We start from the raw sequence: 70,781 nt of genomic DNA, 5'->3' as shown, positions 1-70,781 counted from the left end.
TTGAATCAACACGTGTGTGTGTGTGTGTGTGTGTGTGTAGTCTGTATGTGGTGACCAGGGAGAGGACCAAGCCAAATCTGTCTGCTGATGAGAAGGTGAAACGTGCCTTTTACCTCGCCCAACACTACGCCGAGCAGGTAAATGAACATAAACACATTGAATCAGAGTAAGTGCATTTCATCTAAAGTTAAAAGTCTCTGTCCTTGTGTCTCTGTCAGGACTTCCTCTCTACGGTGTTGGACGTCTTGACTCCAGAGGACGTCCGCGTGCTGGCAGAGAGCGAAGACGAGCTGACTCGTCTCGGACAGTTTGAGCGTATTTTCCCATCGCCGGCGTCGTCCCGCTACCTCCGCTTCTTCGAGTGTCCGAGATACTTCAACGTCCTGCTGGACCAGTGGGAGCAGAAGTACTGGAGCAACAGGACCAAAGGTGCGTGTGTTCCTTAAAGGATCTGCATCTTAACTATAACGATATGACGTTGATTTATTAAGGATTTGCTTCTTTTTTTTAGACCCTAGTGATTGTTTGTATTTACTTTAGGGCTGCACATAAGGAAGCACAACTAACATTGTTGGTGTGGGTTAATTATTAATATGTAATGTAAATATTTAGAGTTTTAGACCCTTTTAAAACTTGCCGCTGCACTCAAAATGGTTCGGGTCTCGCTGCTCCCCGTCCGAGCAGAGATTTAGGTTTGATCTCCGTCCTAGCTGAAGGAGACAGAGGAGCTCCTCATCTCAGAGTATGGACACGTGAAGGAAGTAAACACAAAGAGGTGCAGAGAAGTCACTGAAACAGCTGGCAGAGTTAATCCAGATGTTGTGGATTCTGTGTCTCCGTGCAGGTATCAGTCTGCTGACGTCTCTCTGTGAGAAAGGAGTCCATCTGGGCACCAGTGACCCTCTTCACACGGTGAGGAACTGTGTTCATTGATTTTTTTTTTGTCTGAATAAATAATGAATGTGAATCATATTTATTTTCTGTCTCTGTGTTTTGTGTCCCCCTAGTGGTCCAAGTGTAGCTACATCTCAAGTTTTGAGCCCCATAAACAAAACCTCATTGGCCCCTCCAGATCAAGGTACACACACACACACACACACACACAACCACATCACAAATATAAAAGTCAGGTGTCCAGATATCACCGATACTGCTTTCTTATCTCTAACAGATGCAGAGAACAAAATATTGAACATAAGGCTTTTAAAAGATTACGTTCAACTGTCTTTTCCAGTTTCGGGTTAAATGTTAAAACGGCTTTAAACACGATGTCGGCGTAATTAACACTCCACAGTTTATGAAGCAGATTACCTCTCTTGCTCCTCAGGGTGGTGGTCACCCATCAGCACCGCTCCCACCACGATGACTACGACGACGGCTCAGACACGGAGGCGGCTTCCGTCTCCAGCCCGACTGCTTCTCCGAGTCCTGGATCCAGCGTCACCAGCAGTGCCTGTGCGAGCCCTCAGCCCGGCCTCACCCAGAGCCTGCCGCCCCATCAGTTCGCTTCCCTCTGAGACTCTGGTTTGCCAACACAATGTTCAGTTCCCCAGAACCGACACAAAGCTCAGGGTCTAGGACTGTATGGAGACCTTTCATCTCTAGTCGCTCCCAAAGTCTGGATGAGAGATGTACTCAGACCTGTAAGCTTCAAGCTCAGTCTGAACAAACACTGTAGAAAGGAGTGGATTTTGGTCTTGGAAGGAAGCACCAACACTAACTACTAAAGGCTCTTTTGTGCAGAAAATGGACCTGTTTGCTCTTTTTAGTGCTAAAATCAAAACGTCAGTTCATGGCGGTTTACCCTTCCTGGTCTGGAGGTAAACCTCTATTACTGCAATGCAAGGCACTTAAAGAGAACATACCAGTGTTCATTTTCATCCTATTTACTACAAATCTATAATATGCCAATTTAAGTTCAAATGTATTGTGAGCAGCCAGACGTTCATTCATTGGTTTCTGTGCGGTATTAAAATAAATCGTCCTGCAGTAACTTGAAACATGCTGGAGATCCACAATCCATCACAGCCAGCTTCTGCTTCATTTCTCAAATTTAGATTTATGACGTGGTCTTAACCAGGCAGTGATCATGCAGCTCATACAACAGCAGGAGCGGACACGACAGGTGTCTGAGTATTACCTTTTATCTCATTAACAGTCTTAGCATGTGAACACGCTCGTTAAGGCAACGCGTCGGCCAATCAAGTACGAGACAGAATGAAATGACTTTGTGTCAAAGGATTATAATCCACTGAGCCGTGTTTGGCTTCAGATAGGTATGGATGCCACTTTGTCTCTTCACCGGCTCCTTTACTACTCACCGGTATCGGTGAAACCCTCGGATCCCATCAGCCCTCGCTGGTCCTCGGTACCGAACTTAAACTGTGAATGAGACACACTGGGCTTCCTCACACTCTCCATTACAGAGCAACGTTGGCTCAGGCCGTCGGTTTGTATGTTTCCTGCTCTGCCTTTAGAAAGAATCCAACACTACCGTACAGAGTAACTAATGACACTATACGACTGTGATTTCTCACAGTGTCTTAAATCTAACACTGTTGTTGGTTCGGTCTGAAGAAGACTGTTGAGCAACAATCCCATTCCTCAAACCTGTGTTTGTGTGGAAGTAGAGAGATACTTACAGACTGACCTCAGATCACTCGGTCTGACATGCACGTCATTAGACAAAACAGGTTACATTTGTAATTGTAACTTGGAGCAGTTTAACCCACTGAAGTAATCTCATTACAACGTATTTAACTTTTAAAAAGGGCTTTTGTTTTCTGTGTGACTATAGTGATTTTACACACATTATAGAATGATAAGAATACTTCTTGTCAGCTGCCAAATCAAGTGTATCGAGTGTACGTTCACTAACACAAACTTACCGTGTTTCTACAACGTGTGGGATGAGGGTTCTGCGTTTGCTGTGTGAGGAGAACCCTGATATGATTTCTTATTGTGTCCTCAGGACAAAAGTATCTCCTGTGAGGCGGCTTTTAGAAAAAGAAAACTACTTGAAGTTGCAAATGTTGTTGTAATAACCTGACAGGCAGAAGTGGTTGTAGATGAGAAAGGTGAAGCTGTCACATGGAAACATCTACTTCCTCCTCCTCCAAACAAAGTCGTACCGACGCCATGTTTTATATTTGAGAAGTTCTTCCTGCTGTCAGAAGTTACAGAAAAGTGTGGAAGCTAACTTGTTTACAGAAGAGTTTTATAATTTGCCAGACATTTATATCTTAATGCAAATTTTGACATATTTAATTGCGTTTTAAAGAGAAAAGGGATGTGAGGTGGAAGCACAAAGCGGCGTGTGATCAGAGTCACAGATGCTCTTCATGGAGCTCCTGAACTCTATCGGGGTGAATCATTCGTACTGGAGTCCTACTGAAGCCTTCATCAGGTCCCACTGGACTCTACAGCCACACCTGTTATAATAAGACTAATGTTACTAAGTTCAATAATAACACTGGGTTTGAAGTTGTTTTTTAACATAAAGGAAATGTTAAAAGTAAGATGCTCATATTTTTTACTAACGTGGCAGTTGTAAACATGTAGGATGACTATTTCAAAATAAAAGTAATTTGTGGTACAATCTCATGATCGGGTCTTTCTTTGGCCGATATAAAACGTTTATATATTTGAATTATTCTAAACACGGGTGTTGCTTTTTTTTACAGATACATAAAATAACAACTAGTTTGTCAGAGTTTATTTTATTTGTAGTAGCTATGATCACATTTCCCTCTTTTCCTTCCAGAGCGTGTTCAGCCTCTGACACCACGCTCTTACATTCACATTTAACAAGATGCCACGCCCTCAATATTACAAGACTAATAGTATTTTATTACTACTTGAATTAGTTGATTTGTAATATTGTTTAAATCAAAGCAAATGTACGTGATACCTTACAGTGACCTGCAGATAAAACAGTTTATTCAACTGTTCTACCAGTTAAAATGCCTGATCTTTCATGAAGCAGCTGGCCAACGATGACCCTGTTTACAGAGAACTAGTGAAGACAGGAACCAGGCTCAATGTCGGGACTATTCAAACAGTAAACTATTAATATAAAGGTATTATTTTTACTTCAATGCAGAATGAATGCGGTTTATTGGCTGAGTTTAACCAGTTTCACCTCCAAGTACAAGTGAAATGCAAACATTTTGCTGTGCTCAGCATGAGATTCTTATGTCCGTACAACGTATTTTCTTGTCTTGTTTAGTGATTATAAGGCTGCATATAAACACATCACAACTGTGTGACAGTCTAGTAGGCTGCTCAGTGCGTCTATAAATAGTGTGACGTGTAACGGCCCAGTGAAACTTGAACATCTCCCACACGAAGCCTTAAAGCTGCACTGCTCTAGTTGTTTTGTCTTCTTTTTGTTAAAAGAAAATTAAATAACTGAAATGTGAAAGTTGTCCCTTGTTTTGTACGAACCCACAGCTCGGCTCTACGGAGCATTCTAGTTCTCCAGCCTGTAACTTTCATGTGTACTTGACCTGCTCAACACCAAACGACAGACAAAGTCAGCAGCAGCAGTGAACACAACGGCACATTTAGCAACATACAAAAGGGTTTTTTGCATGTTTTAGCACATAAACTGCTGCATAAATAGCATGATCACAGCTTGCACATACTTTGCCATCTGACCATTTATCAAAGCAAATCATCAGTTTAGATTTCAATGATTCGACTTTATTGGAGATCCGGCTCTTCTTATACAACTGAAGTGACAGCGATGACGTTTCTGGCCTTTGTTTCCCCTGCGTCTGGTTTTCATGCTGCCACCTGAAGTTCTCACCAATGGATGATAAAGAAGAGCTTGATAATGTCTGTCACCATACTAGGGTATGTGTCTGTCTTTAGCTGCCTCAACTCTCCCTCCACACGATTCCCCTCCCTCTTCCTCTCTCTCGCTCTCTCCCTCTCTCTCTTTGTGAATGCCACAGGCCTCTCACCCCTCAGTCCGGATTTAGACCTCAGTCTTTCCCAGACATTCACACCCTGCTGGCTGAAGCTGGCCGGTGCTTCACAGATTCTGTTTTCGTCCAATACCTCCTCCTTTCCTTCCTTCCTCCCGACCCGTCTCAGCCCTTCTTCACTATGCCGGGACTTCTTTATCGGACATGGTAGGAGTGCCTGACAGATGTCCCAGTGGGACAGCGGGTCGGGCGCTGTAGTCCAGGGTTTCGCCAGTCGGTCTGATTCCAGAGAGGCTGCCTTTCTGCTCCTCTTCCCCAAACCATGGAGCCTCTTGCAGAGGTAAGACACTCTGCTTACTCACCCCCGCCCCCTGGTTGCTGTGTGTTTGGACAGGGCTTTGTAACTGAGAAGCTGCAAAGAAAAAACACTTCAGCGCTTCTTTTACATTGCATGTTTACTTTTTATACTTGTCTTAATTTACCATCTAAAAGTAAATCATAGTCACAATATTGTCTGTTGGCCTAAACACAGTGTCCGTGTGCATACGCTGGTTCTATTTCTAGCTGATCAGCTGTGAGATGTCAACAGAGTACCTGAAACCTTGATTTGTATTTCATTACTCTTTCAATCATTCTGTTGAATCCAGTTTTAGTGTCTTTATTCTCTCATTTTGTTCACATTTTCTGTGTTTTTTTCATGTATAATGTTAATTTTGTCAATGTTTGTTTACTGCCAAACACCACATTTAATAAGACCTAATATAAGGCTGGACCGTGTCTGGTCAATATGCTAAATTGTGGCCAAATTGTTACCGGGTTAGTAAACAGTAGTGTGTATTATGTGACTTCTGGATTTTAAATGTTCACGTGTTATCTTCTGTAGAGGTCCAAGTCATATTTGTTCTGAAGTCCACTGAAGTCTTATGACAGGGTTACGCTGTGTTTCAGGCAAATAATTGAGGACTGCTTTAATTTAATACAATTTGTTCTGGATTAGTCATCCAAAGTGTTACTGTGTAGTTCAAATGACTTTGTAAAACAGACCCAGGTGAGCTCCAACATGCCTACAGCCTCAAGGAGCTGGAGGAGCTGCAGTGTATATTTATGTTCAAAGTGAAACCAACACTGACTTTACATTTATTACCACTTGACAGCTTTACTGCTCCTCTGTCCAGATCTCCACCAGCTGTCTGCTCTGGACACATCCACCTCTCTCTCTCTCTCTCTCTCTCACTCACTCACTCACTCTCATGAAGGCAGCCTGTCTTCATTAAAAGACTGTGGAGTCAGTTGTGGCAACTACAACCTCAACGCTGACGTCCGCCAGCAGATTCTTGGTCTCCTGCCATGACATGCACCAGCCAACCTATAGAAACTCCTCACAGCTGCTTCTATAACAACCATGTGTGTACTAACTACTTCTAACTACTTGTCTCTCATGGACGTGTCAGAGGGTGACTTGGCGACATGAGTTCCAAACAAGCCCTCGGGGAACATCACGCCGATGCCTGTCCTGGATGAGGGTCATTGCAGAGCTGTGTGTTGAGTTGATTCGGTGTTCAAAGTGTTAACTGTTGATCTACTTCCTTTCCCAGGTCCCGTTATTTGAGATGGACCAGGATGAGGAAGAGGAACAGCATGCTCTGTCAACGAAGAGCAGAGGTAAAGAAGAGAACGTTTTGTAACCTTTTAACTTCTATTCCTGAGCTTATTAAACTACCTCTACAGCCTACTGTCATCACAACTGTCACAGCTCACTGTGTTTCCTGGCAGCAGTGACGATGTGCAAACAAACTTCAACCAGGCTGACTTGATTACGAAAAACCACATGCTGATGCCCAGATCAAATACACGGTGACGTCACTTATTGGTTTGTGGACTGACGTTTTGAAGCTTTGAGTTCAGCTTTTTGGCCGTCGCCATCTTGGCTTTTTGCAACCAGAAGTGACACGAGAGGGAGGAGCTAAGTCAAACTGAACGCTGAATAAGACATTTTTTAGGCAACCAAAATGTGACAATTCACTTTCATGAACTGAAAACTCACTGTGAAAGGGTTAAAGTTATAAGACAAAAACACGGACAACTCCCAGATCGGACAATGCCGTGGTAGAGACCTGTCAATCACAGTAGCCCCGCCCCTAAAGCATACCCTGCTTTATGGTCTGTTTGACTCTAAATGGACCATCATTTACTGAATGAACATCATGCTGTATTGAAGAAGACTTGAAACTAGAGATTGAGACCATAAACTCATGTTTACAATGTTTACTGAGGTAATAAATCAAGAGAGAAGTAGAGTCATTTTCTCATAGACTTCTATACAACCAGAGGAGTCGCCCCCTGGTGGTCACTAGAGAGAATGCAAGTTTTATGATCTTCCACATTCGCTTCACTTTTCAGACCCGGAGGGTTTCCGCCTGTTAATCCTATGTTTTCAGTTGTTTAGTTGTAGCTGGCTGTTCGTATGCAACACATGCTCTTGCGCCCTCTGCAGGCACAGACTCTGACACGTTCATATACATGAACTTCATGAAGAGTCACTGCTGCTACGATGCCATGCCTACCAGCTCCAAACTGGTCATTTTTGACACAACACTGCAGGTATGGAATACTTTTTATTTTATTTATTTTTTAACAGCAAAAGACCCACAACTGCATGAGTGTTCTGGGTTGTAATCATTGAAAAACGCTGTGTGTGTTCATGTCAGGTGAAGAAGGCTTTCTTTGCTCTGGTGGCTAACGGGGTGAGGGCCGCTCCACTGTGGGACAGCAAGCTGAAGTGTTTTGTGGGTGAGCCCGAATACGTCTCTGTCTATCCTGCATACACATACACTCTAATACAGAGGTGTACAGTACACACATGATCTAAGTTTACCAAATCATCAGTGTCCCCGCCCATAATTAGGCTCCCCTTAAAGAGGCATAAAAATGCTTATACATTGTATAATAATGTTCAAAACTTACTGAGAAAACAGGGAAAGCCACATTATAATCATGACCTGTTAAAACATTTTCCACATCTTGAGCAACCTGGGTTTTATTTTCAATATTTTGCGTCCAATCTAACCCACCGATCTAAACCTTTTGGAAATTATAATATAATAATGACACCTAGTTTTATTCTTTCATGCCTTGCAGAGCTACCTCCTGTTTCAACTCCACGATTATAGAAGAGGGATGCGTCTGTGTTATCATGCACGTGTTTAAAAAAATATATATAAATCTTGAAAATTACGAAAAATGCTTTTATAAAGTGTGTTTGTGTGTTTAATTATTGTTAGCCAGTCTAAATAAACCGGAAAGGTCTGCCTGAATAAATACAGAAGAAAATGAACTCGATGAATATTTACAATGTGGCCAAGCAGTGGCACCTTTGGGTTCTTTCATGAACTGAAGAAGTGTTGCGGTTCCTTACGTGCCACCATTTAATAGGCGTGTGACCTACATCGGGCTGAAGCCCAGTATTCTGAGGGTTCAGGTTCCCTTGGTGCAGATCGGTGGTTTCAAATGATGCCAGCCAACATTAAGAGGGAAGCAGGTCAACTACAAGACATTTGTGTTACATTACAAACACCGCTACTGAACACGTAAACCAGGTCAGCGAGCGTTCATTTTCTGCTCAGAATAGAAACGGCAACAGCCTCAAACATGCGTGTCGAGTGCATCTTCATCGGCCTGACTCAACTGACTCAATTCAAAAGATTAAAACCAGACTTTCGGCATAAAGTCACGCTAACACCCCAGTGAGGTTACAATGCTTCTTAAGCAGAGGAAACACAGTATAAAGAATGGAGACATGTATTTAGATCCTTAGTGGGCAGCAATCTAAAGTTTGTTAGAGCAGAGTAATAATTCCCGAGATAATTGACGAAGATCCTTGTCAGGTAACGGCCATTGTTCTCATTACTAATGCTTTTGTATTTCTTGTATTTCTTGTGCATATCAACCTGTAGGCCTTTTATTGTATTTTATTTTGCTCACCCTTCCAGTGCATCCTATCTTAAAGTTCCCCAGAAAATGGGTGGAAGTATGGAAACGATTTGTCACTTCAATATGTTTCTGTGGTAATGGATTGTTTATTTAAAGATAAACGCTGTCAGTACAACACCCATAATGCCCACATTAGAGAAGCCGAACTGACAGTGAGTCATAATAATGGAGTCATGTGATAAGGAAGAAACTTTGCGAGAGATAATTGACTTTTATTGCTATTGACATACTGATAAATCCTTTTTTCCAATGTGTGTGTGTGTGTGTGTGTGTGTGTGTGTGTGTGTGTGTGTGTGTGTGTGTGTGTGTGTGTGTGTGTGTGTGTGTGTGTGTGTGTGTGTGTGTGTGTGTGTGTGTGTGTGTGTGTGTGCAGGTATGCTGACCATCACTGACTTCATCAACATCCTCCATCGCTATTACAAGTCTCCTCTGGTGAGCTGTGTGACCTTTGCATTAAACATTTGCAGCAAATAAACACATCAGGCCACAGTGGTGTCAAATCGTCCAGTTATACAAAAAAGCTATGAATACAAATCACATATCCACACTGTCATTCAGATGCTGAGATGATGTTTGTTTTTGTCTGCAGGTTCAGATCTATGAGCTGGAAGAACACAAGATAGAGACATGGAGAGGTCTGTACAACACGACCATATCCTTATATAGTTCATTTATTCATGCGTTTGTGTTAATAACTTGTGTTTCTCTCTCTCTCTGCAGAGATCTATCTACAGTGCTCCAACAGACTGATCAGCATCACTCCTGACTGCAGGTGAAACCAGTCTTTGAAATAATTCATTAAAGTCGGGGGTCATAGTTACATTTCATCATTTAAAATGCAATATATACATGACAATGTTTACTGAGGTAATACATCAAGAGTGAAGTAGAGTCATTTTCTCGTAGACTTCTATACAACCAGACTTCTTTTTGCAACCACAGGAGTCGTATTTTTAGCTTAACCAGGCATCTTTCCTGCTGTCTGTCAGTTATTCTTGCCTCATAACAGAGGACCAAATCCATAGTGTGTCTTATTCCATGGTACAATCCTCACGTGTAATTATTCTAACCTTCATCATGAGTTCTATTGTCTCCTCAGTCTGTTTGACGCCATCTACTCCTTGTTGAAGAATAAGATACACCGACTGCCGGTCATCGACCCGGCATCAGGAAATGTCCTCCACATCCTCACTCACAAACGCATCCTCAAGTTCCTCCACATCTTTGTAAGACTTTTTCCTTTTGGAAGAAACATCCACATAATATTGATTACAATTCCACATGCTTGCTGTACAACAAGCATGCATTTCTTTGTCATTAAAAACACAGGATTCTGAAAACTTCCTGTAAATAAGAAAAATCCCTATAAAATAATTCAATTTCACAATAAAATGTGTTTTATTTTACTCTGAAAGGCATATTATATATATATATATATATATATATATATATATATATGTAACTGAAAGTGCAGTTCCTGGTCTGTAGGATTTCTATTAAATTATTTTGAAATTATTTTATTTTGAAATTATTTTAAATGATTGGTTTGTACTGTAGTAGTTCTCTTTCCTCCCCTCCAGCGATCAAAGATTCCTAAACCCAGGTTTCTTCAGAAGCGGATCAATGAAGTGGCGATCGGTACCTTCAAACAGATTGCGACTGTCCAGGAATCGGCGTCTGTCTTCGACGCTCTGACCATTTTTGTCGAGAGAAGAGTGTCCGCTCTGCCCGTCGTCAACGAGCAAGGTGATCTGACATCACTCTGGACATCTGGTTGTTTTAAAAAGGGCCTTTTTTAAAATTTCTTTAATGTATTTAAACCACAGTTGAGTAAATGGAAGGTTTCATTCTGGAACACTTTATTACTGTTGTACTGAATGACTCCTAGCTTCTACTCTTAGCCCGAAGTGTCCCCTTCAGGCCAGCAGTCAATAGTCAAGAGTGGATGACATTTTCTATTGTGTGTTTCATCAGCAGCCAGTAGAACGTGTGATTTCCATGCAGTGTTGATTTTACTTTCTGCATAATGTGTTTCTGTTGTGTGCCGTCTATGGTCCCTACATCTCTGTGTGTCTCCTCTGTAGGTAAAGTGGTGGCGCTGTACTCCAGGTTTGATGTCATTGTAAGTTAGTTTCACTCATCAGTCTCTTGTCATGCTCAGTCAAATAGTTGTATTGTTCTTTTTGTCAAGTTGTCATTTCATTGTTCACTTTGGAAATAAAATACAACAATTCGATTGTGATTACAACTCAGAAAAAGACTGTATTGTAAAAAATAGATAAATAGTAAAACAATTTAAAATATTGTGCGATTGCTTGTGAATGAATTAGTGCGATCTAGAAATAGTTCCTCAATTTCACAAAAGCATAGATTAATTCCCTCAAGCGAGGAAGAATCACCATGAATATATTTTTCTTCTCTATCATTCAGAACTTAGCCGCCCAGAAGAACTACAACAACCTGAACATGACGATGCAGGAAGCCATTTCCTCCAGAGCCTGCTGTATGGAGGGGGTCCTCAAGTGTTACCCTCACGAAACACTGGAGACCATCATCGACCGCATTGCCAAGGCTGAGGTAACGCACAAGTGCCAACAGTCGGACTGACAAATCTTTATTCAATCTAGTAGGAATAACGTGCACATACTGATATCCATATATATATATAATAATATATATATATATACAGTATAAATAAAATCAACAGGGATTTGGACAGCAATTATAATTTACGAACACACAAAACATACAATTACTTTGCTCTCCTCAAAGCCACCAGACTCCATTCAGACAAAAGTCGTTTTACAACGTTGGTCATCGAAACACACTTCATTCAAACGCAAGAAACAAAATAAATGTCATCAACACTGTCTTGGTTCGTCTTTCCACTGTTCCAACAATCACCAACTCTGGTTTGGTTGGAATTGGTTCATCAAGTTGGATGTGAAAAGAAACCGGCGTTACATGCGCTGCTCAAAGCCACCCGACTCCATTGACAGAAACATGAATGGTGTCGAGAGAGTTTAAAAGGAGAATGCATAAGTAACATATAAAAAAATTATGTTTTACATCAACGTGTTTACTAACCCTGTTTTCTGGCACGTTCGTGACGTTGAATCTGACGCAGCAGAAAAACAAAACAAACGCTTCTCGTCTACTGGCAATGGGAGAAGAGTCCATCAACTATTTTTTTAGCGGGATTTCTTGCATTTAAAATAACTGCATTCAACGCTAATTTTAAAACTGGTACGAGACTGTGTAATACCATGGTGAGCATTTAAAGTTACTGTTTAGAACTGTAACCTTCCAGTTTCTTGTTTCTCTTTCTCTTTCCTTCTCTTTCCACCGTTACAGTGTGTGGTGCAAAATGGTTCATTTTATCTTGATTGGCTGTAGAAGCATTATAATCAAGCATTATGAATACATCCTTTTTCTTTCAGGTGCATCGTTTGGTTTTAGTGGACGCTGATGATGTGGTGAGAGGGATTGTCTCTCTATCTGACCTTCTACAGGCCTTGGTTCTCACTCCTGCAGGTATTGATGCTCTGTACTCCTGACTCCAACCCTTTCATTCACCTCTTGCTCTTTCTCTGAATTCCCCGGTTATCAGCCTTCAAATCTTCGAATAGCTTCCTTCTCCTTCTGGCGATCTCTGCTCCTCCTCCTCGTCCTGTGAACGCTCATGTTCCTACATACACAAAGTCTACTTCATCTTCAACTATTCATCCTCCTGAAGACGATGAGGGTCTTATCAATAACCTCCTTACATTTATTCTAAAACTCTCATTTGAAGCATCAAACAAAGTGCTCTAGGAGTCTGCTCTGATGCATCCTGCCCCTGTCAAATAAACAAAAATCCACTTTTACCTCCACTACCAAACCAACCAAGCAGTTTCCCTATCCTCCACGTTCTACAAAGTCCGACACCCCCCCATCGTCTTCGTGCTGAAATTCCTCCTCTGAAACCACCATGCCACCAGCGACTCTTAGCCAACACATCCCAGGTAGGAAGCCCAGCCTGAGCTGCTGGTTGGCGGCTTGCATCTTCACATTTCCTTTGAATTGCAAAGTCTTGCTGCTGCCTGTTGTGGCTCTTCTGTAGATTCTCCAAATGGATCATGTGAGGGGGAATTGGTACCCAAGTATTCACTGCATCTGCATTAAAGGAAGCACACCTGTGATCCTTGTTCCCAACTAAAGTTTTATTGTCAATTCAACGTATATTAATGTAGTAAATGACTTCCAATGAGCTAAATATACTTCAATAACGCAGTGAATCTCAAATCATTTACCATCAAGGTGACACATGCTGGGATTTCCATTCTTATGTTGTACCATTCCCACCCATCTCTGCTTCAGGAATCTGTTGACATCTGGGGACAGATGTGTCTGTGCTCATACAATTGAAGTGATGGCATAATAATATTTAGATTTTATTAAACATTTAAGGGGTTTGTGTTTTGGGGACTATTGCAGTGCCTGTTCAGAACAAGCTCGGCCTCCGGTGTTGCTGTGCTCATGGGACGCTTGGAGGTCCGAAGTTGGAAATTTCAACTGGGAAATTTCCGATCTTGAGTTGTCTGGAATGCAGCAGACGAGTTTGCCTGGTTTTCATAGAATTCTAGTTTTCTTTTTTGGAGAAGCTTTAAGACTTCTTATCCATGTTTGCTAAAACATATAATAACTGGGCAAAATCCGTCTGCCAATGAAGATCATGTGCTGTGATCGAAAGCTGCTACTTAATGGACCCAACATGTTAGGCTGAAGATCTGTCAGCATGTCACTACAGTGTGCTGCATTAACATCATACCAGATTTACCCTAACTTCAAGCCGCCATCTTGGAGGAACTATTTGTTTTCGTGTGAGATGTGCGGCTTTGACCTTTCCCATTTGATTTTACAAGTCCTGCAGTGGTGGTCACATCTGCTTCCAGAAGACAGAAAATTGTTTTATCAAAGAACATGTTGTGATCAAAAAGATGTGCCGCCAATATCTGATTTCACGGCTGATCTAACAATGGAAACACTTAAATCCACCCGGGTTGTTTGAATGCAGTACGTTCCCCTGGTTCCTCTGATATGATGTGAACACGTCTTTGATGTTCAGCCTTGATGAAACGGTCTGTAGCATTAGGCTTTGTGCTTCAGTGCTTGTCCTCTGTCTTCAAAAGCTGTCAATATTGAATCGATTTATAAATTCTTTGTATTGAATTTTTTAAAATGGTATCAGATTGTGTTTCTGAGTTACGTGGCAACACCATTCGACTAAACATTTGTTGAAATGAGTTCATAGTTTCTCATCCCACAGAAGTTAAACTTGGTATAATAATTCAAATGTAAATGAGACAAACTTTTCCTCTGTTATTCGATCTTTTCCAGATATTTACGAAGGATCGTGCTGTCAGGACTGAGGAGAACCAGAGACTGATCACGCTAAACACAACTATGAGTTGGCGAAGAGATTAATGGTTTCAATCCCAGTCCGGAAGACAAATATGGAAAGACAAAGTGAAAATCAACCTTCTCTATGAGCAGCATTAATGTGCCCTTGAGCAAGGCACTGTATAGCGGAGTGATGCGGCTCAGTGGCAGCCAGTAGAAGACTGTGGGTGTGCTGGGAAGCTACCAGTGACGAACTATATCACAGGTGTGGCTGGAAAGCAGCTTCAAACTGATGATCCAGAGACTTTTTTAACTGACCGTGACAAATGCTTTATATTTGATTTTTGGGGGGGATATTGGAGACTCTCCCAAAAGACGACCCCAGCTTTTTACAACCTATATTTACACCTGTTGTTACCCAGGAACCTCTAGTAGTCGTAGTAGTTATCACAGGAGCAGAGGAGGAAGTCAGGTGACGTAGTATAAAGAGTGTCAAAGTCGGCGTAGAGAGGAGGTCGGGGTATTTTTTATGTTCAAGAGTGTTCCGCCAAGTCTCTCCCTACTGTGCTGTGATTGGATAATACTCCTGTGCTGTGATTGGATAATACTCCTGTGCTGTGATTGGATAATACTCCTGTGCTGTGATTGGATAATACTCCTGTGCTGTGATTGACAGGTTATCTGGTGATAGCAATTTGCTTTCCTACGCTGTGTTTTATTAGTTTTGTTTCCTAAAACTAACCAAACTGCGATTGTTTCACAATGTTACCCACATTTTTAAAACGATGACGACGCGCTGATCTCCTGCCACCGGTGGAGGAGCTCATTTAGAAGAAACGCTCCCGTGGGTGGCATTAGAGGGTAGAAAGCTGGAACAAACAATCTATGAGGTCGTGTGGGTTGGATGGAAATGAAGTTGTTTATATAATATGAAAAAAACAAGTTTGGTTTAATGGTTTGCACTTGACTTTCTGCTCTTTGAATGATTCAAAATTATACATTAATGTCTTGAAAATATTGAATCTTGGAATTGTGATCACATTTTCGTAAATGCGTTTATGCTCTGTCATCATTTTCATGTAATTGTTAGGTTGTTACACTTATACTTACCTACGATTAATTAGTGATACCTTCACCTTGTTAGTATATTACCTTATTGTCATCCCTATTCCCTTATTATTTCTGTTTGCTAATATACAATCCCTTCTTATCACACCTTTCGTTGTCTTGTTTTTATTACCCGATGTTACATGATAATAACACCTCTATTACCTTGTTATTATTATTATGTTCTCCACCATATCAGATCTAAATGACCTTATTAAAAAGTAAAACTATAGGGTATATTTCTCTGAGGGTATATTTATTGCAGTTACGGATACACTTCAAAGCAAAACATTTATCCTTTTTTTTCCTACATAAAATCTTTACTTTAAATTGTGTTTTGTAGATATATTGCAGTCCAGCTGTTGTATAATACATGAGTACATGAAGTCCTTCAGGTGATTAGACAGCTGATGTGTGTCTGGCTGATGAGGTATGACTGCTCTGTTTACCAGGGGTGGATTTGTTAACTCTACCACTTTCATACATCCTGGTCACATGATATACCAGGTTACATGAACACACTCACACACACACGCACACACACGCATTAGGTAAATAGATCTGACAATCCTCCATATGTGATCTTAAGGTTTTTTTCTGCCAGAAATCTCTTTGGGTTTCGGCAATAAATCTATCTGGTTATATGTTTAGGAAAAGATGGTGGTTTGGGTTCAAATAAACCTTTCTAGCAGAAAGCCTTGAAGTAAACTTCTCCTATATGCAGATGACAACCGATGAATGTGATTGTAACGTTAGTATCGACTTCAGGAGGAAGCGGCATGTCATCTAACATCTGAATCGCCGGATTATTTCACACGCAATGATAAGGAATAATAGCAATGCCACACTATTGCCACTGCCAACAGTATTCAAACTACTACTGATACCGCTTCCACCATTATTGCAACAACTACTTCTACCAAGCTAAACCATAAAAAAAATCATAATGTAATAAAAATGTATAAAATGAAGGTGAACTTGCAGACTCTTTTGCTCTTGAACTTTCCAGCAGATACGCACCGTCCTCCCGCTCCCTCTGCTTTACAACTTCATCCCCTGAACAAACAGTTCGGCCACCAATCACGAGCTCAGGCTGTTACTTCACCGTCTAACTTTGTCTCTGAGCAAACACATGCAGGGGAGATACAGCGGAGCGTGTCCAGCTGACACAACTGGTGGGTGACGCTGACTCCGGACTGCAGAAATGGATCCCAAGCTCAGGTAGGAGGCCTCCTCTGCCCTCTCATCACTGCAGCGATCTTTGCTGTGGAGTCAACAGGCTCATTTTGTTTATTATACTGTGGTTTGATTTTTGCCAACCTGAAATGAATGCGTGAGACCAAACCTAACAAAAAGAGAATGTAAAAGAGGCTTTCAAAGATTGTAGTTGTGGGTTTACACTGCAGTAAACATGAAGTCACATGGACGGAGAGTTCTAGGGTCTTATGTATCAGCACCACACAGACCTGTAAGGATAGACAATAGCCAAGTGTCCTCATTCATTTCAATGAGAGAAAACAACCAAATGCAATGTCATCCAGCAACGAGCTATATTATTACATGTATCAGATATGTGCAAGCGCTCATTCCTGGTAGATCACTTTTTAAATGTAAATGTGGTCATTTACATTAAAGTTCACCTGTTGATCCTTGAGACTGAGGATAAAATGAGTTGTACAATCGTCAGTGAACAGCTGTGCAGTGTTTTAGCACCTGACATGCCTCCGAACTCATAGATGTGTTACTCAAACTGGACTTCCTGGATTGTGCTCCGGCGGGACCGTGAGCAACATTCCTGTACTGACCCGAAACCCAACGCAGAGCTATTATTGGTCCAAGGGTCAAAGGGGACATTTAAAAAAAGTTTGCTCCAGTTTCTGACAAATAAATCATCCTGCAAGGCCTTTATTTATTGTAAAGCACAACTCCTCACCAAAATGACAAAATCCATATATTGAACTAATACAGTTATAAAAAATAAAAGAAGCCATTGGTAACCATTTTGAGAAATTGGCCTTTGGTTGCCATCAGATGCAACAATTATTTAACATATACAAAAAAGAGAAGGCATACAGGAAAATGTGCACCTGAAAATAAATACATTTTAAATATTTGTTGCATTAGTGATATTTAAATATTGTTGTCGCAGTCAGAACCAGAACCAAACGTGTTGGTGCCTTTATTTGTGAGCGCACAAGCATTTGTTTTAGAGACAACGGCGAAAGCAAATGAAGTTGTGTTAGTGGAAAGTTCGACAAACCCGTCAAAATCACAAACGAATGTGCAAATTGGTTAAAATGACAAAGAACCCGATGAACGACAAACAACAAAGGCAATCTGTGAAGTCTTGGGAGGCGAAACATCTCATTAGTGAGCTGACGTATAACTGCATCTGAACAACTCAAAATATAAGGTGACTTCAAAAATGATATTTTCAGTTTTGGCAAACGCTGATGCCTGGAAACCACTTTTAGAAGTTATCGTTGAGCCCTTAATATGTTTGCTTCACTATGACGTTTGAGCGTCACTGTGTAGAATGTTGTTCATGCACAGTTTGAGACTAGAGGGCTGTTTTCACTTTCATCTACTGGAGGAGGAAGCGTTGTTTGTGTTCACCATGAAACTGATCTCAAGACGTGTTCCTATCAGATGATTTTGTGACTTCACAACTCGTTTGGAAGCTAATCGTGGTTCAACATGCAAAAGGCCCCACTACCTCTGCCACTTAGGAGCACGACACATAGACTTTATAGTTGTTTAGCATCTCGTTGTAGTTGTGTCTTTTTGTAGTCATTTTGAGTCTCTTTATTGACATTTTGGGCCCCTGCGCCGGTAGGCCGGTTCAGTAAGCCCTCCATGTACGTAAAAACTTCCCTATGTAAAAAGCGATGTAATGGCGTAGACACTGAAGTTTCTGCCGGCGTTCCTGTTAATATGCTGCTTAAATGTCAAGCAAGCTGTTTTGTCGATTGGGTTTCTAGGAGTTGTTCTGTGATCACAAAAAGTTCAACACTACAACGTGACTTCTGTTCATGGTGAATACGAGCCACTAGAGGACATGGGGATTTGCCTTTCCCTTGTGAAAGTATTTGTTTTTCTGCAGTATATCGTCATGTTTTCATTCTGATGTCCTTTTTATGACCACCACAGAAGAATAATAAAGCCTCGGGAGTTACATAAAACCAATATAGATTTTGGCGTTGAGTGAGCAAACAAGCTTGTTCCCTGTAGCCTGATGATGAGCTGATGTTCTCAAATTGCTTCTACAAACAAGTGCTGCCGGATATATCTTCTTATTCTTATTTGTGCATCAAACCCACATTCATCCGTGGTTGAAAGTAGACCCTGACGGATGCAATACAATGTCCTGCTGTTTGATTAAAACTACAGTTACCTGTTGTTTTACGAAACTACTGGAAAAATCCAAAATTATTATTAGTTTTTTAAAGATGCATGTCTTCACTAGGAACCAAAGGGCCACAGACAGTCAGAAGAAGTCAAAACGTTTTGAGAGACGGACTAATCCGTTGTTGGTTTTAGTCTTTTCATGGGATTCTTTTGACAACAACTAAAATACTGAATATTGACTTATTCCATCTTTAGTGCTGCCTCTTGTGTATTATTATTGAGCCATGCAGTAAATACCAGTTGCACATAAAATATTAAATAAATATAAGCATCCGTCCACTCTGTCTGGTTCTGCTAACAATGCCAAACATGTTCAACTTCAATCATATCCGTCTACCTGTAATTGGTTATGTTTTCTTGGTAAAGGAGGAAGATATTTCCAACATCCCTCTCACCTGTAAAAAGTGAACTGAAGGAGAAACCACTGCTGGGTTGAAATCCTCTCTAACATTCAGGCTGTGGAGGCAGCGTCAGTTATCAGTAAACAGTGATCTATACAACTTTCAGACGTGAGAACAGCTCTTAAATACAGCGAGGAGGGCGGCTCATTTTACCTAAAATCACATACTAACACAACACTTTAAAGAAAAATGAGCCCCGGGAACCACAGCAAGTTAAACATTGGGCCAGACCGGATCAAAAATATTTTCTTTGGAGCTATTAGGAAGCAGCTGAGCTGCACGGTCAGGATATCTAACACAGCATGAAGTTAATTATGTTTGCATGAGAAGGCAGGTGAGTGAGCAGGGGTTTTCCGGGAGGACGGGTTGAAGGGAGTTTCGATAAGTCTTTATTGACAGTGCAGTCATGTAGTGATATTCAGCTTTGTTCAAGACAGGGACAGTGTCTTATGTTTCAGTCTGAGTAGAGAGAGGGATCCTCTGACACCTTTCAGCACTCAGAGGGCAGGAAAGCCACCAGACGCGAGTTGTTTAGTTGTTAACTGAAGGACCTGAACCCTGCTGGTGCCTGTTAGTGGAAAAAGAAAACTTCTCTGGACTTCGGCAGAATGGATCGCTCAGAAAGCCCTGCATCCATTCGGCGGTGAGCTGTTTAAAGGATTTTTGTTTTGAAACATTTTCTTGCATCTAACTGACTATTTATCGAAATAACGTCCCCGTTGGATTTATTGTCAGTTAAATGAAATACTCTAAAATTGCAGTTGAAGTTGTATTTCATCCTGTTCTTGGAGATGGATGGTGGAGGAAGGGTAACACTAAGTTGGAAAAAAATGATATTAGTTTCAATTGTATTTATTCTAGGGCTGCAACTAACGATTATTTTAATAATCGATTAATCTGGCGATTATTTTTTTAATTAATCGATGAATCGGATATTAATGGGCCAAAAAAGGCGAGTGAATAAAAACGTGTCTTTAGTCTTGCAAACTATACCACCCCTGCTTTACTACTGTTATTAACGAGCTAACGCTAACTTGTCATGCTTGTCAAGCTGGATAACGAGTAAACACCAGCACCAGAAGAGCTACCGGAGGGACGTTACGTTCCTCTCTTCAAAACAGAACAAAAGTAGGATTCTGTAGTGACTAACCCTGCTGTTGAACTCCCTTCCTCCTCATCAAGGACTCCAACATGTTTACGTTTTAGGTGCTGAATCATCACCGTGGTGCTCCCGTGCCATGCCATGTCGCTTTTGCATATCTTGCAATTAACACACTTTTTCGATTTATTTAGTGTGAAATGCTCCCACACCTTGGATGACTTCGCCCCAGCGCGATAGCCTATCAGCGTTGAGATGTTTCTCCTGTCATCACTGACTGCCGTTGTACATACTGTGTATGTACAGTATGTATACATACATACATACTGTAAATACATATATACATATATACATACATTATGTATGTATATATGTCTGTACAGTATGTATGTATGTATGTATCATACATATATACATACATACATACTGTACAGACATATATACATACATTATGTATGTATATATGTATGATACATACATACATACATACTGTACAGACATATATACATACATTATGTATGTATATATGTCTGATACATGCATACATACATACATACTGTACATACATGTATACATACATACATACATACTGTACATGCATATATACATACATTATGTATGTATATATGTATGATACATACATACATACATACTGTACATACATGTATACATACATACATACATACTGTACATGCATATATACATACATACATACTGTACATACATGTATACATACATACATACATACTGTACATGCATATATACATACATTATGTATGTATATATGTATGATACATACATACATACATACTGTACATACATGTATACATACATACATACATACTGTACATGCATATATACATACATACATACATACATACATCTAAATCAACAAAAAGAACAAAGTGATTTGAACAACTCTGTCTTATCTGTCTGATGGGCAATTAGGGGGTCAAATAATTCAAGATGTTCATATTGAAGTTGTAGTGTTAAACAATAGCATCAATAGCCAATTTAAATATTGTTTGGCTTTATGAATCATATAGCAAAGTCAAACAGGATAAAGTTAACATATTATGATTTGTAATTTATATATTTTCAAACTCAAAATAGCTTCAAGAGTAATAAAATATAGAATCTATTTGTGAAAAACTTCTATAACAGCAGAGTAATGTCACATGACTCCTGCGACGGGGTTGGGCCACTTGTAGGTTGTTTTCGTACCTAAGAGGAATTTCAAAACACGAGAATATTGGTGAAAGCGTCAACTTCTCGAGTGGTTCTTGCGTTGTTTCTCTTCAGTGCACTGTAGTTGTAGGTATCTCGTAGCAGAGAGAGGGTTGAAAATAAGATTTGCAGACTAAAAGTCATCTTCCTCTTCTGTGAGCAGGAAGGCCAAGTTGATGATTGGCCTGAAAGGGAAGAAGAAAAAGAAAGTCAGCACAGGCCTGGTCCTGGAAAACAAGGGAGCTATGGGTAAGGCCTGGAAAACAAACACACACACACACACACACACACACACACACACACACACACACACACACACACACACACACACATTTGTTCTTTCTCGAGAACAAATTTAGGACCATTGTTTATCAAAATAATTTGAATAAACTCACTGACCTTTCCCACTAATAGGAAGCTCAAAGTACATGTAGTTAGACAGGAACTTTATTTTTTATGGCTACAAGCTGTACAAAGTAAAGTCTGTTTTTAGACGGGTTAACTGGGTACAGCTTGTGCAATTTCGGACAAAAGCTGTCCCCCCAAAAATCAGCTTTTTCCAAATTGCGTCCCTGTCTCGCACAAAATGACGTTCCCATACTACAAAAATGCACTCTGTGTAATTGAGAGTGCAGTTTAGTTGTGTGTGTGTGTGTGTGTGTGTCTGTTTAATGTGTGTGTGCAGTGTGTGCAGACAGTGAGGTGGAGGAACCTTCTGAAGCGTCTGCCCTGCTGGCGAAAGGAAACACCGAGGACCAACCAGACACCTCTGCAGTCAGAATCAGAATAATACCGAACAATAAAAGGTGTGACATTTTCACATTACATCACTTTTATGAACAGTATTCTGGGGAGCAGATACTGGGCGTATTTCAGAAGCAAAACTAACATAGTTATAAATCTCTCCCAAAGTGCTACGCGTTAGTGCCTCTCGGTACAGTTGCCTACATACAGTAAATGTAAATCAATATCTACCAGCACATCAGAATGTATTGCCGAACTGCCAGGCCTATGTTTCTGTGTGACGTTGAGACTCTGACCTGCAGTGAAACTTCCACAGGGCCAAACTGAAGACTTGCATCCAGAAGAGTGAAGGGAAACCCCAGAGCTTCCAGGTGACAGCACACACAGTTATGGACTACGTGTTTGGGTTTCGTATTATTTCAAATGTAAGATTAAACTCTGTGGAGCAGTGACAGCTCATCATGAGAGAAACATGTAGACATATTAAGAGAAAACAGGAATAATGAATCACAACACAAGTGACCATTTGAATGCATAAAGACAAAACAGCACACATTTATGGTGCACAAAGTTGATGAAAAATCTGCACATGAAAGTGCTCAAGAAAGGATGTGCTTACCAAGTGAGCCATATGTACATATGTAAAGTATAAAGTCTTATTGGGAATAACTCCTTCTCATCTGTGCAGTGGTATGTAACTTGTTGTCTGGCCTGTAGATTTCCATTAACATCACAGAGGCCAGGCAGCTGGTGGGAGAAAACATCGACCCGAGTGTGGTGATTGAGATCGGCGATGAGAAGAAGCAGACTTCGGTCAAAGAAGCGACCAATGCTCCCTTTTACAATGAGGTGAGAATAAGTCCTTTTGGGGGATTTTACTGATCTGAGAGACCCCAAATGAATCATCTGTCTCTGTCCAATTGTCCCCTTCTCTTCTTCCCGCCAGTATTTCGTGTTTGAATTCTTTGCCTATAAAGAGCTCTTTTTCGACAAAGTCATCAAGCTGACGGTAAGTTTAAAAAAAAGCAGCTGAAATAAGATAAGTTCAGATTTCATGTGATATATTGTAAATGATCAATTCAGAATGCCTACATGTTTGTACTTAGACACAATGAGGTGTTCTGTTATGATCTGTCAGTGAAATACATATTCTTTCCACTACATGTCTGAATGTGTCTTTCATGGTCTGGTAGTTCTGGGTTGTCAGGTTCAGTTTCAAGCTTTAGCTCTGTCTCTTCTGTGCATCTCACTCTTTCCAGGTGATGCACTCCAAAATGATGAGGAGTTTCTGTGTCGGGTCCTTTAAGCTGGATGTGTGGACAGTCCACAGACAGCCAGGTAGCTCGCCTCTTTCTGACGCGTCTCTCAGTCTACCTCGAGAAGAGGTTACCGGCAGCCGAAGGGATTTCAGAGGTCAACCCATTGTCTCTTTCTCGCTCCCTCAGGTCATCAGTTCACCAACAAATGGGCAATGCTGACCAATCCTAGTGACATTAACACCGGGGTCAAAGGTTATGTCAAGTGTGACATCACCGTCTCGGCAAAGGGGGATGCCATCCAGCCAGGACCAAAATCGAGTGATGCTGCGGAGGAGATAAACAAGTATAATACCTTTCTTTTGTTCTAAATTGTAATTAGCAGTCTTCCTGCTTTATTAGACTAATCAGGTGTTCTTGAACAGGTTACAGAAACAGGAACGATATTTCGGAGAGGTATGCAATAATAGTTGCAAGATTTAACATCATGAGCACCTCTGGAACTGTATGCTCTCACCTTTTAGTTTAAAATGTCCCACTGTCATTTAAAATTGTAAGAACCAAAACATCTCCAGAGATACCAAACATATTCGGTTGAAATTTAATATGGTATTATTTTATTTATAATATTATTATATTAATATTAGATTTTCTCCACTGAGAGTGTTACGCACTTTGGTTTTGAGTAAAACTTAATCTGACGTTTGAAGAGAGGTTTAAATTAAATCTTCCTAATTTTAAGCTAGTTTTAAAGTTTTACGATGAAATAACCGGCTTTAAAAATGAATCCTTGTTGGTGGAACCCAGCCTTCGCGTTATTAGCCTGGCTTTAGACTTGTAGTCTTATGACTTGCTGTAATTTGTTTTTGCTGATAAACCTGGTTGATAAAAAGGCTTTATAAATCTATTTGGTCCGGGTGGAAATACATTTGTTTGTTGCTGTGCCGTCCTTTTCCTCAGGAACCTGCTGATACCAGAAGGTTTTCCCACCGAGCGTCCCTGGGCTCGTTACTTTGTGAAGGTGTATCGAGCTGAAGGCCTTCCACGGAGCAACTCCGGCATGATGGCCAATGTCACCAAGGCCTTCATAGGAGGCGACACAGCACTCATAGACCCATACGTAGTGGTGGGCTTCTTCAAACAAGTGGTGGGTTGTATGTCCATTATGGACATTTTTATATATGCTTATTTAAGTTTAACAGTTCTTCGAATTAATTTCATTATTAATCAAAAAATTATATAAGTTTAATTTTAACATATATTTCAGGGAACAGGTTTAAATAGTTGTGAATACAAGAACAAATTCGAAGCAGAAAACAATGGCTCATGTTTGCATAAATGTCAGTTATTGAAATTGTGTACAAACACAATCAACACTGCTCCCAGTAGACTACAAACACTAAAACTAAAGATGTAACATATTTAGCATTTTACTGTTTATTTATTTATCATATTTTCTTACTTTATTTAACCCTAAGAAAGGCGCACATTACAGGTCGATTACGTCTGTTGTGTCTTTCACAATAAAAGTCCTAAACATACACACTGTTACTTTACACTGTAACCGTTTACCAGAGGGAACTCAAATTCACTCAGAACATTGTGTTAAAAGGAAGCTCAACCAAATAGCTTACAGTAGCTTTAGACTGTACAGCGATTTACCTCAGACAGACTGCCAGACGCTGCTCGGGGCCAATGGGATCCTGGTAGTTGGTCCATTGCCTGCATAAATCTATTCACACCTTCTCTTGAAAAACTGTTGCAACTGTTGCAAATTTGAAAGCCTTAACACTGAAAATATCCCTGCTTTGGGACAAATACATGATTATTTTATCTTATCCTCAAAGTTCTAGACCAAAAGTAATCACTACTGCATTGTCCTAAGGAAAGATACTGTTTCCAGCCATTTGGTCCACTTTCATGGTTAGCTTTTATTTTCATGATTGAAATATTGTTCTATGTAAGTCTAAATCATCTAATCTCCTCCCCCCTCCTCTCAGGGTCGCACATCCACTCAGAAGTCCACAGCAGAGCCGGAGTGGAACGAGCAGATCGTCTTCACAGAGATGTTTCCCCCTCTGTGTCAGAGACTGAAGATCCAGGTCTGAACTGTTATCATGTGGGAGGTGGAGGGATTGACAATCTGCAAAACTTCCCCACAAATTGACTCTTATATTTAAACATAGAATTACGTTATTCATAACACAAGTATGGACATCACAGCATGCTGACTCGTCTCCCCTCCACAGGTCTGGGATGAGGGAAGCATGACCGACGTTGCCATCGGAACCCATTACTTTGACTTGAGGCGCATCTCCAATGAACAGGATGGCGACAGAGGTGAGGACAGACGAAGGGTGGGGGAGGGGGCAGAGATAAAGTCATGCAGAAAGAAGGGGAACTTTAGGGGAATGACAAATATTCGCAGGCGACTGAGGAAGGAAGCGAGGACAGACGGGAATTATAGGAGGGAAGAATCATTGGTTGGATCACGGTGACTATTGTTTGTCTTTCTCCAGGGTTTTTACCAACTTTTGGTCCTGCGTGGATCAACCTGTACGGCTCTGTGAGAAGCGGTTCGATAGGTGACGACACAGTGGAGCTTAATGAGGGCATCGGAGAGGGCGTGTCCTTCAGGTTAATGTTTAACAAATTAAATTATGGGAGAAATTGATAATTGACAAAGAACTTATCAACAATACATTACCTCTAAATTCTTGCTGGTGTCAGGGGTCGCGTCTACATGGAGCTGGCAGTGGAGATCATGTCAGGAGGGGCGGGTTCCGAGTCCAAACTCAGCAAAACGGTGAAACCGTCGAATGACGCCAAAGCAGGAAAAGGCGGAGGGAAGGACGGTAAGACTCCTGCAGGAGGAGGAGGAGGAGGAGCCGCCGAGGATGACAAAGGAAAAGGTGTGGCTGCAGAAGTCCAGCCTGTGGAATCTCCTCCTGTGGTAAGCAGTGTTTTAATTCCCTCAACATTCCCCAACATAGAAAGTTGATGTAGTAATTGAATAATACTACATGGTTTTGTCACACCAAATTGTCATTTCCAAATCCCTCCTTATCCTCTAATAATACTGATCATTCTCAGGTCATGGAAGTGCTTCACCGTGACACGTATAATTCTCGTTGACAAACAGCTGAATGAATACATGTTTTCTTTGTCCAGCCTAATCCGGACCACAACGAGAGCTTCCTGCTGTTCGGGACGCTATTCGAAGCCACCATGATTGACAGGAAGATCGGAGACAAGCCAATCAGCTTCGAGTTCTCCATGGGTGAGTCGCCAAATCCACTGCTCTCACTCTTTTTTGCCTTCTCGTCTCTATTGTTTTTGCTTTTAATAGAAATTCGTCACGCATTGAAATCGATATAATAGTCATGTAACAAATACTGAGCGGTTCATAATTAAATTGAATGAATATGTGTTGATACGTTTTTTCTGAGTAGTTTGAGTTGTTATTGTCTTGAACTTGAGGAGATTAAAGTGTTTTTGTTATTTGGTCCACTCTGTATTTATCACTGAAGCCAAGAATAAAATCCCAGGAGAGAAGTAGGAGAGTTTACTACCTCAAACAAGTAAAAGTAAAAAAGTATGAGCATAAAGATATGTTAAACGTAAAAGTATTTATTTTGCACTACAACCAATTTTAGAATAAAGTGTCTTTTATTTCTATGTCATTGGAGTAGATTAGATATGATTAATGATTAATTAATGTGTATATCACCTTCATTTTGCAGCTGGTAGATGGTTATTAATTTAAATGTATTTATACATATATATATACACTTACACTATATTTACATATACTTTATACTGCTTGTGAATTGTTATTGATATTATGATATTCAAACATATGTGTTGATTATATTTTGTATTCTTATCTGAATCTGTAAAGTAGCTGAAGTTATCAAATAATTGGAGTGCAGAAAAAGTAAGTACAAGTACCTCAAAACTGTACAGTACTTGAGTAAATGTACTGATGCATAAAGAAACCCTCGTCCTCTCTTTGATTCCTCCCTCAGGTAACTGCGGTAATGTCTTGGAGGCTCCAGAGAAACCCGCCCCTGTCCCCAGTCCTGGTGTCAGGAGGAGACGAGTGCTGGAAGTCCCGGACAGCGGCGACACGATTGGCTCCTCTTCTCGCAGCACCTCCCCTACCCCCTCCCCCTCCTCCCTGCTCCTCCCCAGAGAGCCTCAGGACATGCCCTCGGCCCCTAGGTCCACGCCCTCGGCCCCTATGTCCACGCCCTCGGCCCCTATGTCCACGCCCTCGGCCCCTATGTCCACACCCTCGGCCCCTATGTCCACGCCCTCGGCCCTTATGTCCACGCCCTCGTCCCCTAAGTCCACGCCCTCGTCCCCTAAGTCCACGCCCTCGTCCCCTAAGTCCACGCCCTCGTCCCCTAAGTCCACGCCCTCGTCTCCTAAGTCCACGCCCTCGGCCCCTATGTCCACGCCCTCGGCCCCTATGTCCACGCCCTCGGCCCCTATGTCCACGCCCTCGGCCCCTAGGTCCACGCCCTCGTCCCCTAGGTCCACGCCCTCGGCCCCTAGGTCCACGCCCTCCGACCCTATGTCCACGCCCTCGGACCCTATGTCCACGCCCTCGGACCCTATGTCCACGCCCTCGGACCCTATGTCCACGCCCTTGGCCCCTATGTCCACGCCCTCGTCCCCTAAGTCCACGCCCTTGTCCCCTAAGTCCACGCCCTCGTCCCCTAAGTCCACGCCCTTGTCCCCTAAGTCCACGCCCTTGTCCCCTAAGTTCACGCCCTCGTCCCCTAAGTTCACGCCCTCGGCCCCTAAGTTCACGCCCTCGGCCCCTAGGTCCACGCCCTCGGCCCCTAGGTTCATGTCCTCGGCCCCTAAGTCCACGCCCTCGGCCCCTAAGTCTGCCACGCCTCCGCAGAAGCCGCTCATCGTCGCAGGAAACAAGTTGAGTCGCTTTGTTGTTTGATTCTTGATGTTCTGTTGAGCCTTGAAAGATGTTTGATGTTGTGTGCAAGTTATGTATACTGTCTCAGACACTGCTGAGGGAACGCGCCTCATTGTATAATTGCAGTGATGGTAATTAGTCTTTGCTCATATCCAACCTCAGCAGGACTCTATGTCCACGCCAAGGTGGAGCCAAGAAGTGACCAAACCAGCAAAAGTGCAAACAAATGTACTGAATGATGTCAATTTAAAAAAACAAGAGCCTTAAAGCGAGACTGTAACAGAAAGGGTCCAGAATATTAAGTATCGTGTTATTTGGTCTTTTTTTTTTTTGCTTTCAGAGTTTTAATTCAAATAAAAGTATCTAGCATTTAACATTTGGGACAAGATGATTGATGCCTGCAAGAAAGTCTTGATATTAAATAATATTGAATCTACTAGTTATAACAACTATTTTACATTTAGTTTTTAAAAGTAGGAGAAGGGAAAAGAAGGGGATTTGCTTCTCTTCCTCGTCTTGTAGCAAGATGGTCAGTGATGTAACCACAGTGCCTTTTGAGTCCCTGTGAAGAGGAGAGTTTTCTAACTTTACAATATATTGTTCCTCATTGTTTTCTCCCAGTTCATTTTGTGGATAACTGTGTTTACACGTATGTGTGTGTGTGTGTGTGTGTGTGTGTGTGCATGTGCATTTAGGTACTACATGTATCTTCCCCTGGAGAAGGAGAAGCCGTGCATCAATGTGCTGAGTAACTGGGAGAACAGAACCTACCGACTCTACAACTCTAATATACTGGAAAACATAGCTGTGCTGTTTGTATGTACACACTCATACTGGATCTGTGTGTTCATGAATGTATAGTATTACAGTGACCACAGAAAAACCTACCTGATGGCCAGCTTCACAGCCATCGCACTAAAAACACGAATACTTATTGTCTTTTAGGAGGAGGGTGTCGCTGGTGCAGCCGGGCTACACAAGAAGTCAGATCCGGGGGCGGCGCATATGCTCAAAACCATCCTCAAAGAATTCTGTATGGACGCCAGGTATTCAGACAATCTAATCAGAACATGACGACACTGTTTATGTCTCACTGCAGCGATGGTGGGAAAGTCTTAACAGCATTGCTTTAGAAGAGATACTACAGGCAGAAACATTGTTTTTCATGTACTGATCAATTTAGAGATGTTTGGTCTATTTTGCTTCCATAACATCTTCTTTCAGACTAGTGGAAAGAAAACATCTGTTTATTTTACTACTATGTCTATTTGCCTTTGCAGATTTCTCTTCAATTCACCAAAAGTTACCATTAGATAATGCCTCATTTGCATATTTAAACAAAAGATTTCCAAAAACTAAAACAAAATATAATTGACTTAACTTGTAGGACATAAAATGACAGCGAAACTGTTCTGTGTTCCTGCAGGAGTTTCATAGCAACAGCGGAGGACAAGTTGAAGGCAGAGCTAAAGTCGAGCTACCTGACGCAGCTGGACAGGAAACGCCTCACCCTGTGTAAACAGGAACTGGTGGGAAAATCTGACATACACACAAACACAAACTGACAATACCTCCTTAAATATCAACAGCTACGTCTTTGCCACGAGGCCTTAGGTGAAGACTTATCAAACGTATTCATTTGTAGTTTCACAGTGCAGTGGATTTATGGATTTGTTATTAATTAGGACTGCCAACGTCGCTGGATTGTTTTTTAGTGGCAAATGTGAGATGTTTACAAAAATGTTCTATATGAAAGACTTAGCGTGGGTGACCTTTCCCAGGTCAACAGTTCATATAAAATGTGTTTGTTTGTGTGTGTTACAGGAGAGTATGATAGGAGAGGCCGAGTCCATGGTAGAGAGTAAGAAGTTAGCTGGTGGTGTGAAAAAAATGCTGCAGAATGCAAAAAAACTACAGCAGAAACTACGCTTCCTTGTGGAGGAGGTACGGGACTCACCCTGTGTGTGTGTGTGTGTGTTTCATGTTTTACCTTATTTACCTTATTACATCCAAACTTTTCTCACACCCATGTGCACGCCCTCACACTCCGCTGCAGCCCCAGCACACAGTGCCCGACGTGTTTGTGTGGATGTTAAGCAACAACAAGCGCGTTGCGTACGCTCGGATCCGTGCCAGAGACCTGCTGCACTCCAGCAGCCAGGAGGCCCGAGGAATCCACTGTGGCAAGATACTGACACTGTTTCTAATGGTGAACGCACGCACACAAACATTACCTAAAGTTAAGGTGACAGTTTCGCAAGCACGCATCCAGGAACAGGCTAAATAAACTAAATAAACATGCAAATATAGCGTAGCAAAACGGCGAGTGGGCAAAGCTTGTACCAAATAGACTGTGGATCTGGGGTTGGCTTTCACTCCGAGGAAAGTAGCCTAACCCTATCCATGGCCAGGGGTCGTGCAGTTCTGGTGTCGTTGAGCCGGGGCCAATTTTGAATGTTGTGTTAAAGGGGACATATCATGAAAAACTAATTGTTTGTGCTTCTGCACATACATTTAGGTATCCTCAACCAGTGAAATATAACGACCATGTCAGGTTGTTTTTTTTGTGGTCTGACTAAATCAGAAAACATGAGATTCAACAAGCCAATCAGAGCAGACTGGGTTTTTGTGGGAGGGGGATGGCTTAAAGAGACAGGCACTAAAACGAAGCATTTCAGACAGAGGGTGAATACAGGTACATTCAGACAGACAGCATGAGAAAAACAATGTGTTTACATGCCATTAAAGCATGCAGAGATAAACTCATGTGTTTGTATGTGTGCAGCCTCCAGGGAAGCGTGGTGCAGACTTGACAGTCCAAGCGAAGGTGGACGTGTATCTGTGGTATGGAACCTTTTCCGACTCCATCCACATGCTGGACGACTTACCCGCGGGGTACGGTCTGGCCACAGGGGGCGGCAGCGACCCTCCAACAGCCCTGCTCTGTGCAGGTGAGAGACAGACCGACCATTACAGTCCCTCCTTTTTTCTGCTTATGTTTTGGCATTTTGTCTTTAAACTTCACACATTGTAAAACGGTGTCAACAATGTCAACAAAATATTTTTTAACTGCTACCAAACATAATTCTGTCTTTAGTATTTGCTTCTGGCATTTAAATATTACAATTTCTATGGTAAGAGGAAAAATAAGATTTTGAGAAGTGGGTCAACTGATGCTTTAAAGTCAGCCTAAACTACATTATATGGTGTGTGTTGGTCTGCATCTCCAGTGCAGCACACGTTCCAGCTGAGGTGCCACATGTATCAGGCTCGTGGTCTCATCGCCGCGGACACCACCGGCCTGTCGGACCCTTTTGCCCGAGTCACCTGTCTGTCACACAGCCAAACCACCAAAGTAAGTGTTTTGTTCATGTTCCTAGAATGTCAGCAAAGTTTCTCTGGGATGCTGATCGTCACTGTGGTCAAACCGCAGATCGTGCTTATAGTTTTGCAAGCTGTGCTTCAATTCACGGACACAAACAAAGACGTGTAGTGAGGAGTGGTGACGCAGCTGATGGAAAAGGTCAAACTGCTACTTTACTGTAACCTGAGTGTTGATTTGTTATGGCACGACAGAGGACTATAAGGATTATAGACACATCCTTGGAATACATTATATATTAAAGTGTAGAGCAGCAACAATTAGTCGATCGACAGAAAAGTAATCAAGCGAAAATGCTGTTTTCAGCCTCTCAGATGTGGAGATTTCATGCCTTTCTCTGTTTTATATCATATTGAACTGAATATCTTTGTGTTTTGGACTGACAAAATTGTTAATTGCTTCTTACTGTGTTTATGTTGTGTGTGTGTGTGTTGACGTCAGGTGATCAGTCAGACTCTCAGTCCGACATGGAATCAGAGCTTGCTGATGAGCCGCCTGCTGCTGATTGGAGATCTGTATCACATCCAAAAGGAGCCGTTGCGCATTCTCGTCGAGGTGTACGACGAGGACATGCTGGTAACGCTGCACAGATGGATTGATTGACAAATTAATCAAGTAATGGTTTCATATTCTCGATATTCTGCTGCTTAACAGATCTTGTGACCGCCTCTCTCTGATCTGCCGTGCGCAGGGTAAGCCGGAGTATCTGGGATCCACAGTGGCGGTGCCCGAGGTCCGCTTGGCCTCTGAGCCCTACGCTCCTCCAACTCTGCAGTACAGCCCGCTGCACTGCGGCAGCCAGACGGGAGGAGACCTACTGGCTGCGTTTGAACTGCTGCAGGTCAGTCGACGACCGTTTGGTTTCCCTCACGATGACGCAGCATGGAACCGTAATGAGGAATGTAGAATAACGCACGAGTATCACTGTGATGAATCTGTAGATCCCAGAGTCTGGAGAGAGGGGTCTGCCGGCGTTGGAGAAAGAGCAAGGAGGCTTCTACACGGTTCCTGCCAACATCAGACCGGTTCTCAGCACCTACAGGCTGGAGGTTTGGCTTTTTAAAATTATTTCTTTCAACGTAGCCAACAAATAACACTTTTGTTCTCATAATCCAACCCAACCACTTTGCTTCTGTGTGTCCTGTCCACCAGGTGTTATTCTGGGGTATGAGGGAGCTGAAGAAGGTTCAGCTGCTGTCTGTTGATCGCCCACAGGTACAACCCCCCCACCACACACACACACACACACACACACACACACACACACACACACACACAAACAGAAAAAACCCAAGTCACATCGCAATCTCCAATCCCTAATCCCTGTCTCTCCTTTGACCCTAATTTGTTTGACCAACACAACACAGGTATCATCAGAGACAAGACTTCATGCTTTTGGAGTTACCTACAACGTCTTTGTATCTTTAAAAAATTATTCGACACCATGACAGCGAGCTTGATAGCCTTTTCAAGTCACTTATGTGAGGATATTCACAATTATCGCAATAATGAAAATTCACTTTTCATTTTTTGTTTTTTGCTATCCGCAATGAAATCCTATGTTTTGTCCCATAGTGTCAAGTCCAGATCATTTTATTTATATAGACCACAAGAGTCTTAACAACAGCTGAAGAAACCTCAGGAAGGATCATAGCGTCCTGTAAATGTACTCATCAGAAGAAAGGATCTGAGGAATGTAAAAATCTGATCATGAAATTGACTAACAAAACCGCTTCTCTCTTTCTCTAGGTCTTCATAGAGTGTGCGGGAATAACACTGCGTTCCTCCGTCATTCAGAAGTACAAGTCCAACCCAAACTTCACCACGCTGGTTGATGCCATAGAGCTGGTAAGACCAATACAGATGTATAGACCTCACTGATCACCTTGTGTCTGAATGGGAGCAGATCCCTGAGTCCTTGGACCGAGTCTGACTGAATCCGTACATTTATTGGATAATGTATTGAATCTACCGTGCCATCCTTTAGGAGCTACCAGAGAACGAACACCTCCACCCTCCTCTCAGCATCACCGTTGTCGACTGGCGGGCCTTTGGTCGCAGCACGCTGGTTGGAAATCACATTATCAACAACCTCAAGGCCTTCAAATACATTCCACCTCCAGCCCTGCCTGCTCCAGCCCTGCCTGCTCCAGCCCTGCCTGCTCCCATACAGATACACGAACCGCCCAAGGCCAAGGAGACGCCTGGACCTTCCCTGGCCCCACAGCCACAAAGCACTCAGGGTAATAAGTGTGTGTGTGTGTGTGTGTGTGTGTGTGTGTGTGAAACATTGAGGGATTTTACAGCCAGATTCAAAGCCACTTTAAAAGAAAAAAAAGTAATGTTTTTACATAACAAGATAGGGAAAAAAACCTCTTTTCAAACATATGATACGATATAGTCCATTGTCCACACAGGGATAATTTGTCTTGGACTCAAATGCTGCACACAAGATAGTCATAATACAAAAAGAAACAGCCACAGTACTAAAGGACATCACGACCGCACATTACACATATTGCACATATTAAATAACCACGAATAAGAAAAAGCAACATATTGCACACTTGAAGAATATGTTCTCGGATGTCTCGGTAGTCAGAGCACATAATCAATATAAGTATAAAGTAGTCCCTGTGCTACATGATCTTTTGTCAGTATCCCTGTTGTAAAGGATTACAAAATGATAATAAAGACTCCAGAGTGCTGCAAGAAAGAAAACCTGGAAACGAGTCAACGTTATTGCACTTGCGGTGTCATCGTCTCGATGTGTCGATGGAACCAATGAGATGCTAACTTCTAGGTTGGCCTACAAAAGCACGTCATCCCTTTATTGATTAGTCCTCCAGTCCTCTAGGCCCACTGATCGTGTCCCACCAGGAGACTAATCTTTGTCTTTTGTCCAATAGGACTGTACCAGTCTGCTGGAGACACCAGATGGTCTGTACCACTAAGAATTCAAGATTTCTTCATCACTGTGGAGGATGAAGCCCCTCCTCCACCTCCAGCCCCACCCCCACCTAAGGAAGAACCCAAGAAGAAAAGGGTTACTGCATATTTAACTAAAGAAATGATTAGGTTCTTATGGATCCTATGTACAGTGTCTAACTATTCTTTGCGTGTCCTTTTTAAATCCAGGACACGCAGGCAGTAAGCACTCGTGGTCGTTCCACGAAGCGGACGAAGCGGACCGTCGCTGACGAATCAGCAGCGTGTGTCATCGACTGGTGGTCGAAATACTACGCGTCTGTGGAGAAACAGGTAGCTCTGATTCTTCCGTTTTTTGCTGCAAAAGATCTGAAACTTATTTTTACAAAATGAAACTGTGAACCTGTTTATGTTCCAGGTCAAACAGGGCGACTCTCCATTCCTCAAGGTCTTTGATAAAGGTAAGAACTCTGTGAACACTTAGTAATAAAACAATAATAATCTGATGATTTGATCAATCAGTCAATTGTCTGATTCCAGAAACAATTAGCAAATGACTAAATCTTGAGAATAGCTGTATTAAAAGTCAGTATAGGGGATCAATGTCTACAACATAGGAATTAATTCCCATAAAAAAGTCTTTGTAGAACGATTCAGCTGTATTATTATTGTTCAGCTATTTCACCGTGAATGGAGATCTTTGCACGTGTTACTTTTCCCACTAATACCATCAATTAAGTCTAATATAAATAGCAAGTAAAATGGTGTTAGGGAGGGTTATCCCAGTACTTTCCCCCTCAAACACACACACATTGTTGTGCATTGCAGCTTTGCCGTATCAGGGCTTGCTCAGCGATGGAATAGACTCCTTACGTAAGGACATTCAGCTTAAACAGTTGTTATTAAAGCTAGAGTGCAGGACTTTGACATATAAATTAAATGTTGGGGGAGATAAAAGTTACACACTAGCTTTAAGGGACTTAGAGCACGTTCAGGCCATTTTTTAGCCTGTTAATTCTAACTTCCCTTGAGGAAATCTTCTGCTTGGTAATTGTTAACTGACAACTGGAAGGTCTGGGGACTGACTGCGTCTTGCTGGTTTCTGTGGTACAACCATGTAGATAAATCTGTTAGGCTGCCCTGCAGCTACCACTGTTACCCTCCAGGTACATTCAGCTGTGGTGTGGCCACTTTATTCTGGGGGATCAGTGTGGTATTCTTTAATGTTCCGGTGGGCAGCATGTCAAATGTTTCTGACAAATCCTCCAGAAAGGACAGGCAGAATTAAGTGGAAACAAATGATACAATAACAAGGGAAAACACTCATTTTTTTGAGTTTCTTCTGGTGGAGACGAGGGCAACTTGGTTTAAATCCCAGACGTCACTCGTAGGTTTCTAAATGGCAGTTTGAAGCATGGAGTTTCAGAAGTTATTCTCTGCTATTAACCGCTTTGTCATCACGATGCAAAGAAAATGCTCCGGCTTTCTCTTCACATCCATGCCCGGTGCTTTGTGTCAGTGTTTATCTCCCATTTATATTGTTCTCCTTTATTTGTTCCATCAGTCAGCAGCAAGAAGAAACAGAAAGAAAAAGAAACCGTGGATCCAAAGCTCGGCCTGCCTAGCAAATTAGCCACACTCAAGGTACTCTGTCCACTGCAGGTTCAGGAAGACCACAGCAGACTCTCTGACTCCAACATTCGTTATCATTGTCATTAGTTCACATGTGTATCATCACGTAAATCCCACCATAGCTCAGATCAGTATGCAAAAGATATATTCTTCTATTTTGTTCTAACAATATAATTCACATGGAGAGATGAATTTCAGATATGAATGTGAATTTCTGGTGCATTTGTTGAACATATAAACAGAATCGACATGTTGTTGTAGTAGTAGAACAAAGGTCTGAGTGGAGTATGGGATTCTCCATCCTGCATACATTGACGCTGACAATCTCTCTGCAGCTGTACACCAAGGAGCTGGAGACAGACTTCGGCCCTTTCAATGATTGGGTGAACACATATGAGCTGTTCAGAGGGAAAGCCAACGAGGACGAGGGGGCGAATGAGGAGAGATTCGTTGGCAAATTTAAGGTGAGACAGTAAGGTTGATTGTCCTCTATGGGAACCAGTGACATGTCTTCACTATTGATCTGATCCACTCCGTGCATACTCTTCTCTGCAGGGGCGATTCTGCCTGTATAAGCTGGATGAGGACATGGCAGACGACACCGGGGACTTCAAAGTGAACAGAGGAATCCCTCCCAACGGACTGGTCCAAGTCCTCATCCGGGTTTACATCGTCTCTGTGCGTCCTCATTGCTAAGCATCAGTTTGACTACGAATGTTCTTAAGCATTTAGACTGAACGCACAGCTGTTGAGAGCGTCTCTGCATAACTGTTCATACATAAAACAGAACGTAAAAATGTTTGTAAATACATTTTAAAAGTAACTGGGCTTTATTAAAAATGTCTGAAATGCATACAAGAATCAAACAAACAACAAAACATGTCGCATCAAACACGACATTTACTTACAGGTCAGGATAAATGTAGAGGCTAAATACAGCAGGTCTGTTAATGTTACGGAAGCCAAACAGGACCATACAAACAGGACCATACGAACAGGACCATACGAACAGGACCATACATTGGGTTGAAATACAGAACCCTCTTCCTTGTGAGACTAAACTAATCCAACGTGTTAACTGTCTCTCCTTCCCCTCCAGGCGTCGAACCTGCACCCAGCCGATGCGGACGGGAAGGCGGACCCGTACGTTGTTCTCCGGCTCGGCAAGAACGAAATCAAAGACAGAGACAACTACATCCCTAAGCAGCTGAATCCAGTGTTTGGAAGGTGCGTGAGCGGCTGACTGTCCCCGTGTAGTGAATCAGAGCCCCGGTAGTTTCAAGTTGTTTTAAAGCTCCTTTTTGATTCCTGATTCCAGATCTTTTGAGATGCAGGCGACGTTTCCTCAGGAGTCTCTGCTGTCGGTGGTGATCTACGACTACGACATGGTGGGAGGGGACGACCTGATGGGAGAGACTCGCATTGACCTGGAGAACCGATTCTACAGCCGACACAGAGCCACCTGTGGACTGCCGACTGAGTACAGCCTGTGAGTCTGGGTCTGCAGCTCCCTACTTATGTATTCATGGTTGATAGGCAAACTGAAAACAGCTGTCCGATGCAGGTATCATAGTGTTTATAGCAACACGTCCCTAGAAAGGATTTTACAAAACAAGAGATTAGAACAGTGACTGAATACTTTGAGATATAAAGCACACGTTAATAACATTACTTTAATGAGCACAGGATTGTTGCTGAATGAAGCAGGTTTTGGTAGCTCTCTTGAAAGGTCTGTCATCTCTTGATGTATTTGCAGAAAGGCTGAGGAGTAAGTCCATTTAAAAACACAAGCTTTACATAATGAAAACCAACACAGTCTGCAAAACTTAGAATCTTTGCAGACATTGATTGTAATGACACTTTGGGTTTACTTACAGACTGGTTGGACTGGGAACCAGGCAGCTAAACCATTTAGTAGAGGAACAAATCACCCAAAAAGGCTTTAGTTTCTGAGATACTCGAGGTAGAACAAAGCACAATGATGTTCTTTCATAACTTTAATATGTCTGCAAACGTCAATACCTTTGGCCATCTTTGAAATGCTTATACTTAAACACATATGAATTATAAACCCGTTTTCCACTTGGTTCATTTATGTGAATTCTTCATCCTGCTGGTTGGAGTAACTCTTAATTCATGCCTACTTTATATCTGTGCTATTTGGTTCATTGTCGTCTGAACAAAGACGTTAAAGGAGGAGAAACTTAAAACGTTATCATTTACATGACTGCCATGCGTCCCCTGCCCTTCTGTCTGTTAGTCACGGTTATAATGCCTGGAGAGACTGCCTGAAGCCGTCAGAGCTGCTGTCTCAGCTGTGCAACGACAACGGTCTGGACGAGCCTGTGTTCAGTCCGGGACGCATCACTGTGGCTGGCAAAGTTTTCATTGGAAAGACGTGGTTCATACAAGAAGAAGGTAAAGACTGACACACGACATATTGCTCTTGGTCTTTCTCCATTTAACATTTATGAGCACTATATGAACATTTAATTCATGCTTCATGACTTTTTATGGGCTGCTATACTATGAGTTATTCATGACTTTTTATGACATACTATGATTTTTATGACCTTTTTTATGTCAGACTTTACTATGACTTTTTTATGAAATAGAATGCTATTTATTTTTCATATTTATTTATATGACGTACTATACTATAACTTCTTTTCATGACTTTTTTAATGAAATTTAATTGATTTTTTCTGACATACTATACAATGACTTTTTCTGACATACTATACTATGACTTTTTCTGACATACTATACTATGATTTTTTCTGACATACTATACTATGACTTTTTCTGACATACTATACTATGACTTTTTCTGACATACTATACTATGACTTTTTCTGACATACTATGATTTTTTCTGACATACTATACTATGACTTTTTCTGACATACTATACGATGACTTTTTCTGACATACTATACTATGACTTTTTCTGACATACTATACTATGACTTTTTCTGACATACTATGATTTTTTCTGACATACTATACTATGACTTTTTCTGACATACTATACTATGACTTTTTCTGACATACTATACTATGACTTTTTCTGACATACTATGATTTTTTCTGACATACTATACTATGACTTTTTCTGACATACTATACTATGACTTTTTCTGACATACTATACTATGACTTTTTCTGACATACTATACTATGATTTTTTCTGACATACTATACTATGATTTTTTCTGACATACTATACTATGACTTTTTCTGACATACTATACTATGACTTTTTCTGACATACTATACTATGATTTTTTCTGACATACTATACTATGACTTTTTCTGACATACTATACTATGATTTTTTCTGACATACTATACTATGACTTTTTCTGACATACTATACTATGACTTTTTCTGACATACTATACTATGACTTTTTCTGACATACTATACTATGACTTTTTCTGACATACTATACGATGACTTTTTCTGACATACTATACTATGACTTTTTCTGACATACTATACTATGACTTTTTCTGACATACTATGATTTTTTCTGACATACTATACTATGACTTTTTCTGACATACTATACTATGACTTTTTCTGACATACTATACTATGACTTTTTCTGACATACTATACTATGACTTTTTCTGACATACTATGATTTTTTCTGACATACTATACTATGACTTTTTCTGACATACTATACTATGACTTTTTCTGACATACTATACTATGACTTTTTCTGACATACTATACTATGACTTTTTCTGACATACTATACTATGATTTTTTCTGACATACTATACTATGATTTTTTCTGACATACTATACTATGACTTTTTCTGACATACTATACTAAGATTTTTTCTGACATACTATACTATGACTTTTTCTGACATACTATACTATGATTTTTTCTGACATACTATACTATGACTTTTTCTGACATACTATACTATGATTTTTTCTGACATACTATACTATGACTTTTTCTGACATACTATACTATGATTTTTTCTGACATACTATACTATGACTTTTTCTGACATACTATACTATGACTTTTTCTGACATACTATACTATGACTTTTTCTGACATACTATACTATGACTTTTTCCTGACGTTAATTCTAATCTTGTGTTGTGTGCACACGTTGCAGAAGAGCCGATGGAGTCCTATGAGCACTTGGCCCTGAAGATCCTGCATCGCTGGGCGGAGATCCCAGCCGTGGGATGCAAGCTGGTACCAGAACACATTGAGACCAGAACTCTGTTCAACAAGGCTCGGCCTGGCATGGAGCAGGTACTGTTCCACACTGTCTAACAAGATGGTTCTCTGAATGTATTAAGTGATAAAATCAAGACGTTTTTACAAACTTTTCGTCAGACACCGAAATGTAATTTTGCTTTTGTGTGCCTTCAAGCTTTTTATCTTCAGATTAAAAGCTTAATTTCAACAAATTTAACCTGATTCTTTGGGTTGAGTGCTATCGTGTGAGAAAGACAGAGATCTGCAGATGTTGCTATAGTTGTTCAGTCGCGACATTTCTTTTTGTAGAAGCGTCTTTTCAGCACTAATTCATGACAGGAACCAGTATCTGATTTTCTCCTTTGTGTGTGTGTGTGTGTGTGTGAAGGGTCAGCTCCAGATGTGGGTAGACATGTTCCCCGTGGACTCACCTCACCCGGGACCTTCAGTGGACATTTCCCCTCGTAAACCAAAAGGGTGATTGCTGTCTCCCTCTGAAAGCCTGTTGAGTCTTAATAAAACAATATTTGTTCATGAAAAGGATGCTAACGCTCCAATGTGTGCGTATTCAGGTACGAGCTGCGTATCATCATCTGGAACACAGAGGATGTGATTCTGACGGACAGCAGCTTCCTGACCGGTGAACAGTCCAGTGATATCTACGTCAAGGGGTAACTACAAGCTTATCTGTTCCAAATGGAGATGTTTGTCAGACTCATGATTTGCTTTTAGTTTTCTGATATTTTCTTGTACAGAAATAAGTTGTGAGCCTGCTTTCCATCCCTTTTAATGTCAGGACAATGTCTCTGTAAACACTGCTACTGTCGATCGTTCTCTGTAGCTGGTTGAAAGGTTTAGAGGACGACCGACAGGAGACAGACGTCCACTACAACTCTCTGACTGGAGAGGGAAACTTCAACTGGCGCTTCGTGTTCCCCTTCAGCTACCTGCCTGCTGAGAAGGTGCTGACAAATAGACAGACGCAGGCTTACACCTTCTGAACGCTGCGGAAATAAGCACAACCTGGAAAACTATATCACATTGTCGTCACGGCCATCTTTCCTTCTCTCTCTAACAGGTGATAGTGGTGACCAAGAAAGAGCATATTTTCTCTCTGGATAAGTCGGAGCAGAAGCTTCCTGCTATCCTCAGTCTGCAGGTCTGGGACTTCGAGACGCTCTCCTCTGACGACTTCCTAGGTAGGTGTGACTGCTTCTCGATGTTACTCCATTTGTATATTGGACTCTGATGCAAAGTGTGTTTTTGCCTGTGTCCCGTAGGCACGGTGGAGTTCGACCTCCACGATTTCCCTCGAGGGTCAAAGACGGCAAAGTCATGCCAGATGGACATGATGACGGACGGGACGGAGAGGATCTCCATCTTCCAGCAGAAGAGATCGAGAGGCTGGTGGCCCTTCATTAAGTCTGGAGAGCTGACGGTGCGTACACACACACACACACACACACACACACACACACACACACACACACACACTGACAAAACACGTGTTGAGCCTTTGATTGATCGGTGTGGGTGTGCTCTGAATCCATCAGGGGAAAGTGGAGGCGGAGTTTCATCTTGTGATAGCTGAAGAGGCCGAGAAAAATCCTGTCGGCCGAGCCCGCAAGGAGCCGGAGCCGCTGCCAAAGCCAAAGTAAGAGTCTGACATTACTCTGAACACAATCAAGTGTGTGTGTGTGTGTGTGTGTGTGTGTGTGTGTTCCTTTAACGGTGTCAACTCCAGAGGGAGGAGCTCATGAGGCACAGTGCAGGAAAATGTGACTGAAAAGATGTTCAAAACCAGAGATAAACACTAATACTACCATGACTCAAAATATCAATGCTTCTAAACGTGCAACTGAATAAAAGTACTTCACTCCCGCTTCTCCTTTCTTTGTACAACAGTCGTCCAGACACCTCCTTCTCGTGGTTCATCAATCCATTCAAGTGTTTCTTCCACTTGGTGTGGGGGACCTACAAGAAGTACATCATCATCGGCCTGCTGCTGCTCCTCACAGCGCTGTTCCTCGCTCTGCTGTTCTACACGCTGCCGGGAGCCATTACGCAGAGGATAGTCAACGGGTAACAGGCGACCACGGAGAACCACACTGTAGTTCCGAACATCTGTGCAGAGGTATGGATTGGGTGGACGTTTAGATGATGCGACTCGCCCTCCTTCAACATGTACAGGAGGGATGAACTTACCTGTGAAGGTTTCTGCATCTATACACCTTAAAATAATGTATGTTTATAAAAGAACTAGTTTATTAAGTAGAAGAGTCTGGACGTTAAGGTGTTTCTATTTGAATGCATGATTTACAGTTGGTCTCCTGATATTAGATGGTATGTGTAAAAGGGATAAGGTGCTTGTCAGATTGACCTGATGAAGAGACACCATGACTTAATACGTTGTCATCTGTGCTCAATAAAGAAGTGATATAACGCTTAGCACGCAGGCTCTGCTGTTACTGTGTTGTGAATGCAAGTTCAATATAAAGTCAAATGTCTTGAAGCTTCTATCTCTTCCAATGAAGCCTCGAATGTTCGTCGTCATATTTGATAACATCAAATGTGACGAACAAGAAGCTTGAATATTTCATGAGAAAAAATGTGAATTTTGGAAAAGATTAGGTCTATTTTTTGACAAACTTTACTTCTTTATGACTGATACTATTCTGTACTATGACTATGTATGAGATACTGTACTATGACTATGTATGAGATACTGTACTATGACTATGTATGAGATACTGTACTATGACTATGTATGAGATACTGTACTATGACTATGTATGACATACTGTACTATGACTTTTGTTGTTCCAAATATTGATGTTCATTGAAAGCTAAAATGAGACTGCAATCTAGTGGAATTGATCAAAGTCCGGGTCCTTTCATAAGGAAACGTTCTCTCTGCTGTGCCGCGGTGAGTAGGAGTACAGAGCCGGGACATAACCGGACAAAAACTTGGTAATAAAAAGAGGACACCGACTTCATTTGTCTCCCACCAACTGAACTTTAGTATACAGTTTTAAAATGAAAAATAACAGTTCAACACGGTGCTTTTTCCAGCTGCTTTTATTATCTCTTGACAGTGAATCAGCTTCCTGTTTGTATCTGGTGATTGTCAATCCTCAGTTTATTCCGGCCTGACTGCAGAATTGAAATTATTGACACGATTACGATGGAACAACCCATTCTGTCCAGTAGTTAAATAAACAGACTAAAAAAAACAATAAAACATAAAGTTTCAATCAAATCAAACTGTGTGTACATGTGTGTGGAGAGAAGCCTGTAAGTGTCACCTGATGAGTATAACTTACTCATCAGGTGACGAGAAGCCACCGAGTTGAAACATTACCAATCTATGCTCAGTAAAGAAGTGCAGGTTCTGCTGTTACTGAGTCGTTAATGGAAGTTCAGTGTAAGAAAAGCAAATCAGTAAGAAACGTCTTTTTATTCAATTTACATTTAAAGCTTCTGTTGAAGTTTCTGTCGTCATATTTATTAACATCATCATAAATAAAAATAAATACTTGAATAAAAGAGTTAGTATTGTATTAAATACATTTTCTTTAACAAATGTAACTCCCTGTGTGTGTGTGTGTGTGTGTGTGTGTGTGTGTGTGTCGCGCAGAAAAGCAGTTTATTGACCGGAGTGAAAATGTTGTTTTTGGAAGGTTAAACACCAACAAATATGATTTTGTTCAATAAGAACTTTTTACTTTTAAACTTTACAACGCTGTGGAATTGGATGAGTTTGGATCACACAGTTTGGAAACAATCAAACTTTCTACAAATAGTATAATACTATTAATAATAGAGTAGCCTAATCTGTATCCGCAACTGAAGAAATAACGGGACGCACAGAATTAATAGAAAACAAAAAAGATGCTCAGCATCTAAACGTTGATTTAGAATGTGATTGTCGACGTTACGAATGAAGCTTCCAAGTATTCGGTCCTGCCCTGTAAGTCACAGGTTGAACTGACCTTCTCCTGAACACCAACATTGGCATATTTGAGAAAAACAAATTCTTTAAAAATCTCTCTGTGCACAGCTTCGACTTCAAACGTCTCACTGCAAGAGATCGGTGTCGGTCAGAGAGACACTCTGCTGCGATAGGCTGAGCTGTGGGTAAGAGGAGGACGATGATGACGTCACAGTGTGCTGATGTGGAGCCATGCTGGGGCCTCTCAGGAACAGAGAGGAGGAGGAGGAGGAGGAGGGTATGAAGGGTAGAGTGGCAGAGAGGCTGTTGTACTGAGCTCTCTGCTGGCTGCTGGAGGCGGCAGCTGAAACACAAGTAGAAGGTGATGAGTAACACCGTCGGCTGGCCTTCACTTCTGGAGAAGACAAGCGTCGAGTTTGTCATGTGAACATCTGAGCAGCTCAAATCAATGTTCCCAAAGAAAGGAAAAGACCCGACCGACTTAATGTCACTCAGAATTGATTGCATTGATTTAATCTGTCAAACGTTAGACTGCAACTACATACAAGTAATATTTTTATGCAAAAATGGCAGAAAAATGCTGTTTTTAAGCCTCTCGATTATGGGATTTCCTGCTTTTCTCCATTTATATCATATTAAACTGATTACCTTCAGGTTTAAGACTGTTAAAGCGCTCACCTGGGACTTTGAGGATTGAGATTTTTCACTATTTTCAGACATTATACGATCAATCTAGAAAATAATCCTCAGATGAATTGATAGTGAACACAATCATCAGTTGCAGACTCGCATATCATTTGTATAATTGTGATCAGCCTCATTCTGATGCTGTTTCATGCTTGTGTGTTTACAAGCCCTCCTATATAGATCTTCACAGGACATTCCTTCGAGGCGGTAAATAGAATATTCTCTACTTGTGTCTCCTGTGAGCACAAACGGTCCTCTACTTTTTAAAACTATAGACTTAAGAAATATCAGTTTTTAAGCTGGTAAATTGATATTTATACAGCCAGCAGAACTGTGGCTCTGTGATCTACTAGTAGAACTAATGACATGATCACATGTGTGTCCATGCTGGTGAACTAATAAATCTAACTCCTGTCTGGGTTTTGAGCTCCAGCTCGTCAGCTTGTGGTGAGTTCTTCATGACACACATCTAGACTCACTAGATCCCTCATTGTGATCGGTTTAGAGAGTAACTCTAAACGTGCTCTACTTTGCTCACAGAATGGTGACTACTGGGACTCAACAGCTGAACGGTTTAAGTCCAAGGTGTGTTCTTACCACAGGTCACTCTGAGCTGCTGCTGCTGGCTGCTGATGGGGAAGCCAGCTGGAGAAAGACCTGCAGCGCCACCTAGAGCCTAAGAACGAGCGAGACACAGAAGACAGGCTCCGTCTTAGTGGGACGGACGGTTCCTTCTATGTAAATAACACCGAGTGAGGTTTGTATTAGTCAAAACTAAACCATGTTACGTAGCTAATGTATTGACGATGAAGTCTTAAAGTGGGATCAGCTGCTCTGTCAGTGACAGTATTACTGACAAGTAAAGTCCTGTGAGTCCACATTAACACGTCGAACACAGAATGAGCTCAAATGAATCACTGAATGCTTCATTTAAAATTAAACAGAACCCCCGGAACAACCTGAACGAGGCAGTTGAGAGACCATGTGTACACTAATCAGGACTCTCCCTTGTGTCCGGGACATTGTGTTACTCATCGTATACACCTCTCTGAGATTAAAAAGCCGTAGTCACTACTGACATGGTCCTGGTCAACACAGGCCTGGAGTTTCCTTTTTGCCCTCCATCTGGCCACCCTCAGCCTGGTCTTCTCTCGACGCTCTCGCACCTTCAACACAACAAAACCATCAGATTTTACATTAAATACAGGCGACTGTAAAACGACACTTTGATGGAAAATGTCGCTCTAAACTCTGCAGTCTTCAAACGTTGTAATGTGCATAATGTCACAGATTGTTATAAGAACACGCTGTCATTCAAACGTTTGGATTCAGCCGTTATATTATATCAGTAACATTCAGACACCAAATGTATCGTTTACATTTGAAATAGTTTTGGCCCCAAAAGATTAATAATGAAATGATTAAAACATCCATTTCATCTACGTCGCCACAGTGTTGCATGACAGGGAGAATACGGTTGAAACCTGGGATTTTTAATTTGTTTTTCCAGTCCAGAAAAGGCTTCTCTGTGCAGGTGGTTGTGAACGTTTGAATGGCGGTGAACGTAGAAGATTGAGGACAGAGCGTGCTATGAACACTACGGTGGACGAACCAGATTAGCCAGCAGCGGCTGAGGCAGCGTCTTCTCCAGCTCCCTGCGTCTGTTGATGCTTCGCCTGCGGAGCTCGTTCCTGCGCAGTTTGTATTCTTCGTACAGACTGAGATCTTTGGTCCAGGGCCGCACTGCCTGGTGGGGCGGGATGCCGGATGGGAGAGCCAGCATTGACTGCAGGGAGGCCACGGACTGAGGCATCAGATCTGAGCGCGCGCACACACACACACACACACACACACACACACACACACACACACACAGAGGTTTGCATTGACGGGGCTGTTTCAACAAATTACAGTACAGACAAGAGGTAGATCTATACATCAGGTTGCAGGTCTAGAAAATCAATGTTGGCCTCCAGTTATCAAAGCCTAACTCGGGACAACAGCTGCAAATAAGCTTTGAGTTGGAGTGCAGCATACAGGAGGCATTGTTGCACATGTGAATAATAAAGCAGTGATCAATCGGGCTTTTCTGGCCAGGGGGAATGAGCAGGGGAACCACGTCTTTGAGATCAATACTATAAATGCAGTTTTGCAACTAGCCAAGCAGCATGAACTCAGAAGCCTGACGTCTGCTGATCTACTCACAGGTGTTTGGTGCAGCTGAGCTGAAGGCTGCAGGGTGATTTCTCTGGCTCGCTGGAAGTCCTAAACACTCCGTCACTGACCGTTGAGCCTGGAAGAACAGACACAAGCACTCATTCTCTTCCACAGATTGTTCTGAAAGGTCTGGGATATTCAGCGCATTCCCGGAGTTATGTTGGGAGGAGGTATCTTAACTCCCGTAGTTTGAGTTTCTATCCTCATTAAGAACTCATTCTACCCGGTGGCAGCAAAGCACACTGGTCCCTCTCCTTTCCCAGTAGAAATTGATCCGTCCCTGTTTAAACCATTGACTGAAACACCCACATAAACTGCGCAGAGACACTCTTTTGTTCTTAAAAGCAAAAGCATCTTCTCTTACAAGAAGTGCCGACTTGGCATAGTCAGATTTGATCTTCAGCTCTAGCCTTACCTCTGACTCTGGAAGATGACCCTGCTGCATCTGGCAGTCCAGCAGAAGGGTGGCCATCACCTCCTGCACCTCCTCTGGCTCCTCCTTGATACAGATCACCTCCTCTTCCTCCTGCTGCTGCTCCTGGGCCTCCTGCTTCACCTGCATTACAACAGGGACGAGTGTGTCAAACCTTCACTAGGTTACTTCTAAAGATGTGGGTCATCTCGTAGTGATGGGCGCTGTATATTTATTCAGTTTAATAGCTCATTGTCTACTAACACTAAAGAAGCATGTTACTCTGCAGCTGGAACAAGAACATGTTTTGTTTTCGTTCAATAAATGACTTAAACGCTTCATCAATTATTTAAATTGTTGCCGTTTTGTTTTCTATTGATTCATTATAAGTACTATTCAGCACTATGTACAGCTGAATAGAAAAATCATCTTTAAAAACACTTTTTTTTTGGTCTTTTGTTTTGAAGTGTGTTGTCACCTGTGGAGCAGAGTGGAGCAGAGTGGAGCTGTCAGCCTGGGTAGAACCATCAGGGGACCACGAGCCAGCGGCTGACTGCTGCCCCGGATCCAGAGTGAGGGCCCGGACAGGAGGGGCCCGGACAGGAGGGGCCCGGACAGGAGGGGCCTGGACAGGAGGGGCCGAGACGGTGTCCACGCCTTCCGTGTGTGGCGGCAGAGTGATGGTCCACTCACAGTCGTCCTCCTCAGCCTTGCTCTGAGCGGTGTCTCGCTCTGCGGGACAGAAGAAGACTGCACACACATAGTAGTGATTACAGGATACACTGTGACGATGATGGATGATGTGAAAAAACGTCCAACATTCACCCTCATCTTTATATGTGGAGGCATGAGCAAGCTGTGATTCAGTGAGACCCATCCTTAATAAATATTAAAATGATAATTAGCATTAGTTGTTGGTGATGAGAGTCTCACCAGAGGGGAATCTTTGAGGCAGAAGCTGACACAGATTTTAGGGGCAAACAATTTTTCTGCATTAAAACATAAATTGACATTTAGATATTGATGTATTTCCACCGTAGTCTCACTGAAGGGAGAGGTGGAAGAAGTACTCAGATCTTGAACTTAAGCAAAAGTATTAATACCACAGTGTAGAAGTACTCTGTTACAAGTAAAAGAGTACAACAACTACAAAAGTATTAACATTAAAATATACTTAAAGTACCAAAAGTAAAAGTACTGATTATGCAGAATGGCCCATTTCACAATAATTATGAATTATATTATTGGATTATAATCACTGATGAGTTAATGTTGAAGCTGGTAAAGGTGGAGCCATTTTTATCTGCCGGGTAACTTCCTCCAGAGATCAATTAAATTGTATCTTAATCTATAATATGACATCATAATTTATTTGTTGAATATATTTTGTATTATTAATCTGAATCTGCTAAGTAACTAGTAAGTAAGAAGTACATTATTTGCCTCTGAAATGGAGTGGAGTAGAAGTAAAAAATAAAGTAGCACACGCACGCGCACGCACACGCACACACACACACACACACACACACACACACACACACACACACACACACACACACACACACACACACACACACACACGGCTCTGTACCTGCACTACTGTCCAGAGATTCTGTTGGCGTGTTCACAGAGAGGGAGACAGGCAGCAGTAAGTCGGACGTGTCACAGCTAACAACTCCCACGTCTGAATTACCACGCACTCTGATTGAATGCCTGCTCGTGCTGTATGAAGAGGTGCATTCTGGGAGTACAAACACAGGAGGGGGTTAGACACTTCGGAGTGGACCATGGCTGTATAATCAGAACTGGATACTGCACCGCCGCTCTGCCTTGTTTCCATTCAATTATAAAAAAAACGTCTGTAAGACGGTTAAGATACATCGAACTGCAAACTAGGTCAGTTATGAGTCTGCTATTATGAATTTGTTATCCGTAGAGGTTTGATATTTGTTAATTATACAATGTTAAGTCTATGGGCAAAGTGGGAACTCGCCAGAGATCGATTGGGCTGAATAGGCGCCATGTCGGGGTCTGGTATCCAGTTCTTACGATACATCCATGGGACGGACAGCTCAGTAGGAGTGGGTCATTTCCGTGGTCTTTACCTTGGTTGTTTGAAGTCCTGGTCTGAGTGGAGCATAACGAAGAGGCCTCGGTGGAAGAAACACCTGCACCATCTCTCTGTGCCTGGAGAAAGGTGGACGGGTGGATGCGGACCAGAGCGGAGGCAGAGGCTCTCTGCTGCAGCTCCTCCTCCACTCCTTGCCTGTAGTACTTCAGCTTCAGCTCGGTGTAGCGCAGCTTGGCTCGAATGTTGTCATTCTCTTTCTCTTTTTGGACTTTTTCCCTTTGCAACGACGTGATGTCCCTCTTCATCAGCGCCACTTGGGATTTCAGCTCCTCAAACTTGACTCCGACCACTTTGAGCATCTCGGCCAGCACGGTCTCCACGGCCCCGTTCACCGCTCGCTCCACCACGGCACCCATCTGGCCTCGAATCAGCGTCACGGCAATGCTGACATCCATTTTTGGAAGAGACCGCTGACAAGACCTCTTCAAAGTTTTACCTGCATGCAACAATTACATCACAGTTTAGAAGTGCAATATAATTATTATTATTAAGCTCTTTGTCTTCCCTGATATCAGACAGAATATAGGACACATTTCTCCAACCTTTCGATGGAGTGAGCAGATTCAAACAACTCTCTGTCTACAAATATTTCACTTAATACAACTGCCTAAATAGAGAGAAAATTTTAAAAATATTACAATACAGGAAATAAAATAAATTACATCAAACACTTAGTCTAAAATATTTGTTAAATATTCTATTTAGATCTGGTGGAGTCATTTCTACTTGAATGAAGTCGCTTGTAATCAAAGCTTCTCTTTGTTTACATTCATTTTAATGCAACAGTCAATCTTTTGTGCCCGGCTTGCTAGCTAATCGCTACCAGTCTGCACTGCACTCATACGGCTAATACTGGTATACTATGGAGCTTTTCACACACGGTATTGTGTTCATTTCATGATATACAACTGATAACAGCAAACATCAGATTAATACTCTGCATTAGTTAATAGGCCAACACAAAATGTTATTGGTGCAAATCAAAGAACTATAAACAGGTTTTTAGATTATGTATTTTGTGACATGTCAGAGACAGGATGACCAGCAACATGGAGATGCTAAAGACACAATTGTTGGTGCAATGAATGTGACGTTGTGTAAATGCAGGGTGACGTCACAGAAACATCTCTTTGACTTGTAGTTTAAGATAAGAGATGAAATAATAAGATAATCCTTTATTAGTCCCGCAGCGGGGAAATGTACAGGAGTACAGCAGCATAGTGGATAACAAACAAGAGACATTGTAAAAAAAACAAGATCAAAACAAGTATCATAAATAAGTAATAAAACTGTAAAGAATATTAAAAAAGTATAAAATCCACAATAACTAAAATAGTATATATACAGACAGAGTAATTGTTGTGTTGCAATGTTATACATACAGACAGAATAATGTCTGTACTGCACAGTGTATTTATATTGCAGGTTTTTAATGTTGTTAGTGTTTGTGTGGTCTACTGGGAGCAGAGCTGGCTGTTAGATTAGGACCTTTAAATGTCTCGGTTAAGAAACTCTATCTGACACAGTCAAACTATGTTGAACTATTAGGATGAAAGAGAAAACATTTTACTTACCACTTGTGTGTGTTTGTGATGCTATCTGGGTGCTAACTTAGCTAAGCTAGCTGAAGCTAACCCTCTAATAGAACGTTACGTTAGCTAACGTCAGGTAGCCACAGAATTCACAACACCAGCTAGCTATAGTTAAACACTGTTTCACTACTTAGGATCCAGTTTCATTCTCAAAGATAGTTTCTTTCGACATAAACTCGAGAATACGTCTGACCAATAGTATAGTTTTGCCATCATAACGGTTTCGTTCCTGGATGGGTGACGTATTTCCGTTTCCGGGTCGTCTGTTGGCCAAGGGCAGCGCCCCGGCGTTACAGTTAATAGTTAAAACAATATTCAGGTAGAAAGGTAAGATGTTAGACTCTAGTTTAACACCATTGAATCAAATGAAAACATTACAACATCATTTATATCAGTATTTTAAGAGAATTTATATGTTTTATTTATATATATGGTTATAGAAGCAAACCCCCTGGCGCAATGAAAAATGATTTGTGCAAACACATTGCTTAATTAACTAGTTGTGACTGACTATCTCGTCACAGTTTCGTCATTACCACATTAGTTAAAAACATCAGCTGTCAGAAGTTGAATTCAAATGGAATTCATAGTACAGTAAATAATTTATTGAACACATGTCGGAACCAGTATCATAAACTGAGTGACCCTCTCTTGACACTATGCTTTACCAATATGTAGAAAGCCTTTTGTTTATTTTCTTAATTTCAAGTTTCGGCCTCCACCGTGGTGCAGTTAGTTTAATTGCTCTTTCAGGATAATGAAGGAAATCACCTGCTGACCGCTGCCACTGTAACAACTTGCACATCCAAGTAACCTCTAAAAAACTAAAGCTATTCTAACAGCAAGCATTACAAATGCCTATTGATCATTTTTACTGAGGTGTGAGGTATTTGCTTAGAGGAGCATCCCATCCCAACACACACAGTCGCTGCTGGATCATACACTAATTAGCTATGACGTGTGGCCGTAGCCAGCCCTGTTCTCTGACGCCTGTTCACCCCTGGGGAGGGGAGAGGACCTAATGACAATCACTACAATACGCTGGGCTTGTGTTTAACCCAATGCTATTGAAATTACTGTATTGAAATACGTCTGACGGTGGGCTATTTACATTATCTTTTACATCATGGTGACTGGAAAATTCGTTTCAATAAATCCCTCTGACATACACACACACACACACGCACACACACACACACATTAAAATCAAAACGATTCCTTATATTGTTTTTAGGATGCATTCTTTACTCGATCATAAAAACAGTAATGTCTTGTTTATATTATTACACAAAATCTATCAAATTGTAGTGAAAACGCCACTAATAAGGCCTCCAAATATAGTATGTGTACACTGTGTCTCTAAAGATCCAATTTCAACTACATTTCTTCTTCTGTGGTTCCTACTATAGACCTTTTGGCCTTTACCTCTCCCTCTTCTTCTATCATTGTTGTTTCTCTGCCAGGACGATAATGCGATTGATCACGTGTGTACGTGCGTGCGTCCCCAAGTAAGTGGCTGAGTGTGCAACTTTGTGTCTGTCCACAGCTAATCTCGCTGAAGCAAACTGCGTAATGAGTGCATGCCCAGTTATGGCTGCAGTCTTAAGAACCTCTCGTGGTTGCGGTGACTCCTACTTTCTTTCTCCTACATTTTATTTGAGTGTATAAGAAATAAGAAGTCACTTCACACCATAACAAGTAATTTTGAAGTTGTCCCTGGTTTTCCAAAATTGGGTAACGTCCTAAATCTAATCTAATGTTACATTCTGATGCTTAATTAAACTAATTGTGTCTTATAGCTGAAGCTGAGTGCCATAACTTGTCTTCATCCTCTTACACTGTTTCATGGGTTTATGATTCATAATTGATTTATTAATAATTGTTACATAGTTTGATATTAACTCATCATTAAATCTGCTACAAGCAATAATGCTACAGGATGGAGTATGGATGTGATCCTTGTCTCCCATTTGATTTAATGATCTTTCAAAATAAGTTAAACATTTCATCAAACAAAAAACGTTTCCCACTTGTCAATCATGTACTCAAATGGAGGTTAAAGGTCAGGCGTGATGGTCTCAGCTTTAGCTGGATCTAGACCCAGTAGCTGTAACAAAGTGAAATAAGAGTAGATCCACGGTCTGGAGATACCCTGAGTTTTCTCCAGACCGCCAGCCTCCAACACGAGACCCCTTTTAAAGGCCAACTGCTGCTGCAACAGCGCCATCTGTCTGCAGGAGGAGAGAATGAGAGACACACACAGAGAGAGCTGGATAATTTATTGCTCATTTACTTTAAGTTGCTCTGAAACATTATTCTGAAAAATCTGAATGTTTATAAAATACTATGAATATATAATAGCCCCAGTTTAAAGAGACAGACACATGTATATACCTGGAAAGCAGCTCCGCCTGCAAGGCGGCCTCCTCTTCTCTCCTCTTACGCTTCTCCTCTTTGTTCCTCCTCTTCTCCTCCTCCTGCTCCTTCCTACAGAGGTACTCTATCCTCTCACCCCCATCCATCTCCTGCAGCTTCTTGCTCTCCTCCTCCTGCCTCCTCTCTTCTTCCAGGCGCAGGTGCTCTAGTTCAGCTGGAGGGGGCAAAATGTCAAAAATAAGCTGCATTAAACTGTACTACTGCTTCCTTCGCTCTCTTCTTTCCCCCCTGCTTTCTCTTCTTCATCATTTTCTTTTTCACTCCTCTCTCTATTTCTCCTCCTCTCACTCTCACCTTTACTCCTCTGTTCTTCCTCCTCTCTCATCCTCTGGAGGCTCTCCATCTGACGCCTCCTCTCCTCCTGCCTCCTCCTCTCTCTTTCTCTTTGCACCTGTTCCTTTCTTCCTCGCTCCTGCTCCTCTTCCTCGCGCTTCCTCCTCTCCTTCTCCTCCGCCAGTTTCTTCAGCCTGGGGACGTTTATTGAATATTCATGAAGTTGCAGTTGAATCTGTACTTTACGGAGTGAATCTTTATAATGTTAAAGAAAAAAAGTAGGACCTGAGATCCTCAGCCCTCTTCCTCCTCTCTTCCTCCAGCTCGCTCTTCATCTTCTCCTCTGTCTGTTCCCTCTCCTGCTGCTTCCTCTCCTCTTCCTCCCGCTCCCTCCTCTTCCTCTCCACCTCCTGCCTCCTTTTCTCTGCTCGCTGGGCCAGATGCAGAGCTGCAGCCTCCTCTTCCTCCTCCTGAGTCCTCCTGGGCCTGTAGAACTAAAACACGCACACATACACTCACTCATATTAATTAAAATAAGGGGAATTAGTTCATTTTGAAGTATGAAGAACAGATCAATTATGTTAAACTATGATTCAGGTGTGTGCTTCCTACCAACCTCCGGCTTCACTGGGTTCAGCGTCAGCTGTTCCTCCCTCACCATGACAGTTGAACATGACGACAGGCGGCCACGCGATGAAGCGAGACCCAAGGCGCTGGCAGGCGCTGAACCCTCCTCACATGAAGAGGCAGCAGACCTCCTCGAGCTCCTCTGGTTGATACCGGACGCAGCGGCGGCGGACCCGAGCGAGCTCACTGATCGGACGCTGCTGTGTTTGTCAGCATCGGTGGAAAGATGCTCTGTGCCCGTGTCCTCCTCTGGATTTGTTTCTGTGTCGTTATTGTGACTTTGTGTTGCAGAGGGCCTTTTGGTGGTTGTTATGTGAGACCCTTCTTGCATTTCCTGGCTGATTTCCACCTCCTCTTTCTTTAGAGGGTCCTCTGAGAAAAGAGAAGGAAAGGGAAAAAGACAGGACAGGAATGCAAAGGAAAAGACATGCAACTACTTCTAAATAGATGTCAACATTTTGAGCTCACAAATTTATTCTAGATGCAACAAAGCCACTGTAGGTTTACGAAAAGAGCGTGGTTTATTTATAATTTATAATTTCGTAATTTATTTAATACAGCCCAAAATCACAAATATGCCTCAGAGGGCTTTACAATCTGTACACATGCGACATCCTCTGTCCCGGGACCCTCTAATCGGTGGAGGAAAAACTCCCCAAAAAACAAACAGGGGGTTGACGTCAACTTCACTGACTAACGACTCACGTGACTAGCGAGTGACAAAGAAGTCATGTGACTAATGTGACAAACGACGGATGTGCGACACAATGTCAACTTTTACTTTTGGTGTCGGACACGAACAGCGGTCTCCTGAGTGAAAGTCCTGTGTTTGTTTGACCTATCTTCCTCCCCTCCTGCCTGCCCTGTGTGGACTTTATACTACATCAGTTGCTCTGAGTGTCTACTAATGACGCGGGTGGGTTTACATTGCAGTTAGTTGCACACATCGTCGTCGTCGGACACTGAGGAGCACTGACCGCGCTGCTGTATTTGACGCAGTTCCCGAGTTCACCATTTTAAATGGCAGTTGTTGACGATTTAAAACAAATGTCCAATGTCGATGTGTCACGTATAATTATTGTGCCCGAATGATTGCAATTTCTTACCAACAACTAACTCTTTGTGCTTCAGGCTTCCTTTCTTCCTCCTCCTCCCTGCAGACTCCTCCTTCTGCCTCCTTACTTCTCCTCGCTCGTTTCTCTCCTCATTTGTCTTGACTTCTCCTTTTTCTCCTTCCCTGTCTTTCATCCTCTTTTTCTGAAAGACAGGAAAGTGATTGTAAAGCTGAATGGCATCTCATTTCATGCATTCCTTTAGATAAATACAGGCGTCTGTACTTGATTTGTAGTTAACACTTTTGATTTTACATGCTTTATAAACAACAAACGTCTTTAACACTCACCACAGAAGGGAGAGCAGATCGGCCCTGAGTCTCTGCTGCCTCTCTGTTGGTCCGCTCCTCTGGTTTCTGGCTCCTGACTGATCGTGTATCACTTCCTGTCTTCTGCCTCTGCCGTCTTCCTTCCCCCCTCGTCCTTGATGTCTTCTGTCCATCTGATGCTTCACTTTTCACTGTTTTCATCTCCCTTTTCCTAAATAAGTGGAGGACATGGGTGTGGGTGAGTTTGTGCTGCTTGTTACTCTATGTGTTAAAAAAAAATAAAAATCACGGTTCTTACAAGAATCTGTTATGTTTTAATCTCATAAGAGTTTTTGAGTATTCATCGTTCACCCTGTCGAAGTTGGTTCCTCAACGTTCTTCCTTTTCGTATTCGTCCTCCTTTTGTCCACAGCGCCCTCTGTTGTTGCTTCATTTGGGCTGATGTTCTGCTGGCTAAATGATACATCATCTTTAAACAGCTGCTTCTCTCAGGACAAACAGACAAATTCAAATTGTTTCCAGTAAATAACCATGCACAATGGCATCTATTAGCAAGATGGAAATTTAGGAACTCCACCGGTCAGAAATCCTACGCAATGACATCAATGGATCAACCTTTATCCTGCAGCAGATAATAGAGGGACAAATTCAATGTTGGTTGAGTGAATCTTGAGTTGCCATGCAGTTTTTGAGGGGTGTGACAGGGATATGGGGACATATTCACTCACGGAAAAAACTCCCACTGAAAGTGCTGGTCTTTTGCTTTGCATGTGAAAGTATTTAATAACTTAACTTGATTGTATTCGTCTTTAGGAAACAGGACTTCAAATTCAGGAGTTTTGACAAATTTGGGCAACTCAGCTCAGCTAACCAGATAAAAGTGAAATGATCTTTGGTGCAGAAGAAGAAAGGCGGAACGCTCACCTTGATTCTCGGTCTTTGAAATCAGTAATGATATGAGAAGTCTTGGTGTAATCGCTAACAAATACAAACGTTACATTTTTTTGAGTCATCTGCTACTGAAGGAACTTAAATAACGTACATACATTAAGTTAAATGTGAATCACACCAACCCTGGCTGACGTGATCCAGACAAATGGCTAGTCTGTCCTGTGCTGCTCAGCTCTTCCTCTTCGTCCTCCTCTTCTGCCTCAGTGTTGCCTCCTTTTGGCTCCTCCCTCCTTTCCTGCTCCCTCAGTGGAGGCATCCTTATATTGTTTTTAGCATCCTTTCCCCATATTTCCGACGCTGCTTCTGCACCCTTTGTTGTTTTTTTGGTCACAGCCGCTGGAACGTCAAACCAAAAGTTTGGTTAAATTCATTCAAATTAAAATTATGATAAAATAGCAGCAGAGATTTACCTGTGTCTGTATGGCTGCTTGGTGAGCATACTTCAGTCTCTGTCAATCTGGGAAGATCCAAGACCTGGTTGGAGAACAGAATTTTAAAATTTGTGCTAAATTCTTCGTGCTAAGCTAGGCCTTTACAAAGACAGTCAAAAATCACAAATCACCTTGTGCACGGACTGATGTTGCTGGATGACGCCCACAGGAACATCTGTGTTCAGCTCCACCTCTCCCTCTGCACACATCAATGAGCAGGCAAAGGCTTAGAGCAGGAAGCAAACACAACCAGGGCTACTTTTATTACTAAAAGGAATACTTGATTTATGTCGAATGTAAACAGTGATACGCATGAGCCAAGTTAAGCCCAATGGCATGACAGCCAAACCTGGAAAAAGCCGGTTGCAAGCTACATCTGCATTTGCTCAACCTGTCCAAAGTTTATTTTGTAATGGACACTGGAAGTCCATCCAAGTAACATAAACCATGACAAAGACAAGCTACAGCCTACACGTCTCTCCTCAAGATAAAGTACGCAGCTTTTGGATTTCCTGAAGGAAGAAGGACGTTTTGAGGGCTCATTGCGTGTACCGGTACCTTGCTCCCGTGTGTCACCATCAGTGTGAGATGAGTCCTGGCTGTTGTCGTACAGCGACAGTTGTATGATCTCCCCATCAGGACCCAAGATCAGGCTGCCAACTGATTTGTCGTTCTGCAAATCTGACACAACTCAAAAAGGAGGTGAACTCATATATGCAGAGTAACATTTTGAAAACATGAACTTAATGGAAAGACGAGGTTAATATCTTTTTTACTAACTCCATTGGTGGTCACTTTCCCGTTTAAATGGTAATTTCTCTTTAACCTGGACCCTGTTCCTCCATGTTTTTGTGTCTAACAGCTCTTTCATTTGGTCCAGTATGGAAGGAGAACGCTGCACGGTAGAAAGGCTCAGATTTTGTCTGACAACATTATGGAAAGGACTTTTCTTAACCTTTCACTTGATGCGGCCTGTTTGCTATCGTGTCATGTTGCCAGAAGACAACGGTGGAAACGTGAGTGAGAGTTGGAGAGAGGAGTTCAGAGTGTGTTGTGTTGGAGTACAGACTGCATAGTTTAGTGTTATCTAAAAGATGTTCAACGTCACGGCTGAATATTTAGCTGATTTTTGTGGATGCGACGTAAGATTTCAGAACGAGACTTCTCGGAGGAATACACAGAATAACAAACAGACAAGATCAAGTGAAAGGTAAAGAAAAAATGTTTTATTTCTCGTTAGCGAGACTTATAATAACAATCTGAGCCGTTCAGTGGCAGAAATAAGCACTTTTAGTGGACGTACATTGACGGTGAGGAGTTTACCCGAGCTATTGCATTGTAGCCCGTTTAGGGACATGCCATCTGCAGCGTTCTCTCTCAATACTGGACCAGTTTCAAAAATTGTTGCCACAGTAGTTTAGCTTCCCATACCTCTCAGCTCCAGCGGCAGAACACCCCTAACCACGCCTCTGTTAGCGTCCCGGGGTTCACAGGGATCCTGGAGGTCGGGCAGTCGGTTCTGTAAGAAGGTGAAAGAGCTCCGTTTGCCCGGGCCTTTCCGCCCTGCAACCCAACCCAACGCTCCTACTGGAGGAGGAAGCTCTGGAGGAGAAGACAGTGTGATGGACATGAAGAACACGGTGAACTTTTGCAGAAAATATTCTCCAAGTGGAGTGTATCCCTCGGGATGTAACGCAGAGGACTTTGTGCTTTTCATGCAATACGTCTATGTGTTCGATCCCCAACATACACTCTCTAAGAAGTAGCAGTGGTCATCCCACCACTGAGTGACACAGGGATGTCTCAAAATGTGCAGAAAACTGTTTGCTATTAAGTAATTTGTTAATAGATTAAATAAGCATTTTTCTGTCAGGGGAGCTCAGTGGTAAAGTTTGGCTTATTCATGTGTGAGGTCCTGTGTTCAATCCTCCAGCATTCTTTAACAATATTTTAAAGGATGTTTAGAAAAGAGACATATGAGTCACAAAACAAGCAGCATGAGGATGCATGAAGAGGTAAGAAAATATAATAAACATAAATAACCAAAATCTAAACAGAGCTAATGCTAAAAACGATATACTCTGTGCTGTCTTGTATTAAGGCTACTTTATTGGAATGGAATTCTGGGATCTCTTATAGAGACATCTATGACTGAATCTAAACAGCAGCATAAAGTGCAGTATGTGTGTGGTTTACCTTCTCCTAGTTCCAGCAGAATCATAGAGCCTTTGTCAGAGGGTAGTCCTCCTCCTCCTCCTCCTCCTCCTCCTCCTCCTCCCTGCCCTCCTGTCTCTTTTTTATGATGTTGTCTCTCTGTTTTCCCCCCTCCTCCTCTTTGCTGTCCACTTATCTCTTCTGAAAGACAGAGGGAGATCAGTCAGAATACAGCATCTGTACATCGACAAATGAGGTTAGCATAGTTATGATGTCCGTGTTTACAAAGTACACTACATCAAAACGAATTCCACAACACACACTATCTCATGGAGAGATTAGTTATTATTACTAAATATGTCCCCCTGTATTTGCGAGGTCTAACTGTCGTGTAACTATCATTTAGGCTTCAATTTGATGTGGCACATTGCATTGTGGGATTTTATGACTAATAAGAATGGAAAAAACGATGACAATAACTTTCGTGGTTCTAAAAAAAAACGTACTGATGAGTAAGAGTTCAGATTATCGCTTCCTCCTCAAAGTAAAAAAGGTTACGATATTGTAACACTAGTTTTATAAGCACAGGCGGAGCTCTCTGCTGGACTTTATGGGTAATACTCTCCTCCATTCATGAGCATGCAATTCCCCAATAAGAATTAGAATAAGCGTAGCTGGCCAATCAGCATCTGCTTAACGAAATACGTGCAGACCCAGCAGTATATAAAGTCTCTTCAGTGCTTTGCTATACAAATCTTTCCTTTAACTGAGTCAGTGTGTGTGTAGTCTTCCTAGTGTAGAAGTGTGTCTTTGTTACCCTCGTTCCCTGGAAACAGCAGAGGAAGAAACAGAGACTGCTGATGGAGTCTATTCAGATTTTCTTGGGATTGAAACCCAACTCTGTCTGCCTTTGGTCGGGCATCCTGTTGGGTCTGAGCCTGGACTCCCCAGCCGGGGGGATCCGTATGACTCTCTGCTATGGGAGGTAAGCGTCTTCCATGGTGTTCATCACTGCTGGGACCCTCCCATCTCAGCTGAAACATTCAACAGAGGCGTGTCTGCTATTTGGAAGTTTTGCTCTCAAATACGGTAATGCCAAATGAGGAAAATTAGGATTTCAGTCAGTATTTCAATACAACCAATATTAATACCCTGGAGATGAGAATATACAAAAATATGCACATACACACCTTTGCCTATTTCCATTAGTGCAGTTGTCAACTGTCGCAGTACAACATCAATAGTATAGTAATGGAGTACTGCCAATAAAACTAAAAATGTTTGTATCAAAGATGTAGGTAATTAATTATAATTTCTTGTGGTGCCTCTATCTAGAGTTCTGATAAGAAACATGTGGAATTATACATTTTCACTGGATTTAATCAAAATTTGTCAAATATTTGCAATTTTAGACACATAAAAAAAGAAATCCCTCTCAATCATCACTTATGACCCACTATAAGTGTGTGGCGGTGTCTGTACCTGCAGAGACATTGCCCTTTGTCTATATTTTCTTGTTCGGGATGTTTCTGTCTCTTCTAAGAGGAAGCTAGAAAAATGGCTGAAACAGCACCAAAAAGGCGTCACGCCCTCTGCTAGCTTGCCTTGTTTTGCTGGTGAGCACTGAGCTGCTGATACACTAATGTTTTGGCCTGACTGGTATAAACTACTGTCTTACCCCATCTTGTCTCTCCCAACAGGGTCCATTACAGATTGAATGTCCCAGTGTCAGAGGAGGAAGGAGGCCTGTGTGCGGGGAAGGCAAACAGAGCATCATGGTTATCAACTGCAGAGGAAAAGGTTTGGTCCATGCTCCACATAGTCTGACTAGAGAAGAGTGCAGTTTTTAATTGACACATACTGAAGAGGAAGATGAGTACATGCAGATAACTTGTTAGCATTGCAGGACATCTCTTTGACTTACATTCATTCACATTGGTTTGGGACATACATTTTTGCTTTCAAGACACACACCTCTCCTCCCGTGACTGTTCCCACTAATCGGTCTTTCATAGTTGCCTTCATCACTGGTCATTCCACTGTCTTGAATGGAACAGCCTTCATCATCTGCCATGTCTTGGACCCAGTTCATGTCTGGATGATGGAGCTGTTTTATTTCAGTGAGCTGCAGACCAATGTCTACACTCTGCAGTTGGTAGGAAAGACATTTGGACAATAAATTAAACATCATAGCATCATTAAAACAGTTATACATACATTTCAAAAGATAAAAGGACATTCATACATGTCTATAGATATAACTTTAGTCAGTAGCATGTCACCTGAGGTCCTTCTGGTTCTTCAGGGGTCACTGCTACATAGTGTACCCAGGGATGAGGCTCCATCTGTGGAGTCCTGGAGGTGCAGGGTATCTGGAGGAACAGATCCAGCCTGACCCTCTTCCTGCTGCCCTGCTCCTCCTCTTTATCTGCAGAGACGCTTAATTTCAGGATTTAAGCATACTGGGTAGCATTCAACAAGTTTGACTCATGCACTTGGTTAGTTTCATTTCAGTAAGAAGCAAAGCAGGAATGTAAACAAAAACCACGTTTGTAGATTCTTTGCTATTAATGCTGCATATTTGGTTGTTTTTTACATCAAATTTGTTCTGTTTACCTTACTCACAACAGCACTTAAGAGAGTTTCTGTTTTGGACTTTGTATCACCACTTATATCAGTTTGTATCAACCCATCTGTCCGTCTGTCCATCTTTTACCTTCAGGTTGATTATCCAGTTGTACAGTGCTTCTCTTTGCAGGAAGCCACATGGGGTTCAACTGTGCAACCGACTCTGGACGGAGCTGCTCCTGCGTCGTGGGCGACGCAGGACTGGGACGAAGGAGGTCTGGAGCAAGAGGGGGATGAAGAGGAGGAAAGAAGAGTGGACCGGGCCTGGAGGTCATGAACTGGAGGGAAGACAAACATTGAAGTGAAATTATTGCGTGAGTACATTTTTGGCAACAAGAAGGCAAAGAACTCCAACACACTCTGACAGATGCACAGGTCTGAGATTTTATCGCCTAATGAAGTTGTTTTAGTTAATAAGCAAACAAACGAGTGTCTATTTTTCACATCCATGACACATTGTCATGACGCAACATTATCATCCCATTATGGTCATGGTGCCACGTCTGCCAGCAAAGGATGGAGACATTTGTAGAAGGACTGAGAAGTAAAAGTTGACTGTTCCATGGAGGAGAAAGAGTTTAGCTTGTTTGCTGAAAAAAAAGGCTTCCTGTTGCTGCTGGAAACAGGGTTTATAAGAGCCCTGAGACCAAACAATAAATGTGTTGTAAATCCAAAACAATGAACTAAAACAGGCTGATATACATATATATATATAAATTAAGCTTCCTCTCTGTTGACGTAAGACAGGGCCTTTACCTGAGTGTTGCTGCAGCTCAAAATGGCTGCCGATAACTCCTTGACGGTGCTCAGCTGCTGTGCCACTTGTTGAGTGTACCGCCGAACAACCCTCTGCTTCCTGTCTCTGGTGTCTGAGTGACAACTGCTTTCCATAGAAACCAAGTGCTGGAGAGAGAATAAGGTCAACCTGAAAACAGAGCTCTTTGTTTCTGTAAGTCAAAGGTTTATGTAGCTCAATATGACGTTTCCAGAGGTTCGGCAGTTGTTTCTGTCTCGTTAACTGTGCCTGGACATATTTGTTGTGTACCGTGTACTTGCGTAAACACACACAGATACCTGGGAGTACAGTAGAAGTGGCCCCCTTCGGGTGCTGTAGGTCTTTGGAAGGGCTGACTCTGCCTCCACAAGCAGACGGCCGCTGTTGGATAGACGAAGCAGAGAGTGCTGGGACTTCCAGATGTAGTAATCCTGTTGGTTGATGGAACGATGATATTGATGATGAATGGCACGATTGATTGATTCAAGTAATAGATTGATTAAATGATCGATGAACAGATTTACTGGTTAAAGGTGCTAAATTCCAAATTCAGAGCCTATCAATGATTGAGGGATTGCCTCCACACGGCTCTCAAAATGGCGACTGGCCGAGCAGTTAAAGATGCTAACATGACTTCATTCTCTGCTTATGTATAAATGCTCCGACTTTCGAATTCAGCACCTTTAGTTGGCTGGTTGACATAAATGTGAGGATGAAATGCAGATACATTCCATAACAAAGACAAAGTGAGTGTTTACCTGCGGTGTGAAGCAGACGTCCAGGCGTCCATCATGTCTCCCCGTGTTTCCTTTGTACGAGACAAATCGACCACACCCCCGACTCAGCAGGGACAGGGGCAAATCCTTCATGATGTCTTATCGTCCTGGAGGATGGCCGAGTCAAGGAGGACAGGGCTTAGTTAGGTCATTCCATAGATTTCGATAATGATGATAGTTGTCTTTCCGAATGACACTGACTTGATTTGGTAAAACAAAACTTGACTATTAAGTTAAGGTTTGTGTGGAGTTTTCTCTTCTCCCTGAGTCTGTTGGTTTTGATATGCATGTCAGATCAGGGCTCTTAATTGGCAGTAGGTGTGAGTGTAAGTGTGAATTAGTCCTTTGAAGTGTGTGTTGGTACTGTGAGAGACTAGTAACCCTCCAGGTGTACCCTGCTTCTTCTCACCCAGTGTGTGATGGGTTAGGCTCCAGCCCACTGCAACCATAAGGGTATAAAAGGACATGGCTGAATGAATGAGGAAGATGCATGCATGTTGAGCACAACAGATTTACAGTTAAATGCACTTCTTATTCAGATGTTTTGTGAATGTTGAGCTATATGAATACAGCGTATTACTCTTGATGTTGTATCTTGTTATCCAAAAAAAGAGCAGTAAGTACTGTATTGTGACTGCGATGAGCAATAACCTCTAATAAGGCACTGGGTATGAATATAGTTTAAGATAGAAAATAGAAACGCTATTGGCACCAATGCTAGGGACAATATTGCCTTTATGCAACAGCTCGATATAAAGCAGATGGCACATGGTAAACACGAATAATCAATGAATAATCAAGCGTTTAACTTTTAATATTGTCCTTATTCAGACTGACGGAGTGGATATACATCAGAATAAACTTAACTACCTCAATCACCAACATTAGAAGGAAGCAGTGAGGAGGTCAAGGATTAGAGCCCTGAAAGAAATTCAGAGAAAGAATTGCGTGAAATAAAGTCAAGTCGGTAAGGAAGCGAGATTTAGATTTAGTGTGTCGGTATATTTAGTTTATCAGCTCATTGTCACATTTTCTTGATTTGGATCATGTTTAACAGCAGAAATAAGTATTAATAAAGAGAAAAAAAACATTGGACGTACCTGCTGTCCCCCTTACAAAGACTGCCCTCTGTGTGTATGTGTGTGTGTGTGTGTGTGTGTGTTAAATCCCTGTTGCTAGGTTGAGTAGGTACTCTGTGTGTCTGTTGCCGTGGCTGCAGAGACATATATTGGAACACACACACACACACACACACCACATGCACACACACACCACATACACACACACACACACACACACACATGCACACACACACACACACACACACACACACACACACACACACACACACCACATGCACACACATAAACAAAAGGAACATGAGATTTTTAAATGTTGCCTCCAGTCCAGGTAACACAGTATACTAACACCCAGTACTGTGAGAACACCTCATACAAACCAAGGCATTCTGCTGGGACAATAGTTCTGTTTGTCTTCACCAATGCCTCTGGTAACATTGTTTTGTTCTCCAGTCTCACCTTGACAAATAACTGCAAATGTTTCTCTGATTGTTTGAGTCACAATCAAATAAAATAAAAAGTATTGTGTTTTTTTAACCTCTGTGCTTAATTTACTTGGATGATGTTATTTTTACCAGCACATGTGTACATTGCATCATGAGAGTAGCAGAAATGAGAGTAATTGGAAAAACATAATCATCCAGCTTTCACTAATTGGCATATGAATGCTGAAGCCTCCCGTTAATTGTTCGGGTTGTGCCCAACTGGGCCACCAGTATAAGCCTGACCACTTGCCAGTCAGCTGCCCTCCTGGGCCTCGCTTTAGGGGGGGATGCCCTGCCACTCTGTGAGGGAAACTCATTGTTATCTCTTTCTTTTAGTCATTACTGTAGGAGCCATGTTCTATTGTTTACAGTTTTTGTATTTGATTCTTGTTGCAAAAGTAAATTGTGTTACGCCCTTTAAAATGTTTAGTATACAATCTAATTAAGGTAATTGGTCATTTTGGAGAAAGTGCTTTGCTGTGTATTTTGCCATATTAGGTGAAAGCTCCTTTAGTCTGCCTTGCTATTGAAATATTTTTGGGTTGAATCCTTTCAGTGTGATTAGTGCAAGTTAAGCTTCGATGGAGCATGATGTGGAGCAACAATTTTTCTGACCGCAGATTGTAGACTGTATTTCAGTTATTTTCAGCAGATGGTCAGTTTTTGATAGACCATCATATTATTTTAATGGAATAAACTACTTTTCATGCACTACGAGCCTTATCATTGGATAGCTGACCATGGGAAGTGTAGCCTGCAGAATAGGACGTTTGAGTTGTACATGGTAGTCTACATGAGTCAGGACCCTCTACATCCTGCAAGAAGTGGCGAAGAAGGTTTTTAACAAGTTGCAACTACAATAACCAGCGGGCCCCTGAAAGGTGTTAATGGACTCTTCAATACGGGGGAATGAAAATGCGTCCTTGCAGGTCTTGCTGTTCAAGAGATGATAGTTTACACACAGACGAAGGCTGCCATCAATATTTTTTACCAGCACAGTGGGGGAGTCAAAGGGGCTACTAGTTTCCCTGATAACCTGTGCCTCAAGGAGCTGGTGGTTGTGGGTCTCCACTGCCTCATACTCTGAAGGAGTGATGTGCCTATATCTTTGAAGTACCCAATCCACTAAAGGAATATCAAAGGGAAATAGTGCAACCTATATCTCATGGGCAGAAAAGACATCACTGCACTTTTGCAGTAAGGACCTGACCTGACACTGCTCCGGCTCGATAAGTGCTGTTAGATCAGCTGCCTCAATACAGTCTGGGATGAAACTGTGGCTGAGACTTCCCTCTCCTCAAGACCTGTGGGTAAGCTCACCAGGTGGGTACCTAGAACAGTGAGAGGGTACAGCACACCCTGGGTCCCTACATTGTCAACGGGGATGTAAACAGTAACTCCCATTACACGGACTAGCGCTGATGATGCTAGTAATTCTGCAGGCAAGCCATTACTAAGGGGCTCAATCACTCTTGGTTTTTTTCGGTCATGGGAATAGTGGGAGGAGTGAGATACTATCGGCTTCATGACTGAGAACTTGGGTCACAAAGCTGCCAGAGCTCAGCAGCCTCTCGCCTACTTTTCTCTCTCTGATGATGGAGACACTGCAAGGAGCTGAAATTTGCTTTCCACAACTACTCAACACCTCCTGCAAGAAGCCAATGCAGCATCGTGCTGAGAGCATATTCCTTTACGTCCTTCTGTCTTGCATGTCTTTGCTCACTGTGGCTCTCAACCTGCTGGTCATCATCTCTATCTCCCACTTCAGGCATAAAGAAAAACTTACAAACATATCGTAGAATATTGTTCACCTCAATATCAAACACTTCATTTTACAAGAGTTGGGACAATAGATATATTGTTACATTAACGCAGTTTATGAAAATAACTTTTTGTGATGAGATGTTCAAACAATTTAAATGTGTTGGATTCAGCAAAAAGTATACGTCTCATAGTACTCTTACAACTATAACTGTGTGTGAATGCATTAAGGATATTAATGTTGGAATCTAAGCTGCTGCATGCTGTCTAACCTAGAAATGTACAATTTATAGAAAACTTTATGTTTCCAGGTTAAGATACAAGGAGCCATAAGTGCTATCAATCTTTGCTTATTTGAAAAATACTACTACATGTTCTGTATAGATTGTATTTGGTCATATTTAATTAATTTGACGATTCATACTTTTACAGATTACAATGTTCTCATGACTTCTACAATTGCTGCAGATAATAATATGTTCAGTGATGTTATTCTTCCTCTCCAGGCAGCTCCACAGCCCCACCAACCTCCTCCTCCTCTCCCTGGCTGTCTCAGACTTCCTCGTCGGCCTCCTGCTGATGCCGTTCCAAATCCTCCTTTTAGGGGGCTGCTGGTTTTTGGGGAACACGATATGTGGACTGTTTTACTACGCCTCTTTCATCCTTACATCTGCCTCAGTAGGAAACATGGTGCTCATATCGGTTGACCGATATGTGGCCATTTGCGACCCTTTGTGTTACCCCACCAAAGTGACTCAGAAAAGAGTTAAAATCTGCATTTGCCTGTGTTGGATTTCTTCTGTTTTCTATAATGTTTTGATACTAATAGACTTCCTGACACAGCCAGATAGATATAGTTCCTGCTATGGAGAGTGTGTGGTTGTAATCGACTTCATAACAGGAGCTGTTGATGTGTCGATGACCTTTGTAGGCCCCATTTTTGTCATCATAGTTCTGTACATGAGAGTGTTTGTGGTGGCTGTGTCTCAGGCTCGAGCCATGAGGTCTCATATTGCAGCTGTTACACTCCGGGGTTCTGTTACAGTTACCGCTAAGAAATCTGAGAGAAAAGCAGCCAGGACTCTTGGCGTTGTTGTGGTTGTGTTTCTAATATGTTTCTGTCCTTACTTTTATCCGTCTTTTGCGAGCCAGGAGATGTCAACCAGTGTGGCGTTTTCAATTTTTGGGGTCTGGCTACTTTATTGTAACTCCTGTCTAAATCCAATGGTATATGCTTTTTTCTACCCCTGGTTTAGGAGATCTATTAAACTCATTGTCACACTTCAGATACTGCAGCGTGACTCCTGTGATGCCAACATAATGTAGATATGGATGTAGAGTGAATAATATGATGGAAAAGTTTGTTGCTGCTACTTCAACAGCCAACTAAGTGCTGATGGAACAAAGGACAAAATATGAAAAAGAGTTTCAAGAGTCGGCTCTTCATGATATGTTTTAGCTCAGAATCTTTGTCGAGGTGTTGTAACTGGTAAATAAAGAGCAGATTTATCCAGCTTTAGAGACTTTTTTTTTTTTACAAATATCATTCGGTGACTGAATTCAACAACCATTCATCATCATTTAATCATTTATTCTGAGTATGTAAACTAACATACAGTATATGATAGTTGACATTTTTTTTCTCTTTATGTTGTTGAAGTTGCTTCAACAAGACTGGTACTTTATATTTTACTTATTATTTAAGCGAATCATTTGCATCTTTAAATCCTCTTGCAAACAGAGAGAAATCAAGCAAAGTGATATGGGTAAACACATAAATAATGCAAATATTGGAAATGTGATACACTGCAATGACAATAAAGTATACAACTTTGCAATGATTATGTTATTTTTTCCTTTATTGAAATGATTATTACCTAATGATTATTGACAGGTTATAAGATCATTTTCTGTGGCGAAAAGTATCAAAAGCTCTAATGCCAATTTGCAGACAAGTTAAGTTATCAGTATTAACAATATAAATAAATCTTGCTCTGCCTGATCAGTGCCTAAACTGCCTTGAGCCTGATGATGAACTCCAGGAAAGACACCTCCAAGACGGGAAACTGACATTTCTTCACCTTTGAGGAAGAGTTTGTTCTCCAGAACGAACACATGTCACATTGCTTGGACCTTAAGATGAAAATGTCATACAGGTAAACAAAAACACAGATGTTAGTCAAGTATCAGAAGACGTCGTTGACCAGCACCTGGAAGACAGCAGGGGCAATGGTTAGACCAAATGGCATGACGATGTACTCGTAGTGTCAACTAGGGGAGTTGGACACTTTGTTGCACTTTGAGCCCCTCCCCTAATACACACAGATTATGTGTGTTCCTCAGATATAACTCGAAAAAGTAGATCCTGGCCTGAGGACGGGGCATGTAATACAATGTTAATTGTATTTCTATATTTCATTAATTCGAAAGTTACGAATGTAACTACGGTTCTATGAATCCTTACTGACCACCAGAGGCAGTGCTTAACACTGGATATCTTCTGTCTCGTGCATGCGCAGGTCGAGTCTTTATATCAACAAAGTCACCTGTGTCCTCGGATGACCCCCGTCATCTATAAGTTCCGGTGTCATCCTGAGATCAGTCCTACGGAATCTTCTCACATGTTCAGGGGATTCCGAGTGACCAAGAACTCTGGCGGTCATCCAGGATTCATAGAACCATAGTTACATTCGCAACTTTCGTTCTATTTCATCCTTACTGACCGCCAGAGGCAGTGCTTAACACTGGATGACTTATATCAACAGAGTCACGAGGAATCACAGTAACTACCTCGTATAGCTCCGGCAGAGGAAATTGGCCAAAGAACCCTCCCCAGTGGTTGAGGGGTGGCAACGTTGACTCTGTAGTATTTGGTGAATGTGCTCGATGATGCCCATGAGGCCGCAGCACATATATCCTCCACAGGCACACCTCTCAGGGCTGCCCATGACGTGGAGACACTCCTGGTAGAGTGGCCCTTCACCCTGGATGGCCGAGCACGGTCGCTCGCCTTGTATGTATAGGCAATGGCCTCCACTATCCAGTGGGATAGGCGCTGTTTTTGAAGGAGCACAGTCCTTCTTAGGCCCACCATAACTGACAAAGAGCTGCTCCGACCGCCGTATGCAGGCGGTGGCTTCCACATAAGCTCTGAGGGCCCGCACTGGCACAGCAGCCTTGACCTTTCCTCTCCTGATGGGGGGGTCAAACTGCGCGAGCTGGATAGGCTGGTTGATATGTGAGCATGTCAACACCTTTGGGAGGAACGCTGCATTAGGCCACGAAGTGACACCCAAGCCATCTGAGTTCCACCTCAGACATGATTCTTTCACCGACAGGGCATGCAGCTCGCCCCCACGTTGAGCTG

The 70,781-nt window shown here is 42.0% G+C and overlaps 6 protein-coding genes across 9 annotated transcripts in view; 4 read left to right on the top strand and 2 right to left on the bottom strand.

Annotated features, from left to right (window-relative positions):
* ttll4 (tubulin tyrosine ligase-like family, member 4) overlaps window positions 1-3,603 on the top strand; it is a 12,954-nt gene extending 9,351 nt beyond the window's left edge. For all 4 annotated transcript variants that reach the window (XM_076111013.1, XM_076111022.1, XM_076111005.1 and 1 more), the window contains 5 exons: window positions 41-137; window positions 219-429; window positions 845-912; window positions 1,008-1,078; window positions 1,328-3,603. In XM_076111013.1, the coding sequence (XP_075967128.1) occupies window positions 41-137; window positions 219-429; window positions 845-912; window positions 1,008-1,078; window positions 1,328-1,517 (637 nt within the window). In that variant the 3' untranslated portion in view covers window positions 1,518-3,603. The remainder of the gene's footprint in view (window positions 1-40; window positions 138-218; window positions 430-844; window positions 913-1,007; window positions 1,079-1,327) is intronic.
* Window positions 3,604-5,253: 1,650 nt separating this feature from the next.
* On the top strand, window positions 5,254-14,800 carry prkag3b (protein kinase, AMP-activated, gamma 3b non-catalytic subunit). Its single transcript, XM_076104800.1, has 13 exons — window positions 5,254-5,271; window positions 6,527-6,593; window positions 7,384-7,532; window positions 7,640-7,721; window positions 9,295-9,353; window positions 9,511-9,556; window positions 9,642-9,693; window positions 10,021-10,147; window positions 10,502-10,667; window positions 11,006-11,043; window positions 11,352-11,498; window positions 12,362-12,455; window positions 14,301-14,800. Exons 1-13 carry the CDS (start codon window positions 5,254-5,256, stop codon window positions 14,330-14,332), a joined length of 1,077 nt encoding a protein of 358 aa, XP_075960915.1. The 3' UTR covers window positions 14,333-14,800.
* A 5,027-nt stretch (window positions 14,801-19,827) lies between these two features.
* Window positions 19,828-42,752, top strand: fer1l6 (fer-1 like family member 6). Its single transcript, XM_076104788.1, has 47 exons — window positions 19,828-19,862; window positions 21,709-21,794; window positions 22,240-22,351; window positions 22,606-22,660; window positions 23,007-23,138; window positions 23,236-23,298; window positions 23,549-23,627; window positions 23,735-23,891; window positions 24,506-24,692; window positions 25,546-25,647; window positions 25,795-25,885; window positions 26,065-26,182; window positions 26,276-26,508; window positions 26,730-26,825; window positions 27,574-27,782; window positions 28,443-28,486; window positions 29,183-29,303; window positions 29,433-29,533; window positions 29,914-30,016; window positions 30,312-30,431; window positions 30,544-30,696; window positions 31,273-31,438; window positions 31,718-31,842; window positions 32,311-32,445; window positions 32,561-32,710; window positions 32,811-32,918; window positions 33,022-33,084; window positions 33,619-33,717; window positions 33,857-34,112; window positions 34,779-34,919; window positions 35,000-35,130; window positions 35,216-35,258; window positions 35,626-35,670; window positions 36,362-36,441; window positions 36,765-36,893; window positions 36,985-37,107; window positions 37,529-37,656; window positions 37,748-37,918; window positions 38,690-38,847; window positions 40,581-40,720; window positions 41,055-41,143; window positions 41,239-41,337; window positions 41,508-41,628; window positions 41,745-41,865; window positions 41,947-42,104; window positions 42,220-42,320; window positions 42,572-42,752. The coding sequence occupies exons 1-47, from the start codon at window positions 19,828-19,830 to the stop codon at window positions 42,750-42,752; spliced, it is 5,658 nt and encodes a 1,885-aa protein (XP_075960903.1).
* A 974-nt stretch (window positions 42,753-43,726) lies between these two features.
* Window positions 43,727-51,900, bottom strand: LOC142970634 (uncharacterized). The gene is made up of 10 exons (XM_076110993.1): window positions 51,640-51,900; window positions 50,040-50,501; window positions 49,526-49,675; window positions 48,413-48,684; window positions 47,938-48,078; window positions 47,511-47,598; window positions 46,918-47,123; window positions 46,385-46,471; window positions 45,903-45,981; window positions 43,727-44,961 (listed from the first exon to the last, which is right to left on the bottom strand). Exons 2-10 carry the CDS (start codon window positions 50,458-50,460, stop codon window positions 44,744-44,746), a joined length of 1,662 nt encoding a protein of 553 aa, XP_075967108.1. The 5' UTR covers window positions 50,461-50,501; window positions 51,640-51,900; the 3' UTR covers window positions 43,727-44,743.
* Window positions 51,901-52,876: 976 nt separating this feature from the next.
* Window positions 52,877-64,182, bottom strand: kiaa2012 (KIAA2012 ortholog). Its single transcript, XM_076104777.1, is given in 22 exon segments — window positions 52,877-53,888; window positions 54,052-54,247; window positions 54,388-54,560; window positions 54,652-54,860; window positions 54,983-55,370; window positions 56,096-56,250; window positions 56,396-56,585; window positions 56,726-56,856; window positions 57,444-57,666; window positions 57,729-57,799; window positions 57,888-57,955; window positions 58,225-58,437; window positions 59,188-59,358; window positions 59,953-60,111; window positions 60,728-60,944; window positions 61,589-61,656; window positions 61,885-62,054; window positions 62,128-62,338; window positions 62,627-62,816; window positions 63,295-63,441; window positions 63,613-63,744; window positions 64,072-64,182. Coding segments are annotated over 22 exon segments (3,768 nt in total). The 3' UTR covers window positions 52,877-53,713.
* Window positions 64,183-67,248: 3,066 nt separating this feature from the next.
* Window positions 67,249-69,251, top strand: LOC142964438 (trace amine-associated receptor 13c-like). Its single transcript, XM_076104764.1, has 2 exons — window positions 67,249-67,421; window positions 67,921-69,251. Exons 1-2 carry the CDS (start codon window positions 67,249-67,251, stop codon window positions 68,738-68,740), a joined length of 993 nt encoding a protein of 330 aa, XP_075960879.1. The 3' UTR covers window positions 68,741-69,251.
* Window positions 69,252-70,781: the final 1,530 nt, after the last annotated feature.

Source organism: Anarhichas minor, unplaced genomic scaffold, assembly GCF_050575085.1.
Source record: "Anarhichas minor isolate MPS153535 unplaced genomic scaffold, ASM5057508v1 ptg000004l, whole genome shotgun sequence".
Classification (NCBI taxonomy): Eukaryota; Metazoa; Chordata; class Actinopteri; order Perciformes; family Anarhichadidae; genus Anarhichas; species Anarhichas minor.
The sequence above is the reverse complement of the archived record's forward strand: the minus strand, read 5'-3'. Positions and strand labels throughout refer to the sequence as shown.

Bases quoted from the DNA above. Each gene is read 5' to 3' on its own strand.
- fer1l6 (XM_076104788.1), top strand. From the start codon at position 19,828: ATGGATCGCTCAGAAAGCCCTGCATCCATTCGGCG. The intron at 29,534-29,913 runs GTATTCAGACAA...GTGTTCCTGCAG, and splicing joins GAATTCTGTATGGACGCCAG to GAGTTTCATAGCAACAGCGG. The intron at 32,711-32,810 runs GTCAGTCGACGA...ATGAATCTGTAG, and splicing joins CTGCGTTTGAACTGCTGCAG to ATCCCAGAGTCTGGAGAGAG.
- prkag3b (XM_076104800.1), top strand. The intron at 9,557-9,641 runs GTCTGTACAACA...CTCTCTCTGCAG, and splicing joins CAAGATAGAGACATGGAGAG to AGATCTATCTACAGTGCTCC. The intron at 9,694-10,020 runs GTGAAACCAGTC...TTGTCTCCTCAG, and splicing joins AGCATCACTCCTGACTGCAG to TCTGTTTGACGCCATCTACT.
- LOC142964438 (XM_076104764.1), top strand. From the start codon at position 67,249: ATGGAGACACTGCAAGGAGCTGAAATTTGCTTTCCACAACTACTCAAC. The intron at 67,422-67,920 runs GCATAAAGAAAA...CTTCCTCTCCAG, and splicing joins ATCTCTATCTCCCACTTCAG to GCAGCTCCACAGCCCCACCA.
- LOC142970634 (XM_076110993.1), bottom strand. From the start codon at position 50,460: ATGGATGTCAGCATTGCCGTGACGCTGATTCGAGGCCAGATGGGTGCC. The intron at 48,685-49,525 runs GTACAGAGCCGT...ATGTGTGTGCAG, and splicing joins ATCTCTGGACAGTAGTGCAG to TCTTCTTCTGTCCCGCAGAG. The intron at 47,124-47,510 runs GTGAGTAGATCA...GCGCGCGCTCAG, and splicing joins CTCAGCTGCACCAAACACCT to ATCTGATGCCTCAGTCCGTG.